The sequence below is a fragment of the Maylandia zebra genome, linkage group LG10 (genome assembly GCF_041146795.1).
Source record: "Maylandia zebra isolate NMK-2024a linkage group LG10, Mzebra_GT3a, whole genome shotgun sequence".
NCBI classification, from domain to species: Eukaryota; Metazoa; Chordata; class Actinopteri; order Cichliformes; family Cichlidae; genus Maylandia; species Maylandia zebra.
Window position 1 is genome coordinate 29,952,828 of NC_135176.1, and position 57,447 is coordinate 30,010,274.

The 57,447-nt window shown below is 39.4% G+C and overlaps 3 protein-coding genes and 2 long non-coding RNA genes across 5 annotated transcripts; 3 read left to right on the plus strand and 2 right to left on the minus strand.

Moving 5' to 3' along the window:
- Positions 1–3,500: 3,500 nt before the first annotated feature.
- On the plus strand, positions 3,501–10,171 carry LOC101473118 (heterogeneous nuclear ribonucleoprotein A/B). Its single transcript, XM_004551134.4, has 9 exons — positions 3,501–3,654; positions 5,144–5,334; positions 5,474–5,642; positions 5,844–6,002; positions 6,513–6,644; positions 7,012–7,117; positions 7,297–7,443; positions 8,880–8,970; positions 9,800–10,171. Exons 2-8 carry the CDS (start codon positions 5,168–5,170, stop codon positions 8,948–8,950), a joined length of 951 nt encoding a protein of 316 aa, XP_004551191.1. The 5' UTR covers positions 3,501–3,654; positions 5,144–5,167; the 3' UTR covers positions 8,951–8,970; positions 9,800–10,171.
- A 1,999-nt stretch (positions 10,172–12,170) lies between these two features.
- Positions 12,171–15,581, minus strand: LOC101472922 (uncharacterized). Its single transcript, XR_191178.3, has 3 exons — positions 15,422–15,581; positions 14,139–14,269; positions 12,171–12,793 (listed from the first exon to the last, which is right to left on the minus strand). It is a non-coding gene; the product is annotated as an uncharacterized LOC101472922 (long non-coding RNA).
- A 5,312-nt stretch (positions 15,582–20,893) lies between these two features.
- On the plus strand, positions 20,894–26,274 carry LOC101472639 (cornifelin homolog B-like). Its single transcript, XM_004551133.3, has 4 exons — positions 20,894–20,968; positions 24,835–24,948; positions 25,033–25,190; positions 25,703–26,274. The coding sequence occupies exons 2-4, from the start codon at positions 24,843–24,845 to the stop codon at positions 25,823–25,825; spliced, it is 387 nt and encodes a 128-aa protein (XP_004551190.1). The 5' UTR covers positions 20,894–20,968; positions 24,835–24,842; the 3' UTR covers positions 25,826–26,274.
- A 126-nt stretch (positions 26,275–26,400) lies between these two features.
- LOC143420880 (uncharacterized) lies at positions 26,401–33,792 on the minus strand. The gene is made up of 5 exons (XR_013100642.1): positions 33,742–33,792; positions 30,274–33,488; positions 28,150–28,207; positions 27,024–27,180; positions 26,401–26,763 (listed from the first exon to the last, which is right to left on the minus strand). It is a non-coding gene; the product is annotated as an uncharacterized LOC143420880 (long non-coding RNA).
- LOC101472126 (cornifelin) lies at positions 31,504–34,918 on the plus strand. The gene is made up of 3 exons (XM_004551131.6): positions 31,504–31,611; positions 32,640–32,797; positions 34,359–34,918. The coding sequence occupies exons 1-3, from the start codon at positions 31,506–31,508 to the stop codon at positions 34,479–34,481; spliced, it is 387 nt and encodes a 128-aa protein (XP_004551188.1). The 5' UTR covers positions 31,504–31,505; the 3' UTR covers positions 34,482–34,918.
- The last annotated feature ends 22,529 nt before the right edge of the window (positions 34,919–57,447 follow it).

The window sequence follows — 57,447 nt, forward strand, 5'->3', positions numbered from 1 at the left end:
AACTGTCTCCACAGATACCCTTTACTGTGTGTGTGTATGAGTGTGTGTGTGTGTGTGCCCATGTTGTACGTGCCTCAACTTGCCCGATAAAGCAGTAAACAGTCGTCCTGACCACCAGGACTGGCACGTTTTGCCCTATTTACAAATCCCCAGCACTCTTGTGTTTTAAGTACATTTGTTTCTACCCCACATTATTTGGCTCTGGTGTAAATGAAGAATCACTCTCTGGCCTGTAACTATAGTTTAAACCTACTTTCCCTCAATTTCCTACAGATTACAACTCCTGAATGGAAAGATTTTCTTTAACACAGGGGTGGTGTTGCATGAGAACCTGGGGCTGTTGTGGAGGTTCTGCAAGAATAAGTTGACCTGAGTCCTGTTCACTATTATTTTTCTCTGTATGTGAGCTTTTTTGTGTGGGATGTGTCAAATGCTGAAAAGTGTGCTTTGTTGTATTAATGAATTATTGTGGGGGAAATTGACAGTGATACAGTAGTCATTAAAATTTGTTCAGAATTTGCTAATTTAATCAAATCAAATCACTTTTATTGTCACATCACATGTGCAGGTACACTGGTACAGGACATGCGAGTGAAATTCTTGTTTGCGAGCTTCACAAGCAACAGAGATGTGCAAAAATACAATACCATAAGAACAAGCAAAATATAAGAATGGCTAAAGCTGAGAGTTATATGAATAAATATATGTACAATATAAGAGTGTATGCATTACTGAATGTGTATACTAAATATGTTTTTCTACGTGTGTGTATATATAATAATAGTGTATACTTTATTGATCCCCGTGGGGAAATTATTTGTTTTTCTCTGCATTTGACCCAACCCCCAACCACTCTACCTACTGAGCTATCCCTGCCCTCCTGGATTGGGCACCGTTCCCGGAGGCGCCAGTGGGTCAGTGCGCTGATCTCCTCCCTGTAAGCCGTCTCATCACCGTTGGTGATAAGACCCACCACTGTAGTGTCGTCCGCAAACTTCACAATGATGTTGGAATTGTTAGTGGCCGTGCAGTCATAGGTGTAGAGTGAGTACAGGAGAGGGCTCAGTACACACCCCTGTGGAGCACCAGTGTTCAGTGTGATGGGGGATGAGGTGATGCTGCCCAGTCTGACCACTTGGCGTCTGTCAGACAGGAAGTTAAGGATCCAGCTGCAGAGGGAGCTGCTCAGTCCTAGATCCTGCAGTTTCCTGTCCGGCTTCGAGGGAACGATGGTATTGAATGCTGAGCTGTAATCTACAAACAGCATTCTCACATACGTGTCTAATTAATGATGATTCATCTCATAAATCATGACACACTGCTCTCCTCTACATATGCTGCCTTTATAGGGTAAAAGTATTGGCATCAGCAATATTAGACCTATATTTGTATACGGATCAATGCTAAAATTTGCATTAGTGTAACACATCAATAAGTAACAGCCATGATCCACAAATGAAAAAACCTTCCCAGGAAGTGGACGGACAGTCCACCAAAATTATTGCAAGAGAGCATCAACGAGTCATCGAGGAGGTCACAAAAGAACCAAGAATAACCTCTAAAGAACTGAAGGCCTCACTTCCCCCAGTTAAGGTCAGGTCGTCATTCACCAATAAGAAAGAGACTGGGGGCAAAAATGCTATCCATGGCAGAGTTCCAAGACGAAACCACTGCAAAAGAACACAAAGGCTCGTCTCACATTTGCCAAAAACATCTTGATGATCCCCAAAACGTTTGGGAAAACATTCTGTGGATTGAGGAGACAGAAGATGAACTTTTTGGAAGGTTTAAGACCTGTTACATCTGGTGTAAAATTAACAGATTTCAGAAAAAGAATATCATACCAATAATCAAACATCGTGGTGGTAGTGTGATTGTTTAGGGTCACTTTGCTGCTTCAGAAGACTTGCCATAAAAAACCTATAGTTTGTATATATACTGCATGTACTGTCTATTTGTGTGTGTGTGTGTGTGTGTGTGTGTGTGTGTGTGTGTGTGTGTGTGTGTGTGCACAAACTTGGCCAAAGACAGATGATTCTGATTCTCAGCAAGTCCACCTCTAAAAGGCTAAAAAAGAAGGAGAAGAAGAAGAAGAAGGCAAAGAGTGTGTAGTCAAAGTTCAGACTTAAACCAGATTCAGGTGCTTTGGCATGACCGTAAACAGGACATTCAGGTTCAAAAACCCTCCAATCTGACTACATTAAAACAATTCTGTAAACCAGCGGTCCCCAACCTTTTTTGCGCCACGGACCGATTTACGCCCGACAATATTTTCACGGACCGGCCTTTAAGGTGTCGCGGATAAATACAACAAAATAAAACTAGTACTGTACCGAAAAAAAGAAAATTTATTCATAACACACGTGAAAAGACCCAGGAAAACCGAGTAAACGATAAAAACGATAACAAAATAACGCTGAAAACCGATAAAAACCCTGAAAACTATACATTTCACACCTGAGCCTCAACTCTCGCGGCCCGGTACCGAACGACTCACGGACCGGTACCGGTCCAAGGCCCGGGGGTTGGGGACCGCTGCTGTAAACTGCTTGCTTTTATGTTGCTTTTATTCTACTGTGTACAGCAGGGGCGTCAAACTCAAATACACAGTGGGCCAAAATTCAAAACTGGAACAGGGCTAACGTTAATATTTATTGAAATATATTTATTCCTCCAGATATAAGAATGAATCTTTTCTTATGGACTCAAACACGTTTTGCTGAAAAACTGAATATGGAACATGCAAAGCTTAATACTAAACAATATATATATTAGCTGTATAATACCAGTAGGCCAGCTCTAATAGTAATTTGGTATGGCTTCGCGGGCCAAATGTAATTAGGTTGCGGGCCAAATTTGGCCCACGGGCCAGAGTTTGACACCTATGGTGTACGTGACCTTGAGTGTTTTTGAAAGGCGCTTTCAAATAAAATGTATTATTATTATTAATTCTACAAATAATAATTGGCAAAAAAAACCCTCCACAGCAATGTGAAAGACTTATTAGTTCTCGCTACCATGGGTTGTACAACCAGTTATTAGGTTTAGGGGGCGATTACTAATTCTCATAGGGGCATTTTTCCCATTAATAAATAAAATCACCATTTAAAAACGGTATTTTTGTTTTTTCGTAGGTTATCTTTGTCTAATATTAAAATATTATTGATGATCTGAAACATGTTAGTGTGACAAATATGAACAGTACAAAATGTCTTCTTTAATCCCTGATGTCGCAGAGGATCGTAACAATGTAGCGAAGCTACAGTACAAACATCGGTTTCACTTTTAAAGCTATTTGCAGCCGACTAAAATGAAGCTACGGAAACACACATTAGTATTATTCACACTTTTAAGCCTAGCATGTTTAAAACGTTTCTTTTGAGACGCCACTCTAAAAAGAAAGCAGAACACAGGAAGCAGGAAGGACGTTTGGCTACTGAATGTGGCTTTTGTCACAGCGGGCGAACAGTCAACCAATGATCCAACGCCTTTAACTTCAAAAGGGTCGCTTTCGTCCAATCACGCATGTCGACATTACGACGTGGTTGTTTCTTGGTCACATCCGGTCATATATATGTTGCCACGAGTTAGCGGCGAATTTGGAGCGTGTCCATTTTGAACAGCCACTCGGCGTCCCCGGTATTTTCAGTCAAAGTAAGAACACGTTTTTATTGTTATTTTGGGTAATAGCAAATATAAGAGTAGTAAATAGAAACTGTGGGAGTTCCGGTTTATATCGTGCTTATTTCCATCGTGATTCTTCTGCGGCGACCATTTTGTTCGTGTGCGGTGTTTTCTTGTTAGCCTGTAAGCATGGCTAGTTCGTTAGCTGCAGCGTGCTAATGTGCGTTAGCGCGGCTTTTGCACGCTATGAGTCTCTTGTTCTCTTGATGATTCTCATCCGTTGTGCATAATGGCAGTTTTTAAGTGCACTTTATATCATCTAAACGGTTTTTGTGTTTGGTTGGTTGCCCATCTGATAGCCGGGCCTGCTGTCTGCCCCGAGCGGTAACGGAGCAAAGCGCGGTCCGCTTAAACGTTTGGACAACATGGAAGACTCACGCTCTTTCTTTCCTTTCAACCGCGGCTGTGGGGTCACTGGTGCACGCACAACTGCGTGTAACTGTCTTATTACTGATGATGGTCGGTGGTGTGTAAATAATAAATAACCTGCCGATATATGGCGCCATTGCAATGATCGGACTAACGCTTTAACTTAAAATTAGCATTCAGTTTGCATTATGTATGCGGCTCTTTATTAGCATTCCGATTTATGCTCAATATTCTCTGAAAATAGGGACGAATAGAAATATCTTTAGGCCGTGTTTCGGCTCTCCTTATACAGTAATTTCCAAACTCTGGGAAAAAATAGTTTCTATTGCTACTTGAATTTAAATGAGTACACTCTTTGTGTGTATCTGTTTAGAGTTAATTAGTTTTTATCCCGGGTGTTTTTTAAAGCCATGTGCCTATTCTGTTGTTTTGTTATGATGCTATTGGTTATGTTTAACTATTTTAACAAAGGACCTTTAAAACTATACATTTTAAAATGTAGGATCCTAAAAATCACTAGAAATTAAGATGTAAAGTAACAAATGTTTAAAATACTACACACTATTAGTTGATCACAGAAGATCAACTAATAATATAGGACTAAAACCATACATTTATTATACGCTAGTAAAAGCCATTCTGTAGTTTAAACGTCAGTATTTTCAGATGGGAAGTGCTGCCTCGTTTTTTGTTTTGGTTAAACTTTGCAGTTAATAGATCATAGAGGATCCTTTTGGTAAATAAATCAACAGCATTTTAGAAGTTCTGCCTGTTGCAGAGTATGTAATGTACATTTAAGTATGAGTGAGTTTAAAACCAATGTGAGAGCGACTTAAAGTCAGCATAAGTGTGGCTGAATTTTAATCAGTCTTATTTGAACAAATTAGCAAGTGAGAGCAAAGATGGGATCAGGTAGTGATATGAACAAAAGGTTTCTTGTCCTTGTTGAAGAGTATTTATAAAGCATCAAAAACGTAAAGAAAACAATACCGCTTCCAGTTAGTGTTGTGCGTGAATTGATAAATGTTGGTTTAATGTAGTCTGCTACCTACTTCTCCAATCTCTCAAACTTTGTCCTGTCCCATCTCAGTCATTTGAAGATCCCACCGTCAGAATGGCAGACGCTGACAACCTGCTCATGGAGACATCAGAGCAGAACGGCAACGAGGGAGAGGAGGAGCAGAATGGAGCTGAGCTGGAGCAGATGGCCGGGGACGAGGAGCAGGACAACAACACAGATGGCGGAAAGATCGACGCTAGCAAAGGAGAGGAGGATGCTGGGTGAGTGTCTGGTTGGACTGTGGTTGGCCACATGTGATGTGTGCGAGGATCTCGTGCTGGCATGATGAGCCTTGGGAAAATAAACTGTGAAACCTTGTAAATGAAGAAATGTTAGCAATGTCTACATGTAATTTTACAGGAAAATGTTCGTGGGCGGCCTCAGCTGGGATACGAGTAAAAAGGACCTGAAGGATTACTTCAGTAAGTTCGGTGAGGTGTCAGACTGCACCATCAAGATGGACTCAAACACTGGCCGATCCCGAGGCTTTGGTTTCGTTCTCTTCAAAGACTCTGCCAGCGTGGATAAGGTGACTCCCCTCGTAACTGAGCATAATTTCATCCCGAACGGGCTCCAGAAGCTTTTATGGGAGAACGGTTCTTAGTAATATAAATGAATCATATGCTAATCAGCCACACTGCCTTGTCTGCATTATTAGTCATCTCTGTGATGATGACTCTAATCTCTGTGCTGTTATTGTCTGTTAATGGTAATATATCTGTATCCACAGGTACTCGAGCAGAAGGAACACAGACTGGATGGACGCAATATCGACCCTAAGAGGGCGATGGCTATGAAGAAGGATCCTGTCAAGAAGATCTTTGTTGGGGGTTTGAACCCAGAAGCAACTGAGGAAACCATCAGGGAATACTTCGGCGCCTTTGGAGAGGTTGGTTTCAAATAAAATGTATTTTAAATATCTGCGGTTAGAATGCAGCAACCACTGCATCTCTCTTGTATGTTGAGTCTTCTTGGTTAAGTGTTTCCAGAGTTAAACTTGGGTAGATGGCAGTATCATTTTTATTCTCCTGTACAAACTCCGTGGATATGTTTGAGAGCCACTGACTTGCCCAACTTTGTACACTCATGCAATTCAACACATTTACAGTTTTAATCCTGTTCTTACCAGCTAAACTGGTCTAAGCCATAAATTAACCACATGTACATCACCACTGGCCAGTAAACAACAAAGTTGTAGATTAATTTGAGGAAGTCATCCTGTTAAGGATAAATAATAACTGAGATATTCTGGCACTTGTTTGTGTGTTTGAAGTTTGACTAAATGATGTGGCCGACATTTTTAAAGCAGAGATAATTTACTCCTCAGACTGTCATACTACATGCACCGTATTTGTTGTTTCTGATCAAAATCTTTTCTCCAATCCTCCCTTTTTTTCAGATCGAAACCATTGAGCTCCCAATTGACCCCAAATCAAAGAAAAGGAGGGGATTCATCTTCATCACATACAAAGAGGAAACCAGCGTAAAGAAGTGTCTGGAGAAGAAATACCACAACATCCAGGGTGGCCGGGTAAGCAGTTATTCCAGAAGTGCTGATGTACAGCTGGAAATCAGCTTAAATTCTTCTAATCAGCTACCTGGTGGACAGTGCAGCCTCACCTGTGATCTGTTTTGGTGAAGAGTGACAAAGATTAAGCCACTACAGATTAACTTGTTGCAAACTGATGTTTGACCAAGTCAGTAGTTAAACCCTGAGTTAATGCTTGAGATGTTTTTGAAATTTACAACTGAGTTTTCTCTGTATACACATGGGAAGTGGGTCACTCTTTAATTGCAAATGTTTTTTATAAATATCGCAAGGCGGTTTTAACGTTAGTTTTGTTTTAAAGGCCACATAAAGGAGAGAATGGTTTTTTCAGTATGTATATCTCTTTTAGTGTGAGCTGAAAATTGCTCAGCCAAAGGAGGTGTACCAGCAGCAGCAGTACGGAACAGTGCGTGGAGGTGGCTATGGAGGAGGCCGAGGAGGCAGGGGCCGTGGAGGTAAATGACGATGATCACCCTCTTCCTTTCTGGATTTTCTTGTTTGTTTTGAATCTGTATGATCGGGTAAATGCTAAGAGGCTAGGTCACTGTTGACAGCACGTTTTAGTGGTAATGGAACTTCTCGAGTTGGATGATATTGAAGTTTAGACCAAACTCATGTGCACTTTGTGTTTCAGGTCAGAGCCAGGGCTGGAACCAGGGCTATGGAAACTACTGGAACCAAGGATATGGCAACCAAGGCTATGGCTATGGTGGATATGGCAACTACAGCAACTATGACTACTCTTCTGGTTACTACGGATATGGTCCTGGATACGATTACAGTAAGTGCAAACATGCAGACGAGTTGTAACTTGGAGTAACAGTTAACACATCGAAGCCCAAACCTGAGGTGTACGCGTCAGTACTGATTGTGATTGTTTCCCCTTACCCCGCCCCCACTACAGCCACAGTACAAGAGTAAACTGCTTGATGTAGCCATGCCAGTACTTCTAGACCTTTGAGCTGTTCCACTTGCTCTGATAAACTTGCTAACATAACGTTTAAGATGTTCATTTTTCCCTCAGTTATATTCCTATAGATGCATAAAGTTGGTGCTGCATTAACCCTTTAAGACCTACCATAGAACCAAGTCCGCCAGAGCTTATATTATATTTTTACATGGTGTAGTGCCATTTTTGGGAGCATTTCAAGTTGCTATACATCAATACAACAATTATAGCCCAGATTTTAATAATATGTATTCATTAAGTGCATAGTAATTACATAAATTGCAAAAAAGTGCAATAAACTACAAAAAAATTGAAAATCGTTTTTGCTTTTTTAACATATTTCTAGTTAGAGAAATTTAAGAGGTTTATCCCTCAAAACTGTAAATACAAAAAAGTTGCACAAAATAGTTTCCCACCACAGGAAATTTATTTTGAGTGTCTTCATAGTTTTATTTTTGAAATACACCAATTTTTATACACTGCAGGAAAAATGAAAATAAATATTATACTGCAAATTTGCAAAAAAGCAGCATATGCATCAAAATAAACTATTTCCAGCAGTGCAATATGAGTCCTAAGTATCCCAGAAACGACACAGAAAGTCATAAAGTCAAAGATAACTTTTAAAAACAGTATAGGCCCTGTGGCCCTGATGGTAAAAAAAAAAAACCCACGAAAATGACGTCGCTTCCGGTTTCGGGCAGGTAATGGCGGACATGCAAAAGTTCGTGCTGACGTATATTCCAACATAGGAAGTGTTATGAACAGCTGATCGGCAAAGCGTGTTTCTGGAATATTATGTTTTTGTTGCTGCAAGTGCTTTTTATGCAGTTTTTGTAAAGCTATATGTGGGAGGAAACTGTGACCTAGGACAAGCTGATGGCATAAGATGTAAGTACAACTCCTCCGGTTTCATATGCAAAACAAATTATTGCGCTAGCTTACATGGTTGCAGAGCTACCGGGATTTAAAAATAGTTATGCAAAACAGAGCGTGCCCACTCCGACCGGCTCTAAAGGGTTAACAACCTAAAATTTGCCAAAACACATCTGGCTCGCGTTTCCTGGTTTGACTCTTGGAGTTTGCCTCGTTCCTGCCACCCATCTTTAGTGTTTAAGACATCATTGAGTGCCATGTTTTCTTCTCAAGCCTCTAGAGTGTAGTTTGGGGAGCCGGAGAACTGGGTTCCTGTCCTGCTCTTTACTTAACACTCAAACATCATCTGTCAGATGTTGAGCTCTTGCTTTAATACTGCGTCTCCTTCACAGACCAGGGCAATGCCAGCTATGGAAAAACCCCAAGGCGGGGGGGACACCAGGCCAACTACAAGCCATACTGATGGTCACTTGGCAGTGCAAGGTATGACATTGCTACAACGCAACATGTGCGACTGTGTCCTAGTGCTACGTATTCCAGTTTAAACAGTGGATAGACTTATTAGACCCCCACTCACACCTTGCTGTTGTAATTTCAAGTTCGCATGAGTTCCCCTTTTGATTTGACCTGTCATTGTCCCAAACATAGCTGTGGGGTCAGTCCTGGCTTTCACCAAATGGGAAAACATTCCTTTCCAATCGTCACCAGAAATGCCAGGCAGTTGGATTAAATATTGTGTTTTAATAATAGAACACAGGTCCCCAAAATGTTAGCTGTTAGGCAGCCACCTGCTGCTGACTGACTGCAGTTAGCATAAATATCATTGTTCAGGATTGTTTTACTGCTGGACACAGATGCCTGCAGACATAACTGATGACTAGTTGCTCTTTTGTTTTTATTTTTGGTTTCTTTTTAATGCAACTCCATTTGAACACCTGGAGGACACATTTACAGTTGGCGCTGTGTCTCAGCTGAGTATTTGATCATAGTAAACTGGCGAACATGTGGACGTCCTCCTGTAGCCTCATGCTCGTGTTAGTTCCTGCATCTGTTTGGGTCAGAGTCTAACTATTTGTACTTGAGTAAATTGGCTGCCAGGAGCATCTCTGCTGTTGAAAGTGAAATAGAGAGCACTTAGATGTTTCACTTGGCACTGAGCTACTAATAGCTGCTGTAAGTGGAGAACAGATTGAAGTTTTCAAGTTAAAATACTCATAGAAAGCTGTCTTTTTAAAAGTTTAATTTCCCTTTGAAAAGATTAGACTTTGAATGGTTTGTTCCAGCTGTGTCATTAATGTGTTTCACCCCTCAGGACTCCAGTGATCCAGTGAGACCGACGGCTGGACGGACACACACTGGGCCAGACTCGACCTCTTTTATGACAGAAGACCATTTGTACAGAAAACACCAGAAATGTAACTTTTTTCTTTTCTTTTTTTGTTTTTGTTTTTTAAACCCTATCAGTTTTAGTTTTTATTTTTCCCTCGTGTTTTTGTTTTTGTTTTGTTTCCTCGTCCCCTTCCACATTTCCACCGGAAGTGTAATTTTTACTGTACTTTTTGGTACCTGTTTTGATTCTATTGTATTGTAAGGGTTGTATTTTACATGTTTGATGGCTTTACAGGTTGAAAATCTTGGCGCTGTAAAGGAGCTTTTTTGACAAATAAATACAGTTTTCAGTAAATTTTGTTCTGATGCTTCCAGGTTTTGGGGAGGAATATGAAACATTGAGTGGGTTTAGGATTAAAGTTCAAATGTCAAGGATAATGTTGATTATGGAATTCTTTTTTCCCCCCTCCCCCCCTTTCTTTCCTCTTTGTCCCTCCTTACATGGATTCCAGTGTACCTAAGAAGGATTTTTAACTTGCCAGATTTCATCAGTTGTAAAACACAGGTTAAAAGACTGTTCCAGGCTGTTTGAACCCAACATCTGGAAGCCTGCGGGGTGTGTGGGATGTGCTGGGAGGGGAAATGTTTTGTCACTTTAGATCGTGTTCTTCATACGCCGTTGGTTTTAGAAATGACCGTTTCTGAAGTTAAATGTCTTTTTTTCTTTTTCTTCTTTTCTTGACGGACTTGAGGGCCAGTGTCGTCGTCTCAGCCAGTGTCTCTGGCATTTATTAGTAATAAACATTCTGGTTTGTAATGATCTTTGTATTTTTAATTCTTAATGTTACTGTTAATGGTCCAAGTCATTAGATAAAACTGTTTCAATAGAAACTGTCCAAAAAGGAAAAGGAAGTTTCCTACTGAACTACAATTGAGCCCCTGCGGTTTTTATTTTTCAGTCATTTGTGATTGATCCCAGTTTGACCTCAGCATGCCAATTCCAGGGAATCCCAAATCCAAACGTCTGTGTTCCCTGGATGTCACCTGGACCTCTGTCCGCACCATTATGTGCACGTAGATGCTTCATGCGTTACTTTTTTTTTTTTTTTTTTTTTTAATTCATCACTATTGATGCTTGGTGCATTAGGTGGCATTCTGTGATGATGATGAAGGATGCACCTTGCGTTTCTGCAGTTGTCTCTGTAGTTTGGTGTTGGGGCTTTGAACTGAAATGTGGCTGTGCGCAAACAAAATAAATGCGTTTTTAAAACAAAAAAAAAAAAAATCAGGCCTGTCCCAATGATCGCTCAGATGTGGCTGAAGTTGAAGGAAAAACTGCCATGTTTTGTGGACTCCAGGTAAGAAAAGTAATACCTGACGTTCTCTTTGAAGCCTGAATGAAGAGACTAGAGTGCAAGTACACTACGGTAAAATGACGTCTTCCTTGAGCTACAACTAAACAACGATGGCAAAGGCAGGGTGGTGCTTTTTGCACTTCAGCTGATAACTCCCTTCCCCCCCCAAAGCTGGTATATTTTGTCTGTTTGTTTTTCCCGTGTTCATTCTTTGTTATACCTGGAAAAAAAATGAGCCATAATGAGCGTCTTGCAGGTAATAATTGTAGTTAGAATAATAACCACATTTTTATTGGAGACAGCTGGGCAACACCCAGAGCTATCGACTTTATTTTTCTCATCTTTGCTTAAATACCTAAAATGAAACAGTGAAATAAGCACAGTTTACTAAAATCAAATCCTATCCTTTTGGGAAGTGTTGTTAATGAAGTTGCTGTTTCCACTAAAAGCCACTAGATGGCGCTGCTGTTAAACTCAGCTCACACCATAGCGTGTTTCTCAGTCACAGGCGAGTTTAGACCCTTTCATCAGAGCACCCTTAAAAACAACTAATTAATAGTGTTAATAACACCGTATCTTAGTTTATTTTCTGGAATTATCTTTGTTCTCTAAATGGCGTTCAAAACATTAGCTAATGTAGCTTAAATCACCAGAGATTATTAGCTAACCTTCTGTTTCACTAGTCTGCTGGTATATCGGGAGTTGCCAGTTAGGGAGCTGATGTACTTATGAATTATTATAGTTTATTTTAAAGAAAAATCCTTTTCTGGTCGATTTTGTCTTCAGTGTTCAGATTTTGCGAGATGTATAGTCGTGTAACTTTTGCAGACACTGTCAACAGTGGAAAGTCCATTTTAGAATTACTCTGGTGTTTTAAGAGCATCTTGATTGTGGATAATTCCAGTTGAATGAAGAACAAAAACAAAGGTTTTCATCTGTAAAACTCCTGAACTGATGGCAAATGAAATTACTTATATGAAGCGAAAACAAACTCACAGGTACTTTAGCACTTTTTAATTCAAGTTTACAATCACCATTAACCCTGTACTTCATACACCTGTAGATTCAATTACAGGTCTTCTTTTAAACTTCGACTTCAGCAATGGCTGGTAGCACCGGGGCCTTGAATCTTCTGGTCTGTCTGCATGTGATGCGACAACTAGACTTCCAAACATAGACTACACCTGTCTGTCTTTCTTCTGGTCTGTTTGGTGAGGCTGCACCTTCCGATGTCTCTTTGGCTTTATCATCTTTTTCAAAGCCTGTCTTTCCATCCAGGGATGTCTCCCCACTGCTCATATCAAGAGTCCAACTTCTCATGGGGTCCTTACGGCAAATCCTAACCCTGACTAGAGTCTTATGCCCCTCTGAACTGGTGAAAATGGGTTGACGTGCTGAACCCTCAGATTGTGAAAGCTGCCTGTTTGTTTTGGTCCCTTCATTGGGCCATCCTCTGCGGACGAGTCGGGCTGCCATGAGGAAGGAGTCAGCCTGGCTGTGCAGCATCTCGGAGCAGTATGACAGCGGCGGCCCGGGCATGGCCGACTTAGTGTCCCGGTCAGAAGGTGCTGGCTTACTGCTGCCTACCATCCTTCTGTTGTTACAAGTCGCCACCTCTGTTGCTGTAATACAGAAGGTATAGATGCACCAAAACATTATGAGTAGCCTCTTCCACAAAGACATAAACACTGACTCTCAGCCAAGAGTGACCTCAGCATTCTTTCAGTTTATTCGTAACTTTCTTTGAATTATGTTCACACTGCATGATAAATTATGGAGTGAACACATGGGAGACTGAAAAAGACAAAAAAAAAACCCACATTAAACAACAAAAGTCATATTTATCACCTCTATTTACGTCCAATATAGACATGTCCAAATATTAGCAATAGTGTCAGAAATCTGACACTCCAAAATTCACAAGCTATTTTATAACACTGTCATTAAGTGTCCAGTAAGGTTTTTGTAATTAACTAAAAGTAAACTAAAACTAGATGTGAAAAAACATTTCAGTAAACTTAAATAAAAATAAAAACTGGACTTGAAAAACATTAAAAACAAACTGAAGCAATTTTGTGAACTTGGAAAACTAAACTAATAAAAACTAAACTAAAGCTGTGATTAGACAAATATTTTCAAAGTGATTGGCTGAAAGAATCTTTGTTGGTGCTGAAGGAAACTGCAGATACTTTTTACTCCGTCTCACTTTAACATCACAAAAGGGATGTAGGTATTAATCTGGAGGTAAAAAAAAAGGGTGCTGGTGGTAGCACAACTTTTCTACTTGTGCAGCATTCAGATGAATCTTAGCTGAAATTTCTCTTCAATCAAAAAGAACATTTGTAGTTAGAAACATGTCAAATGCATTGTGGTGCTCGAACTTAAAAGCCATATGGTTCCCTTTCCCCCTGTTGAGCAGATATTATGTGGGGTAAAAGCTCTGGTTTGCTGCTGAACTCGGTCACCTTGGACAATACAGTTTTGTATTGCTGATAAAGAAAAGCCAGTGTTACATTGACAGTGGCTGGTCTGTAACCTGGATTGTGTCCAGGGCTTCTTCCTTCCTTGCTGTTTGCACTGATTGCACTGATATTTGGTCCCTGGTCTTTACTTTTGGAGTTCAGCAGGTTTATCTGCTGTGAACACGATTTCATGTTAGTGTCTGCTGAGCAAGCACATTTTAAAAAACGGTTCTTGTACCAAACTAGCAGGGCTCAGAGCATCTCTGTCTGCCAACTCGACCCAGTTAAACATGTTTTTATCTGAACTTGTCTGGCTCTTATCTAGGGTGCATCTTATAGCTTTAATGCAGCTGCTGCTGAAGCAGTTTGTTTTCATTAATTCTCCAAGAGGTGGAGGCAGACGTCTGTAAGAGCAGCTGCAAGTGAGACCATGACAATAACAATGGCACATTGAAGCAGCCTTTCCTAGAATGTGGGGAACTTTACTTGAAGTTGTGAAGCTCACCTTACTGGAGGCTACTGAAGCTGGATGGATCTGCCCTGGAGATGCTGACAGCAGCCACACCGCCCAGGCGGAGGAGGGTACAGGGTGTGCAAGCTAAAAGATGGACCCCCAGGACCTCTGGTGGAAAAAGTCTTGGAAGAAAAAAAACAAAATAATAGAACTTAAAGATTAACTGAAAACAAGATTTAAGGCTTGATGCCAGCAAAGAACCACTTTTTAAGCACGACTGATACAAATTCCTGTACCTTCAGTAGATATTTAATGTCATAATCAAATATAATATTAAATGATATATGGTATAATGATCAACAAGCACATGCTGTCACTTTGGGAGCATCACCACAGTTCTGTCAATATTGGCAATAATAGCTAACTCCACACTGACAGTGTCACCTCCGGACTCTCTGCTAAGCGACCTATGGACACTGGCTGGATCTGCACTGTCACTGAAAGCAGAGGTTCTCTGTACTTTGCAGTTTTTACTTTGCAGTTAATTCAGGGGTTATTTTTCTTCTGCTTTACGCTTTTTAGTCAATATAATCCTTAAAATTCATTCACAGTGGTCGCAAAGAAAAAACACTTTAAAAGTTTTGGACTCAAATGTTCCCTTCAGACCAACTAACCTGCAACATTGGTCTGTGTTTGCAATCCTGTAAGCCTCGGTATATTTGTTTATTATTCAATACATGTATGCAACTCAATCAAAGTTGAGTTGATATCAAACATTGGATAAGACATTGGAATTTTTCAGTAAGACTGAATTATGCAGCCAAAAGTAATAAATTACTTCAGAGGTTTTCAGTATTTGACTCACCGTAGACAACAAATATATTTAGGTACATTTATGTAAAGACACTTGATTTTTCCAGCCGTAAACTTAAACTTAAAATAAAAACATGCTGTTAAGTAGACTGTTTCAGTCCAGACTGTGCCATTTTTTTCAGCCTCACTTTTGACGTAAACACAGTGTGAAAATCATACAGCAAGGTTATTATTAATCATGAGAAAAATATAAAATTTCAATAGAAAATCTGGGAAATTAATATTAATAATGCAAAAGTCAAATTCAACTTTAACGCTGAGTATTGTTTTTTTAACCACATTAATGAAACTCAGACTACAAGAAATGCATGATGATGATCAGCTCTAGCCAGACCTGTACAAAAGCATGCTGCTTTAAAGGTGATAATTCATCTTTAAATATTTAGATTATCGACAGTTATGTAGTTATCATAGAAGCACACTAATACAAACTATGACGTGGGTGTGGGTTCAAGTTATACCAGATTTCAGTCGAAGATCCTCATTTTTCTCTGTGCTCTTCTTCGTCTTCTCAGGACTGACTGATCCACTTCTGCGTAATCTCGATCTGAACGCTTTTTCACCTCTCTCTCTCTCTCTCTCTCTCTCTCTCGCTGACTCCCACTCGTTCTCTCCTCCTCTCTGCAGCTCAACTACCACTAACAGAATTTAAATAAGAGGAAATGTGGCACTATAAACAGTTTCGTTAAAAAGTAACAGTGCATGAGGTGTTTACATACATACATATTGACTGTGCAAAAGAACAGCCCTGAAAAAACAAAAACTAATAAACACACAGTTTGCATTCTACATTAAAACCTGAAAGTTGCAGAAAATGATCTGAAAACCAGGACTCAAGGTTACGTCGTGTCCTTGCTCAGGTGCTAAACCTGCACGTATCTGTATTTTTAGCACAGCAATGCACAAAACCACGTAGCCCTGTCACACTGCAGCTCAGTGTTGCAAATAGTAAAAGTGAAAGTAGGTCTGTTGGCAACTCGTAAAAACAAAAACAAATGCTCTTTAGGCTATGTCCCAAAAAACAGATGTCATAAGCATATAACCACTTAATAGGATGTGTAAGCACATTAAATACTTGGAGTGCTTTCTTATTTTCACCAGTCAGATTAGTCCACTCAGCACCATAACTTAGTTCAGATTATGTAAAATGCATATTTCTCACCTTATTTACATTCAATATAGCATTAGCGTCAGAATTCAAAATCCATAATTCACAAGCTGTTTGCTAAAACTTTCTGTCTGCTGGGAAGGAGGACACAGTTTGAAAAGAGCTGCCTGCTGTGACTGGAAATAAGGTTTTCAGAGTAGCACAACATGTGATTGGCAGAAAGAATCTAAAAACCTAAGATGGAGTTGAGAAAAGTGCAGATATTCTTTTACTCTGTACCACTGGAAGTGCAGACGGCTTTAGTAACTGGGAACATCTTATATGCTTTGCGGTTTTTAAACATAGAAGTTTTTATTTCTCCTCGTTGAGCAGAGGCTGTTTACACTGGTTGCCAGTGAAAGCCATAAAGAACCGTTCACAGAGAGCATCTTTAGAGGCATGTTACATTTCTTTCACAACAGATTGCCTGTTTGAAAATTATAACCAAAGATGCTTGAGGATTTGACTTCTGCTTAACTCAGCAACCTTGGAAAGACTGTTTGGCATTGCTGATTAAAAAGAAAAAGAAAAGTCAGCATTATGTGACGGTGGCTGAACTTTAATCTCAGTGTGCAGGACTTCTGTCTTCTTCTCTGTTTGCACTAATGCAACATAACAACATGCCAGAGTGAACACGGTAGCAGGACGGCTGGAAATCAGGATGTTGGTTTCTGTTGAGCAACGGCATTTTGTAAAACCCGTTCTTGCGCCAGTCTGGCTTGGCCCAGAGCATCTGTGCCCGCATGAGACATGCTTTTCGATTGCCTCTTGTCTCTTATCTTGATTTTGAGTGAGTTGTGCCAGTTTTGCTAACATCCCAGACAGCAGTGTTTCTCAGAGAGTCGGATTTGATCTCAGACATTTTTTTTTTTTTTTTTGCGTTTGTTTTGAAAAAACTAAATAATACTATATGTTTTGTGACTTGAATCCATCATGTTGGACTGCAGCTGATAGTGGTCCTTGTTCTGCTCTGCTGCTTTGATGAGCTCAGCAAACTGGCAACACCTGCTGCAGGTTCAGATTAGATTAGAACTGCAGATCAAGGACAAGATAGACTGCAGAATAAAGGACTCGTGACAGTTGACTGACATCAAGAATTGACAAAATGGTAATCTGGGCAGGCTGTCACCAGGACAGCAGGAAAACCACCAGACTTTAAGGACTTGAGGAATCTGATTAGCTACAACCAAACCTTCAAAGTGAAAGCTTTGCCAAAACTACACCGACTGCATTATCAAATCTGATGATGAAAACAAAATCGTTAAATATTGTTAAGTACATGTCCATGTAAAGTCTGGTGGAAGAAGATGGACGTTTTGATGTTTCATTTGCTTTGCAGCCATCATGTAGCTTGTAGCTCTATCATGGATTGGCTGCTTAGACTAGTCTATTGTTTCTGAGTCGTACCACATAGTTTAAAGGATCAGCCTGTCTTCCAAGTCCCACCAAATCAGTTATGGCCTAACAAGTAAAACCTGTGGATGTTTTACAAGGGTGCACAAGAAATGCATTTCTGCAAAGGACAATCTGATCTACAGAGAGAATCACCGGCACTGGTCTTCCATCCATCCAGAACCTGTACTTTTCAGGGTTAGGAAACAGACATCTCTGCAGAGCCCTTACATCCCAGACATAAACTATTTAACCCTGCTGCCCTCACAGCACTGTTTACTAAAACCAGCCATCACAGAGATGGTTTCCTCCCTCAGGGTGTCTCTCTGATGAACACTGTGAAATAACCCACTGCTCTATCATTCAGGTCATATGTACAGTGCACTTCTTAGTTTTGCACATATAGTTTCTTAAGACTTTCTGCAATTTGTCTTTTCTTAATAAAACCTTTCTTTTTTTGAACCGGAACTGAAATTAGATTTTTTGTTTGTGTGCACAAACTTGTCCAAATAAAGACAATTCTGATTATCTTTAATGTCTGGTTGCTACAGAGGCTGTATTTATTTCTTGTCACACAATAGCTGCTTTGGCAGATTTGGATTTGAACGCTTCTTTGCTTTAGCAATCTTACTCTCACTATTCCCTTACGTTGTGAACCCCATTTTAGACAGTGTTTGTAGGTTTACCACAAATTTGAAGTTGTATTGTTTCAGTCTCATCATTTAGTATGTTGTGACTGTAAGTACACATGATCAGCTGGGTAACTCTCATGTGCTAGTGTGAAGGTGGAATTCAGAAACTTGAAAGCAGCAAGGCTGACAAGTCTGTACAGTTCAGAAAAGGCTACTAAAACAAAGAAGAAACATCTTGTTTATGTTGGGCATTAAACATACAGCCCATAGCTTTTTATTCTTTTCCCTCTGCTGCATGCACTTGGCCTGTTTCCAGGTGTTGAACAAGTCGAGAACAAAGAGGGTGTTGAAACTGCTCCGAACTACTTAGTGAAGTGATTGCTGGCATCTGAAATCTGCATTTGCACACTCTGAAACCTTGTACCCCACTCATTATATTCGCAGAATCAAAGTTCAGAGTGGGATGGAAGAGACCCATGATTGAAGTCCATCAGGGTCAGTTTGCTGGGTTTGCACTGGCTCAGAGCGGCCATCAGTCTAGGCGAAAGGTAATGACAATGCTGCAAAACAGTCATTGAACAGCAAAGTAGTTGCTCTGCAGACCTTACTGTGTCTATTGTTCATCTACATCTACCTTGGTATTATCTTTGACTTTGTACAATTTTATTCAATTGTACAGAGATTTATGTCACATTCATTTTCTGCGTGTGGGGGAAAAAAGAAAGTAGACCACCATCAACACATCTATTTCAGGATCTCTCAGTCTGTGGAGAAAGAGAAAGGAGAAAAGGGCTTTTGTGTGTTGCAGGTGTGTAAAATCTAACGTTCGTTGACGTTAACATGATTAGTAGCTACTGTCATACAAATATGTGACCAAAATGAAACTGGGGCATCTGATGACGTTTGTTTTTGATGGACCAGGCGGCTATGAACCGGCTCTAAATTCCTATCAAGCATTCCTTCTTTTTGTTGGACATGTTTATTGTGACAAAGTCACGCATACGTTACTTTCTGCAGGAAGCACCCACAAGAACACCAGATGTACACCAGCTATTTAATAAATGCAAATGTAAAATTTGACACCTCTTGTTGTGTTTGTAATACATTTTTTCTGATAATAAATAGTTTAGATCAGGGGTGGGCAACTCCAGGTCTCGAGGGCCAGTGTCCTGCAGGTTTTAGATGTGTCCTTGATCCAACACAGCTGATTTAAATGGCTGAACGACCTCTTCAACATGTCTTGAAGGTCTCCAGAGGCCTGGTAATGAACTAATCGTTTGATTTCGGTGTGTTGACCCAGGGTGAGATCTAAAACCTGCAGGACACCGGCCCTCGAGGCCTGGAGTTGCCCATCCCTGGTTTAGATGATGCAGAACAAAATTCAGCAAACTCTAAATAGGTTAAAAAAATATTTAGAAATTCTAGTAGAAGTTTAAAAGCATAACTTTTCAACTTTTCAAATTCTCACTCAATAATGTAAAATGTAATAGTAATAATGTAATGCCTTATCAAAAAGTTAACTAGCTGATAGTTATACTGAAGAAAGACGGAAGTACTGATGCTGATTGTCGACCTTAAGCAAACAACATCTATGCAGACATCTATGTAGACAGTGATGTACAAAACTCTGACTAAACCTGTCATTGTGTTTGAGAAAACAGCGACAGTGGTATTCAAGTGCAACAGGAATGCAGGGCTATGCAGGAAGGGTAGAAGGACAGATGATTGTCAAAACCTTTTCCATTCCTTTGTTTGTTGTTTTGGATTTCTCAAGCTATTTAGGTTGATCTGCATTTACAGGCAGGCATTTGTATGTTGGCAAAGAGCAAAGTCGTAAAGCACCAATCATTTCTTTAGTGTCTGTCTTGCTAAAATTTTATTTAAAATTTTTCGCAACAGTGTTTTGGTCTGGACACCATTCCCTAACATTCACGGTACATTCTTTAGTGCTCCTTTAATGTGGTTTGTTGTTTAAAGATGATGATGTGTATCATTAAATGGAAAGTTAATGGTGATTGTTATACTGAATAGAGTCAGGGAGAGGTTTATGTACTTATGTTCCTTGGAAGGAACAAAGAGGTGACCTTTTGATGCCAAAGCCAACTTTTTGTGTCATGTTTGTTTGTCTAGTTATTGAAGATGAACATTCATGGTCTTGTGCCCTGACATACACAGGAAACAAAGTGAAGGAAACTTCTTCTAGAAACTTTTAATTAAATTAGACTTTTGCAATCCAGCTAATCCAGCTGTTGAAAGACAAACTTTTCTTTATAATCAAAATGCAACGAAACCTTAATCACAGGTTAATCCAAGGTTTCAATTTTCTTCCAGGTCTAATGAAAATACTGTTTTGGTTTGTGGTCATTTTCACCAATTGTTCCTTTAACTAAGTCTACCTTCTGTTGGAACAAGAAAGTTGAATTGTTTAAAAAATAACCTACATTACATCTGTATCAGTTTTTAAAATGTTCTTGTAGGAATTGGTCTCTACCTACAAACAGCGTAAATATTCTTGCAGGAAAATGAGAAATATGTCATCCTGTTATTATTATTATTATAAAGTCCACTAACGTTTATACTTTTCTTTTCAGTAAAATTAAAGAACTAAAGCAGTGTTACATATTCTTTTCCGTGTTTTTCTTTTAATCCACTGCGCGTTCCAGTGGAAAATACAACTATATCAAAAAATTTTTTTTTAAAATGGTGAACCGGTGTGTCCGGATTGTCCTGTCAGGTGATCACTTGTGTAAAAGGGCTTAAAAGAGCTGCGGAAAGCAAACATCACCTGTGCCTGCACAACATTGAACTCAGAGCTTTCTTATCTTCAAACACAAAAGGTAAGGCATTTTATTTTATTTTGCTTATATCCTCATAAGGTCATTTTCATGCATTAATGATGCAATTAATGACGTGAAAAGTGTATGATTTTAATTTGAAAAAGTATTGTGTGTCATCAGTCTGTTAGAGTTTTGGGTTGGCATGTGGTTTCTGAATTGTGTAAAAGTTTCCAGTGCAGTGATGTGTGCTGTCATAGCTGTAGCAGTGTGCAGTTAGATAACTGAGCACTGAAACTTTTATTCCTTTGCAGCCATATTAAATATGTGTACAGTTATTCACTGGCCACTTCATTAAGTACATCTGCCTAGTACTGGATTTGACCCACCTTTATTTTTACAACTGCCTACAGTCTTTATGGCATCGATTCAACAAGGTGTTGGCAACATTTCTCAGATATTTTGGTTCATATTGACATGATAGCATCACCGAGCTGCTGCAGATTTGTCAGCTGCACATTCATGATAGGACTCTTCTGTTCTACCAGATCCTAAAGATGCTATGTTGCATTGAGATCTGGTTGCTGTGGATAGCATTTGGGTGGAGGGAACTCATTGAGAAGTTCTAGAAACGAGTTTGAGATGATTAGAAATTCGTGACATGGTGCGTTATCTTGCTAGAAATAGCCATCAGAGGACGGGCGCACTGTGGTCATAAAGGGATGGACATGGTCAGCACTCAGCTAGGCTGTAGTGGTTAACCCTTTCATACATGAACTATTACAACTGCAATTAGGAATTTTTTCTTAAGTATTCTTATTCATCTTTAGGCATTAAAAAACAATTTTTGAGGTTCACTTTTTTAAACACGTACTTAAGTACACTTTGACAACACTGACTGACCAGTGGATGGCAGGGTATGGAGTGACAAATCAGTGTCCAATTTAGTGGTTTATGTGCCATTTATGTATACCATCAACACTGACACAAATACAAGAAAACAGCCTTTGAATAGCTGTCCACTGCAGTGACCACTATGCATGAAAGGGTTAAATGATGCCCAGTTGGTACTAAGGGATGCAAAAGGTGCCAAGAAAATATCCCCCAGACCATCACAGCACCAGCAGCCTGAACCATTAGTACAATGGTTTTCTTTCACTTTCTTTATGCCAGATTCTGATCATACCATCTGAATGCCTCAGCAAAAATTAGGACTCATCAGACCAGGCAACATTTTTCCAATCTTCTATCGTCCTGTTTCGGTATGCCGCCTCTTTGCTGATACGGGTGGCAACTAGTGTGGTCTCCTTGCTGTTGTAGTCCATCTGCTTATAGGTTCGACATTTTGTGTATTCAGAGATCCTCTTACATAGTTTTAGTTGTAATAAGTGGTTATTTGACTTACTGTTGCTTTTTAAATCAACTCAAAGCAGTCTGGCCTTTCTCCTCTGAACTCTGATATCAACAAGGCATTTTCACCCAGATAACTGCTGCTCACTAGATATTTTCTCTCGTTTTTTGCAATCCAGCAGATCAGCAGTTTCTGAAACACTCAGGCTGTGTCGCACTGCTGGCACGGTCTCTGCACAGAAAAAATCTGCGTTGCGCACAAAAAAAATCTAACCTGAATTGAAATTAAAGTAAATATGTTAACAATTCTGTTTTCCAGTGTTAGTCAGTTATTGACTGGCTGCTCCAGTATGGGATTAGAACGATGCCACCTTATCCCATAGTCCAGCCACTGATGCGATTCACATTCGTATATACGCAGCTAATCAACGTCGTTGACAGGCTATGACAATGTGCCGACACCAGTGTTTTAGCGAACAAAGCAGCCTGGCTGATGTGGAGTGAAGCCACGTTAATGACAAAGTGTACAACCATTGGAGATGTGAGCAGGACAGACGGAACAACTGATGGAAAAAGTGTGGACTTTCTACCAGTTTTTAAATTGTGTTGATCGGCCACATAAAACCAGAGTTACGATAAAAATATCTGCAATGTTTGGTTTTCTTCCTGAATACTATCGTTGTTTATATTTACTGCTGGAAGAAAACGCTGGAAAGCCTGTGAGCAAAACCAAAACACCCCTCACCCTTTCCCATTGGTCGAAAAATGTACTATGTCGACCAATCAAAAAATGATATGGCAACATGGCATTTAGCTGTTTAGGAAGGGGGAGGTTTTAGGAGTGACGGAGGTGTTTTGAGATGTGAGAGATTTGCCACGTTTAGCGCAAATCTTGTGTAGTTGGTGTGTAGTGTAGTCAATAGTTTTGTTGTGTGTGTCAGAACAATGAGGTGACTGCTGAATGTTACAGGTGTTACAGGAGTGATACATCTCCTGTTGTCAGGCCTGCAGGTATCAGGCTGTTGTTCTCCTTTATCTCATAGTGGACAGAAATTATTATTTGGAGTGCCACAAATAATTTGTGTGGCATCAGATTTGATGCAGAACAGCTGATTGTTCTGTAAATAGTTTGAAATGTTTATTTAAAAAAACGCCTTGGCTGCATTTTTAGGTAAACAGCTGCAAAAAACTTTGTTGTTTGCAAAACTCAGTTACTTTTTTTTGAAGAACTATATAATTAATTGCCCAACATTGGTCATTATTTACTGTATTTTGCAGAGAGAGAGAGAGTTACAGGACCCAGACCACAGACTCATAATACAAGTCAGAGCTTTATATTTGTTTAAAAAATAAAGTTGTGTTTTCAAAATTGGAGTTCAAGTTATTTTTACTTCCAATAGTGTTAACATACTGCACAGGTCATGAACAAGATTTTTTTATTTTTTTCATTGTAAATGGGCTAAAGCAGTTAATTAAAAGTAGTCTAACATAAATGTAAACGCTGTAATTTGATTATTTTAATAAACCATGTAACTTGGATGGATTCGATGCTGGCGTGATCACAGTGCTCACGTCTGCTGTCGCTCACAGTGGTCCAAGGGTGTGTTTGCTCAGACACATGAAAAATTAAAGGGAACATTGGTGCAAAGCCTCACAGATGATGTGCAGCAGTGGGTCCCTCAGTCTGTCCTCACTCTGGACACTTGCAGTTGTCACACATGGTAATCAAATGTGTGATAAGCTGCAGGATTCAAACACAAGCGTAACTTATAAATACATGTTTATACTTTTATTACACAGTCAGAGAGAAAGACAAAGAGAGAGAGTGCAGGACAGACAGGTGACAGTCTCAGGTGTACACACTGTTACAAAACAGCACAAGAGAAGGAGGATTTAGTGTTTGTGTTATTACGAAACAAGAAGAGTTCCCAGATGGTGCAGTGGACACATGTGTGACTCCTGTGATTAAAGCATCTTTCTTTCAGCTTAACGAGTGAACCGTCAGCTCGTTCAAACACACGTTAAAGTCCGTTTGGCTCGACACCACCGAACAGAGGCAGCAATATAACATAGCTGACTTTAATTATCCATGAAATCATCACATTCTCTGTAGGATTAATGTCAACTACTGAACGGTGTATATTTTTAAAGGCTTTAAAACCAAGTTAGTACAAACGTCACTAATGTCACATAACTTTACCGATATGTGGCCAACAGTAATGTTTTAATGTTCTTCATTATTAAACATTTGCACATAAATAAGTGACATAATATTCAGTACTTACTTTTGAAAGTTTATTTTTCGGCCGTTCCGCTTCAGCCGTCTGCCATATTTTTCGGCAAAATTATCCACACCATTCGCCGCGCTATGAATATTTCATTTGAGCAAACAAAATTTCTGTTTTTAAATTTGCCATTGTGATTATCTGTATAAGTGAAATATCTGATTATATTGTCAAGTTTTGAATGCACTGGTTAGGTGTGGTTAATAAAGGGTTGTGGCTGCTCTCTTCCACAACAGCCTTTTGTAGTGCTTAACCTTGTGATCTTATGAACTTTCAACCTGGTTCCTCCTTTAGACTCCATCATGACTGATACGATGGTCGTCACGCAGCCTCAGCCTGTGATATATGTTCAAGGGTCGGATGAATGGTCATCTGGGTTATTTGACTTCTGTGAAAATGTGCCAGAGTGTAAGTGTCTCTGATTTATATCTATACCACAGCAAGTACTAATTCACTGCCAATGCACTGTGCTTATCATTTCTCCTTTTTAAGGCCTTTTTGCTTACTTTTGCTTACCCTGCTTCGCCTGTAAAACTTCGAGAGACTACGGGGAAAATCTCTGTCTCCCTCTGGCCGACTGGGTGAGCGGCATGATCCCGCCGGCCACCATGTCCATGAGGGTCTCCATGCGACACCGCTATGGCATCACCGTAAGGCCAAAATTTGATTTTCTTTTTAATGTATCTATATTTCACTCACTTAGCCTTCAGCCACTCTGTTGCACTAATACTTTTGAGAGGAGTTTGTTTCAACTTTTTAAAAGTTGCTTTTATTTGTGTTAACTATTTCTTTGCCTACTGCGCGTTTGCCTACTGCGCGTTTTAAGGCTGTCAGTAGGCTACTGACAACCTTAAAACGCGCAGCCTTGTAAAACAACCTTTATAACATGACCAAATTATAACAAAAGAAAGATTGTATATCACCATATTTCGGATTTTTAAAGGAAGAAACTGTATTTTCTTAAATCATTCTGTGTCTGAATAATTTTTATAGATCAACATGTATTCTGTCAACATTATGCAATCTGCTCTTTATCTATAAAACTGTGCTTAAGACTATTTCTTACCTAAGCCATTGGGGTCTTTCAGCTCTTACATATTAACATAAAAAACTGGCCTGGTTAGCCACTTGCTGACCAAACGTCACTGTGTTTTGTTTTTAGGGCACCATGTGTAACGACTGTGTGCTTTCGACATTCTGTATGTCCTGTGTCTGGTGTCAGATGTCAAGAGAGATGAAGAAACGAGCACTCCCAGTCGTTATGGTTGCTACTAAAAACGTGTAACCTCTTCCTTCTTCATCATGTCTGGGGCCACCATCCTCATGGAGTCTTAGCAGCACAATACACTTTAAACAGAAATCCAACTGTAGCCATCCAAGCTTATTGAAGTTAGGAAACTGAAATGAAGTAAAAGGAAACTGTTTTTAATGTAATTAAACTATCATTAACTATCTAAAATAGTGCCTTTTAAATTTTATTTTACATTTTTCCCTTTGAGAACAAAAATTCTTCACCGAGGGGTTTATAATGACCACTTATTAACCAAAGAATACTTTAACTTGAGTTTAAAGGGGGTGTTAAAAGTGTGTTTTTGTGTAATCTCACATACTTTAGTCAGGTTTGTATTTTATTTTTATCTGGCATAATGAAAATTTTAAACAGATAAACTTAAATGACATAAAAATCCAAACACTGTTCTTTCATTTTTTGTCAATAAAATTAAGTGAAAGGCACATGACTCTTAGTTTTCTGTGTTCATACAGCACGCTGTTAACAGATGGTAAACATACAAGTGTATGAAAGTGAATTTCAAAAATACATAAAAGAAAAAGGGTTTGGTTACCTTTAATAAGTGCTTTAAAAGTGTAACACCTCAGAACACAACACTGGATGCCACTTTATTGTTTTCTTCTTTTTTTAATAATTAATTTTGATAGTAGTAGTAGCAAAAGTAGTAATGGCAGAAATTAGTTGGGTGCCAGTCCTTCAAACTAGCATGTGCTAGTTTACTGATATTGATATTTTTGGTAAATTCAGCTGTTTTCTGTTTGAAGGAAGCTGACATTTTATCAGTGATGTATGATCCTGACAGAAGGTTCTTCCACAGTGCGATGTTTTTTTTTTTTTTTTAAATCCTGTCCCTTCTGGCAGGTTTCAATCAGAATTATAACAAAAGGATAAAGCACAGATGGAAAAGCACAATGTATCACAAACTGATGCACCTGTAAGAAAAAACAAAGGGAAAAAAAACTGTTCATTCAGTATATGAGGACATGCATTGATGTATATAAGATGCAGAGAGTATTGTAGTCTCTTATGTTATGTAGCGCAGTTTCTGATACTATAATCAATTTTAACTGTAAGTTCTTAAGAGACTATGAGCTGTCAATGTCACACATCGGGAGTCAATTCTGAAAATTGATAAAGTGTTTAAAATGTAAAGTGTGTGTGTGTGTGTGTTTCTATTAAGGATTTCACTCACTCTTTGAACGAATATCAAAGTCTTGGCCCTTTAACAGAGATGTGATACAGCGCCATCTGGTGGTTGACTTTCATTGGAGATTTTTTCCCTTTAATTTAGCTTGAGGCAGGTGCATGGTTGCTGATTGTTCTTGAGAGGATTTGTGTCTCTGATATATCTGGGGAAGTTAAAAGATGATGAGTTTTCTTGATCGCCTCCATCTATAGCAAAGAGCAAAGTACATACTGTAATCTTGCATGTAGTGTTTTCAATTTTCAGTGCCAGGACTATCCATTATGGGGTCCAGCAGAGCATTAAAGTCACCTATTGTCATTTTTGAGCTATAAATATACTTGCGAGTGATTCTTTGGCATGATTTATTTCGTCTTCTGGTTATTATCTTTTATTCATTTTCATTCCTTGTGCTGTTTTATATGTGAATGGTTGTCTGTCTCTCTGTGGTAGACAGACTGATGGCCTGTCCAGGGTGTACCCTGGTTCTCACTCCATGGCAGCTGAGATAGGCACCAGCACCCCCGCGACGCTGAATTGGAAAAGTAGGTTATTTGGAGTGCGGCATCATGTCTAGTATTTCTGACCCTAAAATCTTATTGATGATTTCAGGATACATGCAACAGCTGTTTGTATTGTAAGTTAGAAGGGGAGAATATCAGAAAATGCTATCTTATGCTAACTAAGACCCAGTGGAACCCCATTTCCACTTAACAGAAACCGTACTCATACGTCAGGATTGTTAGATGTTCAGTTTAATGTATGGACTTGAAATTCACTTTAAAGTGAGTTTGTTTTACTTCATGCCATCCAGATTTCATAAAATTTCATTTTCAGGTTTAAAATGAAATGCAGTGTGGTCATATTTTTATGGAAGAAACTGGAGTTTTGGTAAAGCCACAAATCCAGTCAACACTGTCTAAGGAGCTTGGGCACAAAGCAACTAGACTTCTTCAGAATATGTTTCACGTCTCATCTAAGAAGGTTCTTCAGTTCTAAAAGCAAATAGTCCCAGGTATTTTAAACCTAGTGCTAGGGGGGTGTCCCCCTACTAGAGGATTGTTGACCCATTATTAATAATATGCCTAATCAAATGAGAGGTTTCATGTGAAACCACTGTGAAACTTTGACTCACCCTATCATTTGACCTATTGAGGTCCCCTGAGGCAAGATGTGAGTGGGGGTTGAGGCACCTGGGAAGAGACATCAAGATTGCATTGTAGGTAGCAGACAGTTGGTGTCGTAAGCCACCCAGTCTGACTGCCGTTCACAGTGCACGTAGACGGCTTCTTTCACTACTCTTTCAAACCACCTGTCTTCTCATTCCAAAATGTGAACACTGGCTTCCTCGAAAGAGTGACCTTTATCTGGTACTGTACACAGACATCCAGTCATCACAAAAACGCACTTATGTGAGTGGAGAGTTCTGTAGATAACCTACTAACAATGCACTGATCTACAAAGAAAGATGCAGTCAGTTCATTCCAGTAACAATCATTCCAGCAAGAGCAGCACAAATATTAGGTCATAACAAACGGCTTCAGTGCAGGTATCCCACCAATCTACTTACCAAATAGCACAAGTTTTATGTTCCTAACCGAATCGATATGTTTTTTTTAAAACGTTTTTGCAGCTGTTCTCTGGACAAAACTGATAGGGACTCATCCTCCCTTAATACAAATTGTGCCAAGGTGTGATGTCGCAATCTGAAAACAGCTGATCTATCTGGCATAAGGAAGAAAAAACACAGCTTACCATCAGATCTTGACGCAAACATGTTTGATTAAAGTTACCGTTCTATCGTGTGCCACGTGAGTACCTCGGAGGTTGTAGTTACTTATTAAAGTAAATATTACTCAGACACACTTCAGATCGAAGCCTGAGTATTTGCTGCATTTTGAGAGACATCGCTACTTGGTTTGAAACAGATGGATGAGAAAACCAGTCTGTCGTGTTTTAATTCTTTACCAATCTTTGTGTGGAAATGGGGTTAAAACCCGAAATGCCAGATTTCAGTCAACTTCCTGGAAAACACAAGATGTCTGCCTGCACAGGTTTAACAACTCTGTGACAGGCCCAGGGGCAGATGTTTCGCTGTCTTTTTTTCACCTACCACCAAAGTAAACAAGAGTACATAGCTAAGTCTCTCTTTCTCTCTCACACATATATGCACACAGTTCATGCTAAGATGATAGTGAATAGTAATAATCAACTATATTAAAAACATGATTCCAGCTTTTGATCAACACCAGTGGTGGATCTGCCAATTCTGGTATTCTATGGCAAATGCCAACTGGGCTCCATGGTGCTAGGCAGTGAGCACAGGGCCAAGTAGAAGATGTTCGGCCCTCAAGCCACCCTCACAAAGTCTGCGTTTTACTGTTTGGTCAGAGACATTTACACCAGTGGTCATTTAGTAACTCTGGTAATGTTCCTGTTCCTACTTGGACAAAGGAGCAGATACCAGTCCTGCTGATGGGTTAAGGGCCTTCTACAGCCCAGTCTAGCTCTCCTACTGTATTTGTCTGTGCTGGGAGGCACAGCAAACCTTCTGGCAATGGCATGTATTTATGTGCCATCCTGGAGGAGTTGGATTCCCTGTGCAACCTCTGTCGTATCTAAGTATCATCTCATGTTACAAGTAGTGACACTGACCCTAGCCAAATGCAAAATTAGTGAAAAAACAATCAGTAAAGATGAAAAACCATTCCTGTTTTGGGGGTTGTATCCTCTAGTGCACCTGCTATTAACTTCATCAGCACCAGAGCAGCTGGAACTGATTAATGACCCCCTCTGCTACTTAGCCGACCAAATCAATATCCCAGAAGTTTAGAAGTGTCTCTTGAATTTTTTTGAGCAGTGTATTTCCTCTGACATCAAACCTTTTCATAAATTTTTAATCCACTCTTTTAATCATTTGAGTGTAAAATGACTGAGAAAATACAGAACAAGTTTATTTGACCACCACCAAATATAAGGTTTATGTCACAGCTGGCCTACATTAACAGTATTGATCATTACCAAAATATTTCTCATATTTCATTGAAGGTTAATTTACCAGTATGGACAATTATATTTGTAATGCTAAAATGTAATCATTATTGTTATCGATGACTTTTCATAACTACTTTTCTACAAAAAAGCAGACAAAAAGAAAAAGCACATTATTATTGTAAGGTGCCAAATTACAGTTGAAATCCTAACAGAAAAAATTGTTTTAGTTTTTGACTTCCCAGATAAGTCCAATGTTCCGGCTCACCCAGTCCAGCCGCCCAGTCAGATGTTACGCCCTTGGCGCCTGTCATAACCCATATAAGGCGTATCTTTGCATCTTATATTAAGATCCTCTTCCCGCCTCCTTCACAGCGATGCTCATCGCTGTTTCATCAGAATGTCAGTGTTACTGAAAATCAGAAAGATGTGGAGCTCTGATTCCAAAGGTTTCGGTGAGGACAGAGCCAACGCCTTGGCGTCACGCCCGCAACGTTGACTCATCCACGCACGCCAGTTCCTCACTTCATCTCACAATAGCACATTCCAAATGCATGACCACTCCTAATGGAAATCATAACAATCACATAAAGGAACATAAAACCTCTATTGTTACTGTTGTTGTTTTTTCGGTGTTAATTACAGTGAATTGCCTGGTGCGAACTTTGGGTTAGGGCAACTTGACCTGTCGTTTTTCTGCCCACAGCTTTTTAGTTCAGAGGGCACGAGGTCACTGGAGAAAGCAAACAACAACAACAACAACAACAACAAAACAAACAAACAAACAAACAAACAAAAAACCCCAACACGCTCACTTTAAAGAAAAAACACACACACTCGAGACATGTATATGAATATGAAATACATGCATATGAATAGAGAAAGCTTCCGTTCCGTCAGTAATGGGAGTCCTCAGTATGCAGCAATACCACATATATTTCCCCGGTGAAGTGAAAGCAGTGTGGGATCATTTTTTTCCGCATTAGACAATGACCTTTCCAGTTGCCGCACCTTCACTTCAATATTAACACAAAGTTGCAGAGTGAACCGGTGCGTCCGGATTCTTCTGTCAGGTGATCTCATGTTTTCTAAAAGGATTTAAGACATGAGAGCTTCTCGGAGCTTTCAGAGATCAGCTGTGACCGAACATCCACCTCAGAGCTTTCTAATCGTCAAACACAAAAGGTAAGACATTTTATTTATTCGTTTAGTTTCGTTCCCATCCACATGAGCTCAGACTTTATATATTAACCACAGTAAAATTATAAATATAACGAGCAGCAGTTTACTGTTTTAATTTAAGAAAGTAATGATATTATAGGCCTATTAATAACCAACATGTTGACAAGTAACAATTTAAAAGCAGAGGAGCTCTTTAATGGTTATTGAGAAAGGCTGGGAGTATAGTGAACATTTACCAGCTTTCCTGAAATACACACCTGATTGTAAGAGGACTTGCAGTTGGAATTTTTCACCTTGCTCTTTCTTTTAGGCGCCATCATGACTTCTAAAATGGTTGTTCGGCAACCTCAGCCTATGATGTATACCCAAGAGTCTGATGAGTGGTCAAGTGGGATCTGTGACTGCTGTCAAGATGTGCCAGGGTGTAAGAGTCTCTTAATTATCTTCAAAGTTTATAGAGGACTTTTGCTCTGCAGTGATCGTCACACATGTGACAAAGGAACTTATTTTGCTCACTCGAAGGGAAAATATTTATTCCTAATAATCACATTTTTAAAACAGTAGGAAACAAAATCAAAACAAACAACAAACAAACAAAAATGCTGTTTTCGTATTTCATTATCTATAAATAACATAAAAATGAATCAAAGAGTGTTTTTTGTTTTCTGGACCTGAACCTCCTGATGAAATCCAGGAAGCCACACCTACATAAGAATTAAGGCCGTAGTATGTTTTTTTTTAATGTGGTGAGAAAGGCATTGGTCCAAGAAAGAAAAAAAGGATTTATTAACATCCTCATATTTTCATTTGTATTTTCAAACACGTGGTGTGCGTCATGTGATTGGTTGTTTTAATCAGACAAAAAAAGGACAAAAGATAATTGTACTTCCGTCATACTTAGGTGTTATTTTCAAATTTAACTCATAACTTGTACATACCCACATGCACAACTATAGCACTCACACTTATTTTTTCCAAAGACATAATAACCCCGTTTACACTATTTTCAAAGATCTGATTTGTTTGGCATTCATTTTCATTTCATTCTCTACAAAAGGGAATTTCTATTCTAATAACGATTAGCGTCTTTTAAGAGCACATGCTCGCCTTTTTTTCTTTTCTACATTAACTCACTGTGTCCTTGTATAATTTCAGCATCATAATGATGTTAGATCTTATTTCTTCTGAGTTATTACTTAAATGGCCAAACCGAAATGATGATAGGACAACTATAAGACATTTTATTTTCAGTTTAAATCAATAATAATGCTACTTCCTTAAATAGATTTAAATCAGACGTCTTTCTAACACATTCTACATAAATAGCGCGGCTTATTGTCCTGTTTTCTTTATTAAGCATTTCAGGGTTTTACGTGAGTGTGTGTAGTTGAGTGTTTTCCTGGTTTCGCAGTCCATATCATTTGCTTTTCTCTGTATCTTTGCCTCTTTCAGGCTGTTGTGCTTTCTGGTGCTTGCCCTGCTTTGCCTGCATAACTTCGAGAGATTATGGTGAGCCTCTCTGCCTCCCCCTGCTGGAGATTTTCAGTGGTTTTATCCCGGGAATCACCATGTCCATGAGGGTCAACATGCGACAGCGCTATCGCATCAGGGTAAGGCCAATGTTTTCAGCTTTATACAGTTAGTTCCCGAGATGTTTGGACCAATATAATTAAATACATCAGACCCTGAGCTTTCATTTGAGAGATTTTTTTTCTTTAAGCAGGTAACAGCAGGTGACCTATTAATAGTCATTAAGTCAATGGTAATGGTCTTATAGCTAGAACTGAGCCAAATAAGCAGAGTTTTAGAAACTAGAATATATTTGCTTTCAAATCAAGTCTGAAACCTGCATTTGTCCTTCTAGTATCAGATTTCGGTTTGGGTATGATCTTGAAAAGGTCAGTGCTGACCTGGTGGATGTTAATAGGTAAAGCTACAAAAACAAAACAAATCCATCTGACAGATAGCAAGAACATTAGAAGGAAAGATGATCCTGAGCAGAATGACTAGAAAATAAAAAGCATGAAATAGTCTCGGAAGAGCTCATGATCCCATTAAACAGCTGGATGTTGAAATGTGCAGAGTTACAAAGTAGATTGGATGGTGCTCAACCCTAAAGATGGGTGTAGCCGGTCTGGCCTTAAACTCTTATTGCCGTTAGTTCTCTGCGTTGTGTTGTGCGAATGACCAGAGGCGTCAGCTCTCACTTTGCCAGCTGGGTGGATTTATTCTCCCAGAACTGTTTAAAATAAAAACAAAACAGTACAGCAACTTCACTTTACTGGACTTCTGCATGAACACCTTCAAGGGAGAGAGAAGGATAGCGGACCACATGAGAAGCCACGTGCATGCTCCTATGCTCTCATCTGAGACATGCTAACTAGCATGTTACAATAAAGTGCTGTACTCGACAGAGAAACAATAATTCACACTAAAACATCTAACAGAACTATGAGACAAAATGCACAAAGGGAACGAGCAGTGTTTGAATTACTTTTAGTTACTTTAACTGTGTTTATTTGCTCTGTAACTGAGAACACTAGCGTACGCTCACCTCTCCTCAGCGGGGCCTCTAGGCAACTGAGGAAAATAGCGCGCAGCTACAGGAAGTGACTTCGTGGGAAGTCAAAGGTCACACAAACAAAATAAAAGCTCCCAAAATATAAATACAGAAAATAAACATATATAAATAAACACATATACATAACCAATACTGACAAAGCGAGATAACACTGCAGGATGGATCTTTGGTGAAATATAAATTATTTTTTAATACACCCGTTACATCGGCACTGTTTTTCTTTTTTTTTTTTTAGGTCAGAAAGTGGAATATTGTACAATTGCTGGCCAATTCAATGAAACTTTTTGAGTTTTGATGACTTTTGTTGGTCAGTCTGGTAAAGGTAAACAGTGTATTGCAGCATAATAATCAGGAACTGTAGAAAACTCACCTTAAGGAACAATAACTCCAAAACCAATTCAACAGAGTGAAAAGCAAAAGGTTAAAAATGCAAGACTTTTCAGTCCAAACTGCTAAAACACAACCAAACTGTAACCGCACATCAAAAAACCTGATTCATCTCTTTTCACAGGAAAAATCATTTCCATATTAATGTAAAAACTGATCAGATTGACTGTTTATTACCAAACGTGTCTGTATTTTATCTGCAGGGCACCATGTGTCGGGATTGTGTGCTTTCGACTTTCTGTTGCGCCTGCAGCTGGTGTCAGATGTCCAGAGAAATGAAGAGTAGGAATGTTTCAGTTGTTATGGTTGGTGCCAAAAACACATAACCTCTTCGCTCTTCATCATCACCACCTGGGCTGCTGGTTACTTAATACAACACCATCTGCGTGGAATGTCAGTAACATTTTACACCGATGACTTCTTTGAGGAAGAGTAGTGTTCACGTCACTGACAGAAACGTGTCTGTAAATATGACTTTATTAAAGGGAGACGGGATCATGGCTTGCTGACTAAAACATTATAGAAATCTCTTAATAAATGTTAAAAATATATAATGACCTTTGTCTTGAATTTTAATCTTTTTTTTTCTTGTGAGTTTGCTTACATACACAACACTAATGGTTGCATTTAACAAGTCACAATCTACGTTCACAATAAGCACTGGGATTCAAAAATTTGTATAAAAAACTGAAGAATGTATTTTTTTTATCCTGCTTGCAATTAAATAAACAAATAGCACAGAAATAAAAAGAGAGCATGGAGGTTTTATTTATTTATTTATTTATTTGCGTTTATCACCAATAAAAAATAACCACAGTATGTTCAGAAAGCAGTTAATTCTGTGAATGTCCTCTGCGCCTGGGTAAGACTCCACCTCAGGCTAAAGACACACTGCACAGGAAGGTGACGCGGGCTCCTTTAAACACTTGTAAAAAAGTGACACGGCCACTAGAGGGAGTCAAACTCTTTACAATGAGTCCAACAGCTCGTTAAGGCTGAGGTCAAAGTGGGTCACACAGGATCAGACTGACTACAGCATCGCCACTCATGTTTCACCTTACAAGCTGTGCCACCTGTGTGTTCAGGAGGAGAAACACGTCATAAAAACACCACACAATGTAAGATATTTCAGTGTAGTTGATAAATCTTTGTTTTACCTCTGCAAAGTTGTGGAAGTCAGAAATGAAGCTGCAAGCAGTTTCATCACTGTCAGTAAGTCAATGTAGAATAAAGATAAAGTTTAGAATAGAATAATTTTGCTTGTCTACAGGAAAAGATGCAATATTACAAGTTTAAACTAAACTGTTACTTTCCTTGAAAATGATCCTTGCCTCAAGATTTCTTCAGGTAACAGAAAAATAACACAAATACAAGTTTTTAGTGATTTTTTTTCACTCCTGTATGTTACAGATATGATATAATTTTAATTTACTTGATCAAAAATTTTATTTATAAATGATCTCATACCCACGACTTTGAGTTGGATAAGCGGATTAAAATGGATGGTTGGAATTATCTCGGAATTTTGTCTTCCCAAAGTCTCAGTGTAATTTTTCCCTTCTGAAGCCTGATAATGGGTTTCTGCATTGTCATAGTTAACACCATTAACAAGTTAGCATTTTGTTTTAAATGTTAAATGTAGGCTTTCTCTGCCTTGAGCTGAGCATGAACAGGTGTTTCATGGATCCAGAAAACCTTTTAGTCTCTTTAATCCTGTTATTTTGGCTTTAAAAGCACCATTTTTGTTGTTGTGTTATCCATTTAAAGGCCTTATGGATAAACCACCTGACTTTAGCAGGTCATAGATCTGTGCTACTACTTTCTGTACATGGTAAAGAAAAAATTTAGCTGCTTTGTATTTTTCTTTAGTCTTTATTTATGGCTCCTGGAATCATTAGCGAGTGTTTTAGTCTCCTTTAGATTGTTGTTTGGTTTTAATTTCACAGGACAAGCCGGACAATTTAGCAGCCAAAGAGACAGATGATTTTTCTCAAAGGTCGATAAACACAGCTGAACAATGACAGCAGTAAAACAGAGAGGATGCTGGACCTAAAATGCATCACAAGGGCATTTTAGCTTGTATTTAGCAGCTTGTTTTGGTCTTTTTCTGCTCTAAACGTGTCCAAATTGATTGATTCAGCTTTAAACTTGTGACATCTGCACTGCATGGTCACCTCGGTGTTTGCCAAGACCAATTACATTCAAAGGAGGATGAAGAAATAGCGCTTTAGCCCCTTTTGCTTCAGTTGTGGAGTCTATCATGTCATATTTTGTCAAATTACTCCCAATAAACTTTCCCACTTGTTTAGTCCCATTTGTGTTCCAGCAGGGACAATCCTTCCCCACTCCTGGCAAACGTGGCCCTGGTGTTCACTGTAAATTGCTCAGTGGTTTGTTTTTAATGGGATTATAATGACAGTTATGGTTTGCAAGAATTGATGTTTGTGACTTTTATGAGGTGTGAGTGAAGGGGCGGGTCCAGGCGGCTCATAAAGGCTGCAGGAATGTTAATTGGTCGAGGGCAGTGCTGCCCTCTTTGTTCTGCTCTCTCATACTGGGCTTCTGTTGCGCCCGTTAAAGGCCAAAGAACTGATTTAAAATCTGTGACTTTAACCCCGCACACCCTATACTTCCCCCTACACACACACACACACACATGTAGACAACTTATCCCACTTACAACTCCCCTCTGTTCATCCCCTCCCATTCTTTCTTCCAAGTTTTCCCCTCCCACTCCTGAAGAGAATGGACCTCTTTGCTTCTCTCATTTCCTCGGTGTTCCCTAATCAGGTGGCTGGTGCTCCCCTTTCTGCAGGGTTTGATCCAGTGTTGGGGAAGTAATTTTATCACAGTTTTTTCCCCTTCTTCTCTTAAGGCCACACGGATGGTTGCACATCCAGTTGTGACGAGCCAGATGACTTGGCGCTGTAGCGAGGGAGAGGTTTCTGAGCCCCAGAAGGGGATTTATGTCAGAGAGTCATTGTTTATGTTACGAAATATTGAATAAATGAGCAAAACTAAAGAAAATTACTTTTATTTTAGCATGCACTGGTTTCTATTTTAACCAAATGCCTTCGGGCCCTCACATGCTGATGATTATCTTTTGCTTTGCAAAGTTTTTTTGGGATTTGGTCTTTTCTTATATTATACAAAATTCCTGGAACTGCTGGTTTTTTAAATTTTTATTGGGAACAGACTGAAATATTTTTGTTGCACCGGCACTTGGGCCGGATGAGTGAAAATCCTCTGAGAAGTTTAACTACACATTTATTCCCTCACATATCTTCTTCATCTCATAAGATGAAGAAGTGCAATTTGAACAGCTTACACTATAAAGAAGTCATGCTGTAGTAAATGAAAGAAATGGGACTCTTTTGGACTTACACTGTAAGAAATAAAGGTGTGAAATTACAGGAGAAAAGGTCCTGGTAGCTCATTGCTCAGATGGTCATGTAAGGTTTTTTTTAGGTCACAGAAACTTTTATTGTGAGCTCATTAAACAAACAAACATTTCACTAGCAAATCAAGAAAAAAACAGGAATTTTTACTGTCATTTAATTTTTATCTATTAATTAATTTATTCTAATTGTTTACTTAATTACTTTGGTGCAGTATGACTGTAATTTTGTGGCTTGACAAATTGGTCTCACGTCCTCCTTTTCTGGTCACTGTGGAAAATAGAGGGTGCTGTCACAATGAAATCCAAGTATGGGCTGTAATAATCTGTCTGCCCGAGCAACCAGCAGGGCTGGACAGGCTACTTGTTAGGTTATCTATAAAAAACCGAGGCTACAGATAATCTCCAGTTATGCTCAATCAGTGACTCCTTGGAGGGCAGAACCTGAGATGACAATCAGAGGTCATGAGACGGATTTGAACCTGGACAAACTGGAATCAGCCCGAAGCTGCCGAGTGTCATCCAGTTTGTCCCGGGGTTTCCACCATAAGAGATAGAGACCTAGTCTATCTGCCCGGGTCTCTCTATAATTTCCTGGGGAAGTGTTCCTTTTAAAAGACAAGGTTGGAGTTGCCCGGGGAGTCGGCTGATAACAGCTAAGGTTAAGATGAGGCAGGAGGGGGAGGCGTAGTCCGACGTGCTATCAGACGATGGGCCTCCGAGCAAACAAACAGCTCTGACCTCTCAAAACAACGGCAGCAGGGAGCAGCTGATAGGGAGAGACGGATAGGTAGAGGCTGGTGATGATGCGGCGGGAGTGTGTGTCTCGGAGTGTGTGTAGGGGAGGTAACAGGGGGCAAAGGGGCTTGCAGGGCAAGAATTATCTCAATGTCTCAGTGTCCATTAAAATCAGAGGGCTGTGTATGTGTGTGTGGTGGTTTTCACGGTGTCTTAAATGTCCCAAGATAATTTCAACTCGGGTTTTGGTGGAGACTCGATGCTCCAGCAGTTCCCCTGATAGCTACACAGGAAGCCACATCTTTTATACTTTTATACTACTTTCTTATTTTAAAATAGCTTTTGTATCTTCAGAGCATGTGCCATCTGTCGTGAAATGTGAGTTTACATCCTTTTCAAAGTAAAAGAGTACACCAGCAAAATGTCACCTGTTTATGACCAAAAAGCAAAAAAGATGAGTGTTTTCTCCTGATACTAATGTCTGAACACGGCATCAGTTACATTTTACATAAATCTACAAAAAAACAAAAAACACAATTTTGTTGTACATGTACAGTGATAATAAAGGGCTATTCTATGCTATTAAATAATACAGCACATCATTATATTTGCTGTTTGTACTGGAGTCTGTAGACACACACAGACAGATGAAAAAAATTGAACTATTAATTGTGGAGTAATGATTAACACAAGGAACAGAAACTGTGAAACAATATAAATAAAAAAATATAAAATAAAAAAAATATAAACAAAAAAAGCAGACTTTTTTTGTGTGAAACCAGATCACCTGTGTAATCAGGATACAGATTTTTTTAAATTGTATTGAATTACATTTTGTATTATAACATCATAGGATTTAAATTTTGGATCAGTGTCTTTCACCAACATCATCTCTTACAGAAAATCAATAAATTTGAAAGAGGTTTTAGTCACACCGATCCCTCGAGCTCATTATCTGTGCACATCTTTTGGTTTGTTTGTATAATCATAATTTAAGTAAGTTCATCTACACGACTCAAAGTAACATGAAACTCGACAACTGTCTCCAGTGTTTAAGTAACTCGTTGCACCTGATCGGCCACCCTGACCTCCTCCCTTAACCATTCAGAGTGAAAACAGCAGTGTGTTAAATCAACGGTCGGGGCTACATTGGTGGGGTGGGCTGGCTTTGGGTATTGTTCATATTACGATTCATAGAATAGCAGCTAAGTAAGAGATATATGTGTTTTAAATAAATCTAATCATGCAACAGGTGATTGTACTAGCAGATAAAAATGACAAATGATTAAGTAAAGAAAGAAGAAGCCATAAAATATTCAATATTAACCTTCTGCCTGCTATATCAATCTTCCAGATTTTCTCATCTAATGCAAAGTTGTTTGAATTCATTTTAGAAGTGTGGCGGTGCTGTGCACGTACATGTAGATGCACGCGTTTGCCTGTGACACAGAGATAAATGAGAGAAGGCAGAGGTGGGAGGTGTAGCAGCAGAGGAGAGTTCAATGAAAGGGAGGTAAGGTTAACTAATTCTTTGATTACTGAACCTTGTCATTCAGATTGGGCGAGGGCTTTAACACTCAGTGAACACAGAAAGGTAATGCTGAGGGCTGAAGACTACAGGATAGGTCTACTGAATGGTAACAGAATCTGTTTTCAATTAAAACATTTTTCTTTTCTAACTGTTTTGTTACCAAATAAACAAAATACATTATTCCAAAAAAAAAAGAGTTTTTAATTCCAGATTTATTAATGTTTTTGTCATTAAACAGTAGCACTAAATTTACTGAAGCAAACTTTGGCCTTCTTTTTCATTTATACCGAATCTGTCGTCCACTAGTGGGCAGCAGTGGGAGTCAAGCTCATGCACTGAAGAGGATCTACTGTTGTTAGCCTTGATATATAGCCGCTGCAAACAACCTCTAAGTGCATCTCAAGGTTCATTGAAGAAGTGAATAAGATCTATAACTCTTGTGTAGATGTCTGTCTCTCTCTCTTTTGGTGCGTCTGACAGCATTTCTTAAAGTCTTGTTTCATCCCAGGGATGGTTAATTAATTAATTTAGTTTAAAAAGACAATAAACACATTTTAATATTAGCTTGAGCTGCACTCTTTTTGAATGTCACAGGCTCATAAAATTGTAATTAAAATGTTTGATATTCACTGGATTTCTCTTGATTGTAATATGGTTTTATTTGGTTTGGTTTAAATTTTTGTTGAAAAGTAAATTTATATTCAAATAGCTTAAATCAACTCATGTTATTATTCATTGATTTGATAGCAACTCAACCTACAAACCTAGAAAATTATTAACATTTATCTATAATTTCTCCATTTACATTTCTTTTTCTATTTGATTCTCAGAAGACTGATCAGCATTTATATATACATAAATGTCTCTGGCCTCAAGTTTTGGATATCGAGTGCACCAATCAGACTTGATGAAGGTCATGTTCAATGCATCACAGTGTAACAACTGATTATTATGCAGATTTCTAGTAAGTTTTCAAAGTTTGAGCTTCAATCAGTCAATCAATACTTTATTTATATAGCACATTTAAAGACCAGAGGTACACCAAAGTGCTTGAAATATGAAATAAAATTAATTACATATGAGTACGATAGTAGAGTACAAATATATTTCCAGACAAAACAAAGCACTAATTAACCCGGGAGTAAAAGAAATATTTCACTCCTAGTGTAAAAGTTAGGCAGTCTCAAATCCCTCTGAAGCTGTGAGATTCCATATTTGCCATTATTCTCTTTGACAATAAGTGTCTATATTCAGGTTAATATAATACAAATCAAAAGTAGTAATTCAAACCAAATCCAGGCTTTGGTTACATGTGTATTACATCCAATACATCTCTAATGTTTCCAGAGATCTGAGAGTTAATGTCCGTTACCGTGAGAGTGCAGGCTCACCAGAATTACCTTTCTGAGTCTGCAGGAGTTAAAACTGTCCAGAGCAGCTCTGCGGGTGCTAATGTGTGTGTGCGTGCATTTATAGAGGGCTTTCGTTGGAGTCGCACAGTCCACATTGTCCTCGGTGAAGTGATATTTTGTACATAACATAACCGAGCCCATTGTTGTGTTTTCTGAAGTTTCCTGAACTCCACATCAGTTTTAAAGACTCCATGTTGCATTGCTGGTTTGTTAGAGGATATTCATGTCTTAATCGTGTTTTAACATCTTAAAAACAAATTTCAAAAACACCCTCTCAGCCTTAACAATTTAATCAGCTGTTAAAAAACAGCTAAAGTAGCTTGAAAATTTTGCACAAACATCTATCGTGTTTGTATTTCTTATACCTTGATATAGGATGAAAGGATACACTGAATAAGCCTATTTCTAAGTCCTTTGGTTCATAAACAGGTCTTTATGCCGTCATCATTAAATTTAATGTAATGTCACTTACTGTGGACGGAGAAGTGAAAAAGCAAACTTACAACGTCGCAATTGGAGGACAACTTCTCTCTGCTGCTGCATATTGGGTGTATTTTTATATATGTGAGTACGCTTCCTGAACCACAACACCACTTACCACCCCCACCTACCAGCCCCCACCTTCAGTCACCTCCACCTCCAACCCCCAAACCTAGACTCTTTGTCACCGTGGTGATTGGTAGACTAAACAGCGTGCAATGTTCACCAGATCCACATCCCACTGGATCATTACAAACATTAAGACGATACAAAAGGAAACAAAACTCGTGACCCCGCCCCACCCATGTGTCCCCCTGGCCTCCTCACGCTCTTTATTTTAAGTGCACGGTCACATGGACATGCTTTTGCACACTCACATGCATACAAGGCTGAAGCCTATATTCTTAACATTCTTTGGCCAGTAAACAAACGGGCCGGACAGATGCATCACCCCCAGCAGACAGACAGATTTTGAGGGCTGGGAATGTTTACATTGGTCCTGTCGCCCTCTGAGGCCTCAACCAGATTCAGGACGAACTTAAATAGAGAGGAGCAAAAGAACACCAAGAGCCAATGTTTATCAGGTCACACACTGGAAATGATACTGCTTCTGATCGCATAGATTCTCATATTTTATTCATAACTTGAGTGATATGAGTTTGAATTGGGCCAAATGAAGGTCTTATATCTGCGGACGGTCACTGAAAAACCCTTTTATCTCATAACAGAAAAGATTTGCACTGTGATTTTAAGTTGATGCAAATTCAAAAAAGATCCTATTCACAGGACGTTTTATCCTTTGGCTCGAGGCAGGTTAGAATATGATATAGGGAAGATGAAACTAGGAATATTATCATGCACAGGGATTAAAAGAGAATAAACACACTAGAGTATATTACTGCAAGTATTTCCAAAGTAATGCATGATGTTTTAAAGTCTGAACTAAAGATTACGGGTTTGTCTGTTCTTAATTTTCAGCCAGACACATAAGTGGACACGCTGAGTCACTGGCATTTTCAAAATGAACATGGCGACTAACCTGAATATGGAATATCTTTCCTTAAATAATCATCAAAGTCTGAGGTAAGTATGACAGAAAATGATTGGTTTGGTTGAGAGTAACATTTTACTATTTGAGTCCCACATAATGCCCATAAAGCGGAACTAAATCAGGCTCTCTGTGGACACAGGCTTTCTTAGAGTTTGGCGGTGGATCCTGAACTGGTCTCAACCTTGCACCTCTGTTTCTTGTACAGATTCTGAGAAAAAGAACTATGAATGAAAACAATGAAATACCTTTCCCTGAAATATACATTTTATTTCTCAGATGGCCTAAAAACTATCAAGATTTACCAGGCTGGATGTTGTTTTTTAACAAAACAAAAAAACCTTCTAAAACTCCTGTTTCTCAGAATTTTCTTAAGTATTTTAGGATCCGTATTTTTCTCCCATTTTACCAGATTGTTTACAAAATCAAGTGCACATACACAAATCCACACAATTCCAAAAATGTTAACCAATCAGTCTGATTCAAGGGACGTAAACAGCTAATCACTGTGCAGGAAGATCCGTTAGATACCAAATTAATTGGCTTGCTAGGTTAGCTTGCTTCAATTCTCCTCACGTTCGCCCATAGTTGTTTTTTATCCTTCTTTCCCCTCACCCCCAGTCAGTTTAGACACGTTTGCCCCTCCCTGAAACTGGTTGTGTTGGAGTTTTCTTCCTGTTAATAGGAGGTTCTTCTTTCCCACTTTCGCTTAGTGCTCATATACAGGATTGATCATCTGATTATTGGGTTTTCTCTCTAATACTGTTGGATGTTTACCTTACAGTATAAAGCACTACAGTGCTATTACATTATATGAATAAAACTGAACTGAACTGTGAAGATAGTTAAAAAGAGATGATAAAGCATACCAAAATACATCCTGGTGAGTTCAGTAAACTATGCGACTGATGTGTAACTGGTATTTGTTGACTTCAGTAAAGATGGAAAACTAGTCAGGGATATGAGCTTCAAAGCTTTGTTTTAAAAACCAAAACTATACCTTTTTCTAATCATATTAAATTAGACAAGCTATATACTCGGGTGTTTTACAGTAAGTGAGAAATGGAGATTTTCACAGTGCAGTTTCACCAGTTTACACATAACGTCCCCATCGCTGATGTTTGTATCATATAACATCTGTAGTATAAAGTAAATCTAAAACAAATACAACAGCATTAACTTGACTGTTTGAAACTAGGGGGCTCCCGTGATGAAGTAACAGCTGTTGTTTCCTACACACACAGACGGTAGTTGGTATGACATCGTTAAACCATCATTTAATCTTCTAGGGAGGGTGTTGAACTGGATGGCTGGGCATAAACGATGTAAAAGTATTTTTATTTGTCCAAACCCAACCAAAATTTACATGAAATGTTTTTTACGAAGGTAATGAGAAATGATCTTGTCTGCCGTGGACCTATCTGGACACCTTGCTTTAGAATGAATAGTTTTGCTCCCCCACTCTGAATGAGATAAGATAAAATAACACTTAACTGATTGTCATGGAGAAATTCAATAAGAGGACTCTTACAGCCTTAAAGTGGGCATTTGCATCTATTATGAACTTCCTTTTTCTTTTCTAAATATTCTTTTAAATAAACAAAAAAAAGCCTGTGACCCTGAGCAAAATATAAAGTTTTTTTGTGATCAGCACTAAAGTCATGACCGAATGAGAACCAGCCAGCAGACATGTTGGAGTCCCTGCGGTCCCGGATACGAATGAGCTGACCACATTTTACCTAGGCTCCACATCAGTCAAAAAGATATACGCCATTTCCTCCACACAGACATGCTCAGAAAAAGCCTCCATCCCAGTCTCCATCAGTCAAGCCCTGCGGCCGATGAACTTCCATCGTCTCCAAAGTTGATAACAAGCCTCTTAAGCTTGGCGGCTAATCAAGCTCAAAGGAGGGAAAGAAGAAGAGATAGTGGAGGAGAACAAGAGGTCTGCCTGTGGATACAGAGATGTCTCCCTCTCTTTCCTCTTCATTTTCAATTTTCTCTTATCACCCTCTCTCCACAGGGGGAGGTGGAGGGAGGCCTAATAGCTTGTGAGGGGGGCTCCCGTTACTCTCCGGGGTCTTTCTACATACCAGTCATTCACTTTAACTGGAGGGGGAAAAAAAGAGAAATGTCTTGATAAATCATTCAGGGTCACCCAGCTTCCATGTTCCTCTGAGTTAAAGAGATAGGCAAGGAAGAAAAAAATGAAAGAAAGAAAGAAAAATGAAAGAAAAACAACAACGCTCTGTCTCAGACGCTGGTTCCCTCTTTGATGTCCGGCCCATCAGACAAACAACATGAAGCTGAAATAAATGGAAACAAGTGGCTGCTGCTGCTCTCTGTGGTTTGCACTCGAGTTCAACTCTTTCTGCTAACAGCCTTCCTTGACCTGCTCTGGCGACGTCTGCTTGGCATGAAAAAATGTTTTCACATTTAATTTAGCTACTGTATTTTTACGTACAATCTTTTTTTTTGTCTTTTTTAAAAAGCTACCTGTCTTTTAACGTGTTTGCAGTCATTTCAAGTCATCTTCTGAGAAATTTTCTTTTTCTTTGCAATTTTAAACTTGAAGATTAATAAACTCTTTGGTGTACATGCTTGGCTACTCATTTTCCACCTGACTAATGCCTCAGCTCCATGACTGCAGTCTTGTTAAGGACATAACTTATTTCTCTGGAATGTCCTATTATTTCACAACTATTTTCAGACAGATTATTTATTCATTCATATGAGTGTACAATATTATTACATGAAAGTGATGTAATGGGGAAAATCCAGGAGCTCAGCAGTAGTAATAAGTAGAATATGAGTGAATCAAACAGTGAAGAAAATGAAAGCCTCTGCAGTGATCGTCAGGTCAGCCTGTGTAGATGCTTAAAATTAATTCAGTTTTATTCATATAACACCAAATCACAACAGTTACCTTAAAGTGATTTAGATTGTCAGGTAAACAACTTAACAATAAGAGGGAGAAAACTCCAACTATCAAATGACCTTCTATCAGTAAGCACTTGGCAACAGTGGGAAGGAAAAACTCGCTTTTAACAGGAAGAAAACTCGGGCAGGACCAAGCTCAGGGACGGGCAAACATCTGCCGTGACTGGTTGGGAGGGAGGGGAGGAACAAATGAGAAAATTAGTTTTAGTGTTCACTGTCTTAATTTAGCGTGGTAGCATGCAATCTGTGATGGTCCCAGTTTTGTTGGGTTACCATTTTGGTTCCAGGTTTGATTTTATTTTTACTTTTTCTGTTTCTGGATCATCAGTGTTTCCTTATCCTGCCTCCCCTCCCTTCCTTCTGCATGGTCAATGTGCTAGTCCCATCTGTGTTCCCCTGTCTAAATTCAGTTATATTTAATTTTTAGCGCCTTCTTTTACCAGTATGTTTTGGTTACTTCCTGTTTTACTTTGATGGATTAGTTTTCTCTTGGTTTTACTTCCTGTTTTTGGTTCTCACCTGAATGATTGCCTGTTCTGCCCTTGCTGTTTTCACCAGCGGTTGACTGTGTCTGCCTTTGTCTTGTGCTGTAATGAGTCCTTTAGTCTGGTCTTGCCTCTTGCCATTTGGTGTTGAGCTTTCCTGTTTGCAGTCTTATCATTTTTATGGTTTTGGGTTCTTGTTTTTTTCCCCTGCCCAAAGGGAGTTGTGCTTCTTTGTTATTTGTGTCAGCCAAATAACTGGTTGCCTTGTTCTGTGTTGGCTGCCCCCCATGTCTTGCACTGCTCTCAATGATGTCATTTGCACAAGAAGTCTAGCTGGGGCTGAGGAGTGTGTGACTGGTTTTGTAGTGATATGACCAAAAACCAAAGTACTTGACAAATATAACCTGATTAACCTTTGCTTAATGAAAAGAAATTCTGTATATAGCAGATGATTCTGCACTTTTTAATGTTTTTTTTAATGCCACTTTTTTTCCATTGGCGTGATGGATAACAAAAATGTTGAAGTCAGAGTGGTGGTCAGGCTTGTACTGTGTAGCATGTGTGACTTACACTGATGAAATTTTCAGCTCATTACTTGCTGTTTATTTTTTAACTTTTCACTTATTGTTATTTCTACTAAGTTATCTAACCTTTACCATAAATCTGAAAAATGTTACTTGGGACTGAATCAGAACCCACATTAAATCCAGGCTGTGGCCCCTTTTTTAAATTCTTATTTCTGATTTGATCATAAAATTAAAAAATAACAAAAGGGTAAGTGTTGTGCAGTGACACAGAGGATGCTTTTCAGATATGAATTAAGCCTAATCTTAAAAGAAAAATCAAAACACTTTACAGTAACACTTTACAATACAATAATAATACAATAACTAAGGGACTAAGGGCACAATTCCCCTGTAATTAAATTGAATTTCAATGTATTTATACAATGTGTTTAATTTATACAATTTATATTACATTATTATTTGTATGTATATTATAGTTATATTTGAACAAATACTTAAGGGTACTTTCAGTAGAATGAGGGGGTAACAAGTCAGGTTTTTACCAGAGGCGTTGTTTTGGTACATTCACCTGCTGCCCTGTTGAGGCGCACTGATATGCATATATACACATCCAAAGATTCCTACACTCAGTCTCATGACTCATTCTCAGCCATTTGCTCTCATCTTATTCCCACAACTCTCTTACTTCATCTCCTCTCCCTGTGGTGCCCCTCCTCATTCCTCCTGCCCTTGTCATCTCTCCGTCCTACATCACCTCCACTAACCCTCATATCATTCAGCCTCTCCACAACCTCTGCTCTGTCCTTGTTTGCTCCACAGCTATTTTTCCTATATTGTGAATGGCTGGTATTATACATACAACCATGCAGCAGGTACAATAATAAGGCCCTCTTATGTTTGAATACTTGCCGTCTTTTCCACATAGACAGAACTTACATTTGAATTTTTTTTTCCCTCTCAGAACATTAAACATCGCCAAAGCTAGAGCTGAAAGGATACAAACTTCAGACTTTCTTATATCTTAATGACGGAGTTGTGATATTGATAAATCTTTTAACTTAGACAGTCATCAGTTTTACTGGCTTTGTCTTCAGGCTTCAAACAGACTAAACTTTGTTAACATTGTAGCTCTTTTCCAGTCTTATCGACCAAAATGCTTTCTTCTCATACGCTTCTTTGTGTGCCACAGCTTTGTTACTTCTTGTCTGTATTAATGTCTTTAACCTCTTCGTATTTTTCTAATGTTATGGTTTTCTCTTTCTTTGTAAATCAGACCCTCTGTTGCCAGTACACTTGCCCATAATTGTGATTGGTCACATGCTGCCAGTGCCACACCTTTCATGTGAAGGTGCAAGGGAAACCCTGGGTTAACTTATCGAGTTGATAACCAGCTTCACGTGATTGCTTATCCACTTAGAGTTAGTGAATCCAGATAACAGGAAGATACCCGGGGTATGTGGAATTCACTTTGTAGTACAGATCCCAAGCTAATGCAGAAGTGTCAACAGCTTGATCAGTTCCTCTGATGGTTGCTTGAGGTTGGCCCCAAAAGTGAGACAATACCTTCTGATGTCCAAGTAAACTTTACAGCCTGGTATAAAGAATGGTTTTTCACCTTTAAGGATAGTTCTCCCTTCAACACCCGGCCTATACATCGCATGAGTCTCTCTTACCTCTGCTAATGTCATGGCACTAAACTCTCAACCGCATGTGTGTTGTCAGTGCCCTTTCGGGTGTTTTAATGGAGTTGTGTGATTATTTCTATGGCTTTCTGTGCAGACAATCCAGCATTTAGCAATATGCTACTTAGTACTGCTACTAAGTACTGCTACTACAGTTTGTGAATGCAGCTTAGTAACCAAGTTAGCATCAGCTGAATACTTAGCAAAACATCCTCTCATTTGTTTGATCACGCCTGGGCCAAAATCAAATATTTAGGGGGGGGTTTTGTGGTCCCACCGGCTGTGCCCATCTTTCATATACAGTTTATGTTTAGGACACATTAACAGACACCTCATTCACTCCAGGAGGAAACCACTTGATTTTGTCATTTCAGTTTTTAGGCTACTTAATAAAATGCTTCTTCTAAAATTACTGTGATTGCCGCTTCCCAGAGTTGGCTTTAATCTCTAAGTCTCTTGGCTTCTGACTACATTCTTGTTTGTGTTGGGAAGAAAAATTCCAAGAAATATTTTGTGAATAAATGTGCTCTTATCTTTTTAGGTGCTTCACACTTTATTTTATGGCAGCTCAACTGAGCGTTTTCCCCAGTATTGTAGTAATGTTGGTTTAAAAACAGCGAAGATTTGAAGGGGTCACAGTGTCAGAAAGAGGCCGGGCCTCATAAGAGGAGAAATAAAAGTGAAGTACGCTGTTAAGAGTGTGCGTTGAAAAGAGAAACACACACACCTCTACAGTGCCTCTCTATCTGGCCCCTGTCCCCCTCCCTTCTACCCCCCTCTTGGTTCTCTAATGTCACTCCTGCAGAGCAGATAAGGCCGAGCTGGGCTGTCAGCGGACGCCATGTCTGTCACTGTTCTCCCACACACACTCATACAGAGAGAAAACCTGGGCCTGACAGTGGAGGAGTAATGCTTGGGTTAATATATTAGTCCATCAATTATGGGTCAAATATTGTCCTTTTGATTGGAACGTAATCAGATAGCTCTTACCAGCATGGTTGGAAATGCCCTCAAGATGCACTTAGGCAGGACTGTAGTTTGATTGTCCGAACCACCAACGACTACTTCAGCTATGGACAGTAAATGTAATGCATCTTCACTTGAGTCATCAGGGAGGCAAAGCAAAACCAAATCAGGCAGCTCAGACAGTAACACACAGCCACATTTTACACTAAAGTCAGATTAAAAGCAGCATTGTCTCATAAAAAATCTGATAGTTTGTTTTCTAAAATTTGAGGCAGATGTAAATTTATGTCTTTTTGCAATGAAGGTGTGCATGAAGGCGCTTAACTGTGAGACCAGAGTTCACATTATGAATCTCTGGTTAGGTTTATTCTACAGAATCTCTTTGGTTAAAGTAAGGCACCATGTTTAACGATTCTTGGTTTAAATATAATAGGAGTAGTCTGTTTTTGCTGTTTTCTCCACATCTCACTTCTGCTTCCCACTCAAGAGCGATGCAAGTTACATGTTTGGAAATTTTGGAAAGCATTTCAGATGAAATCCAGGAGGCGTACTGTAGTTGCACAGCACAGAAAGAACAAGACCAGAAGAGCAGAGGGTGATTAAATGGATGGTACCTGTGGTCACATGTGGTAAGGAGTATTATGCTAACCAGAGAAACACAGACAGAAACAAGTAGCTCTGAAAGGATCCTGAACTGAAGCTGGATGTTAATTTATTATTCATCATTTAACTGGTGATTCTATACATGCAAGTTTTATGCCCAGTGGCCTTCTTCTTCTTTCATTTGCTCCCTTTAGGGGTCACCACAGTGGATCATCTACACCTTACCCTGTGTCTAGCATCCTGTCTTATGAATCTTCTCCGTGCTTTCCCTCTTTTCCTGATATAATGAACGCAACTCATCATATCAGCTTTTACCATATCAACCTTATAATTCTGTCTTTATTGGTCATAGTTCCTACATTCCTACTTCCTTCTCTCTTGCTCCCCCCCTCTTCCTTTGACTTTGGCCAATAGTGGCACAGTTTCCACTTTGAGCTTGTTGGATAACATCATGTCAAATTTGGCCAAGATTTTACACCAGATACTAATCCTGACTCAATTTCCCAGGGTTGGGACCGGCACTAGGAGTACACTGGCGTATGCCACCCACCAAAGCTGGGTTTTATGTCCCAGTTATCACTGAAAGTTATGGATAATGTGGATAATGCTTCATAATAACCGCCTAAATAAGTATCTAGAGACATTTGAAAACACAAGGTTATCCTGCCAGATGTTGTGGGGTGTTTTATACATCACGGAAGGCCTTGTGGTAATGCTAATTTATGTGAGTAGAGATTTAAGCTGTATCTACATTAAAGCCCTAAATGTTACTCAGCTTTTGCTGTAGCACCATCCACAGGCTATGTCAGTCACTAAAAAACTTAAATACACTTCACCTTGATTATTACTAATTAAAACCTAAATTCTATGGAGTTTACTATTTATCTAATAACTTATATCCAGTTTCACAGCGCTACTAAAGCTGCTACTTTTAAAAAAATATAATGTAATGTAAACTAATGTAAAAATCTTAACCGTAACTCCTAAAAAGGTTTACCAATGGGAAACTGAGGCAAATATTTTTTTTACAAGGTACCAATCAGTATGAATTAGATGTAAGCTCTCACTCTCTTCCACTCTGTCTCTCTCGGAAGACTGAAAATAGGCACATTATACCATTAAGGCAGCCACTAATCACGCTTTACCCTTTTCCTCCATGTCTTAATGTGTCTCAGCTCAACCCCCATTAGTGGAACCTCCACACACACACCCACATTATCTTACCCATCACTTGTATTCTGTATATAGCAAACATATCACTGTCAAGAGCTTTTGCCAAATCTAGTTAATTTTTTTGACCACATCTCCTCCACCAAACCCCGTGTTTGAACCCAAGCAGAGTCGAGGAAAGCCATGTGTCCCCTCACTTACAAACACACCTCAGCACTTAATATCCTGCAGTGACTCTGGAGTAGTTTCTTTGAAATTGCTGGTCCTTAAGAAGCTCAAGGTGTTGCATATTATCAAGGCTTAACAGTGGAGGTAGAGTGGAGTAAAAAAAAAAAAAGCCAAAAAGGGGGGAAGTGAACAGAGACAAATGAGGGGGAGCGAAGCAAGAATGTTTAAAAAAGGAGACGAAAGAAGCAATAAAATGGCCAAGAAGGAGTGAAGAATCTCAGAAGGAGGACATAAAAGGGTGAAGGTTCAGGACGAGTGGGGAGATGTTCATTTATTTACTTACTGTCCTAAAGCATAAACTGATAATAAGTCACCCAGCGGGGGCTTTTGGATCTCCTTCCAGCCATTTTACAGTAAAGGATTATGGGTCATTAAAAAGAGGAACTGGATCAAAACAATGTGTTGCGATGAAAAATTGAGACAGACAGAGTAGCAGTGGAACTGAACGCAATGCACTTCCGTGAATTAACTTCCAAAAATACTAAAACGCCTTCAGATACACTGACAGTCAACCAAAGCCTCGTCTCCCATGATTCCTCGGGTGCCATCACAACTTGCTTGCCTTGTAAACGTCAGTGGGGGGGGGGGTTGCGGAAGGGGGGGGGGGGGTAGATGGTGCTAAGTCCTGCAGAGATTGAAACCTGCAGAGAGACATTTTTCTTCTCAGCTTCACCTTGTGCTGAAAAGTAAATGTTTAAGCTAGCAGCGATAAACAGCCCTAAATCATCATTGCGAGCCATGAGTGCACACCTTATGGGGAAATGAAGGAATTCTGGAAAATGAAACTTGTCCCTTGGCTGTATCGCAGGGTCTATCACAAGTGTGACAGAGCGTAGTTGCGTGTGTCGAAAGGAAAAGCACGAGGACACAATTTTACTTTGTTTTCCCAAAATATATTTGGTTTAAGATCGGGGTTGCCAACCTCCTGGCTGTCATCCCTGTCATTGTTTCTGATCCTGTCAAGATATGACGGAGGGTCCAGCTCATCCCTAATCCCAGCGACATAGATAGAGTTGCGGAAAAAATTCCTCGGGCTTCATTTTATAAAAGCACGCTTAAGGGAAACACTATCTTGTTTGATTCATAATGGAAACAAATGCCTGTCTTTCCTTCAGATATAAACAGGGTTTGGAGTTTTTATGTAACAGTATATTTGCTTCACTTTCTCCCTCTGTCTTCCTGAAACCCAAACAAATCATTAATGTAATCACAATTTTCCAGTAGGACGGTGGTGTGTGGCCGAGAGGTTACATGCCACAGTTACAGTAGAAGATAGAGCACTGCTGTAGAGGTTGAAGTCTTATTTTGGTCAATTAAGTTTCCACAAACAAAAGATCTGACCTGGTGGTTATAGTAAACAAGCCATGATATGGACTTTACTCAGTAATTTAGCAGGAAGGCAGAAAACCTATAAACAAATAACCGGCTGGTGGGAAGCTGCAGCTCGTATAGTTACAAATAAGCAGCTATAGAGAATATTAGAGATACTGTTTCTTCCATCCCTGTCTTTATGGCAAAAGCCACCGTTTAAAATTCTGTATTTAAATATTTGCTTTCTGTGTGGTTATTGTGGGTAAAAAAACCCAGGATAGTCACACCATGAGGGCACGTCATTCTCCCAAATTATGTTGCTGTTAGTCAGATTGGAGGGCAACAACCACTTGCAAGTAAAACCTTGTAGGACTTCATATTTATTTACTTATGTATAATTGTTACGTTTGTTACCCAAAAATCAAACATGTAACCCCAAGTGAAAAGTTTGATTCAGACAAACGAAGGCTGAAACGAAGGCAGACGAAGCTGATGGAGGCTGGAGCGGTCCCACTGACCCTCCAGCAGACGACGAAGGCTGGAGCGGTCCCTCGGACCCTCCAGCGAAGGCGGATGAAGGCTGGAGCGGGGTGTAACAATAATCGATGGTAAAGGCAGAATTGTGCATTATGGTACTGTGAGGGAATAATGTGAAAGTTTAAGGGTCTACGGGTGTGAAAGGTTCCAGGCCCTACAGTTCTGTGCAAACATCTTCAGTCAGCCCTCATTTCTTTATATTTTGCTTCCAAGGAGTGAGACTTTCTTGCAATTTTTTAAGTGGTCTCAATGAAAACAGCCTGACGGACATCAAATAATATTTTTTTACACTAATGACATGCTTATCAAAGACCTGTTAGTTGAAAACTTGGCATATCCCAGCATGGCATGGACCATCTTCTTAAACAATTTGAGGAAATTAAAATCAAATCAAATCAAATCAAGCTGCCAATCTTAAAAAAAGAGAAACAGGGAGAAAAGGCAGCACAAGAACTGGACTTCTGGAGTTTTCTGGAGTGATGTGGCTCAAATAATTCTCAGTATGTACGGAGGAGGTCAGGACAGAAGTGATTAACACAAACTGACAGTTTGGTGCTTTATTTCAGTCTGGGTTTTTGGAGATTTGGTTAAAACTGATGGAATTATGAATGCAGAAATGTACTGTCCGATTTTGATCCTCCATGTAATACCACGTGGAAAGCAAAAAGTTATAAAAAATATGATGTAGTAAAAGTTAACCCATCATTTTAGAAGAAACTTTCCCCAACAGAGTATATTTTATTGCTTCATAAGCAGACAAGAGGAGCCATGTTAAATGATTACGAGGAGGAGTCTTATTAAAAAATGTACACAAGTATCACTTATCAGTATAAATGTGGTGCAGAGTCCCAGGTGGTCCACTCGCCCCTTTTCAAGCTCTTAAGACTACCATGACCTGGATGACTGAGAACTTCCACAGTCTCTAGCTTTGTGTTGGGATGCTGTTTATGCAGATGCCTGGAAGGAGCTGAAGTTGTGTTGGCAATACAGTATGTTTGTCTCCTGGCTGCAGTCTGCACTTTACCATCATGTTATAATCTATGTCTCCTTTCCTGAAAACTGAAACCGAACTGAAATCAGCTGATTTACGCAGGAAGGAAAATAAATACTTTTTTTTCCCCTTTCTTTGCATCCATCATGCAAATAATTGAAGACCCAGTTACCTAGGTAACTGTAATGTAATAAATGAATCTAGTACAGAAAGTCATCACATTACTGCATTATATACAAATAGAATACGATTACAGTTATGCATTATTTTGAAATGTGTTACACTAACACATAAGTTGATGCCCTTATGCTGAGCGAACTGACACTTTCTTGAATTGCTTCCATTCTTAAAATATCAATTTATTCAAAAAGTCTTTTGTGTCCCCAGCGGCATGTTTACATTGCTGGTGAAGAAGCAACAGACGAACGAAGCTGATGAAGCTACAAACCGACACCCGATCAGTTCAGCCTGCCTCATCATTATCAGCCAGTTATATGCTTCCGTGTTTACAGACACATAATATACGAGTGTAGATATGATATCTACAATTCTACAACAGTGGGGGTGGTCACATTCTTCTTCTTCCACACAATAGGAAGTTCACTTCATTCACATGCATATTTAAAACTAACTGTAAAAAGGGAGTTTCCCATTTTTTTAGCCCCCTCAGAAAATTTTTGATGAATGATTTTTAAGATAAAAAATGAGAACCTTTGAATGGTATTACTGAAGAAATTCTGGTGTCTGGGAGCATGGAGAGGTGCTCCAAGACACCTTTTGAGCCCCAAAAGTGAGCAGAAAACACAAAATTGCACAAAAGTCAGAAGTATTTTTCATTAAGTATGCAGCACTTATTTGCTTCTATTGTTTTTTGTTTTTTACTAGAGATCACCACACTCTGGTTCAGAATCAGGCGGTGAGGTAGAGGTAATAAGGCTGATCCTCCTGGCCGCTTTAACCTCGTCGATAGCCACTAATCTGAAAACAAGCGAAAGACACACCCTGTATGGTATTATTTCATTTGGGAGTATTACCATATGGACAGCACAGGGCACAGCCAAGCAACTCACTCCCCCCCCCCCACCTTCGCTGCTCCCCGACTCCCTGCCCAACACAGTCCCCTCCACCTCCCACTCAGTATCTCTCAGCTCCCAGGAAGCTGCTGGGCTTGGCTGGAGCCAGAGTTCTGCCCCATCCATCATCCTTATCAGGGAGAGTCTGGCTGTACTGAGGAGCAGAGAGGAGAAAAAGAAAAGAAGAGGAAAAGATCAGTTTTGGCTTCAAACAAAATTCAGTATTTTTAATGGATGAAACAACATGCAAAAAAAGAAGTGCTTCAGCCTTTCACAACCTTCGTGATGCACGCAAGGTGGCGGTGGCGGTGGTGGGGTGTCCAGTGGTGATAAGCCCTGATACAAACAATAACAACAGGCACCATCCAGCCACATCAAAGCCCCCATTTAGATTTGGGCTTTTGGCTTTTTCAGAGAGTCCATAGCTGGGGATTGGGGGCTGTATAAGGGTGGTCTGCAGTTACAGTTGCTCATCAAAGCCTCTGCAGCAGTCTGACCCGCACCAGGTCGGTTTGGAACATCTTTTACAACTCTGTTTCAAATAAACAAAACACAGCTAGTCGGAGCAGAGGAATGTCCAAGCCCGCCGCTTTGGTCTTGATAAAGAGTTTATGGTCCACGCAGACGGACCTGTTGCTTACTGCTGTGGATAAAGAACTGAATGCCATAACTGTCAGCGTGTCCTCAGATGTCCGAGGGAGCGTTAAACAGACTGGAAACACTTTCACTATCAAAGCAGGGACTGAGGAAGAGGATGTGTTGTCTTTGTCATAGTTAGTCAGGGCTACTATGAGTAATCAGAGACTCCCAGGTTAGAAATTATAGAAGAGGACTTTTTTTTTTTCATTCAATCATTGCACCAATGACATCATTAGTAGTTATGTACAGATTGTTTATATGTATAGGAGTTAATCATTATCAGTTCATTCATTTTCTTATTAAGCAAAGATGATTTTGAAAAAAGCAAACACCACTGTGCAGGTGTAGATTTTTATATTTACATTTTTTTGATCTACTCAGTGGGACTGTGCAGAAGTCTGTTTTTATTTCATATTTCCTGCTATGCTTTTGCTCTTGCTGAGAACACAACTATAGAATTCAATATCGTAAGAATAGGTTCAAAACACATCTTTAATTGAACATGATCTCAATTTGTATAAAGTCACCTCATATGCTACAGAACACTGCAGAATCAGAAGGAACAAAGCCTTTATTCTCACTGTATATGGCAAAACAATCAAATTAGGAGTTCTACTTCAATGTGCTGCTTTAAAATAAATGAACACAAGATTAAAAACTCTTTAATGTAACACAGATTCATATACATAAAAGCATGAGGTAGCATCAAGTGCAAGATAAAGTTGTCAGATATACTGACACATGGATTCAAAGTCGTATTCTTCCAAAATCTATAAAAAAAAAAAAAAAGAGGCTGAGATTAGGAAAGATTTGCATCAAATCTGAGATGGGCAAAAGATGTTCCTCGAGGTAAATGCAGTAAAAAGTCTTTTATTGCAATTTCTTTGACAAATATATGAAAGATAATCTGTGTTTTATGCTTTTCTGATTCTGCAGAGACGCTCAGCAGGCCCCATCAACGCCAAGGGGAAACAAAAACACATTCATCTTGATGATCACAAAAAACAAGAGCAATCCATCTCGCTGGAGATGAATGGGCTTCTCCAGAGCTGGAAACGTAATAAAAGTGGCTCTCTAATGGTGTATAGTTGTATTAGGGCCCGCTTTATAAAAGCCATAAGGCCATTGTCCGCCAGGCAGGGAAATACAGCATCATTACAGCGCTGTACAGACGTGGATCAGTCTCTGATAACATTAAAGCAAAGCTTCCTTTGTGTGGCAGAGGTCTGCTCTCCACCACTGTAACTGGTTTTGGCGTGCGCCAGACGAGCAGCAGCTTTGAAGCTGCAGCACGTCACAGCGGCCCGAGGCTCTGCTGATGTCGCAGAGCTGTGCAGCTGACAGGATGAGCGTGCGCCGTTTGAACTGGAGGTGCTGCTCGTTGCACAATGTGGATAAAGCTAAATCCTTAAGTTTTGCATGTTTTACAGATTCACTAGGAGAGGTATATGGTGATATGGGTGGGGTAGCTGTAGCTAAGGAGGTAAAAACGGTCATCTACTAATCAGAAGGTTGGTTTCATGCCTGTCTGCAT

Coding starts and splice junctions, on each gene's coding strand:
- LOC101473118 (XM_004551134.4), top strand. CDS start 5,168: ATGGCAGACGCTGACAACCTGCTCATGGAGACATCAGAGCAGAACGGC. Junction 5,643..5,843: donor ACTCTGCCAGCGTGGATAAG/GTGACTCCCCTC, acceptor CTGTATCCACAG/GTACTCGAGCAGAAGGAACA. Junction 7,118..7,296: donor AGGAGGCAGGGGCCGTGGAG/GTAAATGACGAT, acceptor TTTGTGTTTCAG/GTCAGAGCCAGGGCTGGAAC.
- LOC101472126 (XM_004551131.6), top strand. CDS start 31,506: ATGACTTCTAAAATGGTTGTTCGGCAACCTCAGCCTATGATGTATACC. Junction 31,612..32,639: donor CTGTCAAGATGTGCCAGGGT/GTAAGAGTCTCT, acceptor TGCCTCTTTCAG/GCTGTTGTGCTTTCTGGTGC. Junction 32,798..34,358: donor GACAGCGCTATCGCATCAGG/GTAAGGCCAATG, acceptor TTTTATCTGCAG/GGCACCATGTGTCGGGATTG.
- LOC101472639 (XM_004551133.3), top strand. CDS start 24,843: ATGACTGATACGATGGTCGTCACGCAGCCTCAGCCTGTGATATATGTT. Junction 24,949..25,032: donor CTGTGAAAATGTGCCAGAGT/GTAAGTGTCTCT, acceptor CTCCTTTTTAAG/GCCTTTTTGCTTACTTTTGC. Junction 25,191..25,702: donor GACACCGCTATGGCATCACC/GTAAGGCCAAAA, acceptor TTTTGTTTTTAG/GGCACCATGTGTAACGACTG.